This window comes from Bos indicus x Bos taurus, chromosome 9, assembly GCF_003369695.1.
Source record: "Bos indicus x Bos taurus breed Angus x Brahman F1 hybrid chromosome 9, Bos_hybrid_MaternalHap_v2.0, whole genome shotgun sequence".
Lineage (NCBI taxonomy): Eukaryota > Metazoa > Chordata > Mammalia > Artiodactyla > Bovidae > Bos > Bos indicus x Bos taurus.
Genome location: NC_040084.1, coordinates 34,260,094 through 34,331,039, shown reverse-complemented (window position 1 = coordinate 34,331,039; position 70,946 = coordinate 34,260,094). Strand labels below are relative to the sequence as shown.

The window sequence follows — 70,946 nt, the reverse complement described above, 5'->3', positions numbered from 1 at the left end:
TAGTGGTTTTCCCTACTTTCTTCAATTTCAGTCTGAATTTGGAAATAAGGAGTTCATGATCTGAGCCACAGTCAGCTCCTGGTCTTGTTTTTGTTGATTGTATAGAGCTTCTCCATTTTTGGCTGCAAAGAATATAATCAATCTGATTTTGGTGTTGACCATCTGGTGATGTTTATGTGTAGAGTCTTCTCTTGTGTTTTTGAAAGAGGGTGTTTGCTATGACCAGTGCATTTTCTTGGCAAAATTCTATTAGTCCTTGCCCTGGTTCATTCTGTATTCCAAGGCCAAATTTGCCTGTTACTCCAGGTGTTTCTTGACTTCCTACTTTTGCATTCCAGTCCCCTATAATGAAAAGGACATCTTTTTTGGGTGTTAGTTCTAAAAGGTCTTGTAGGTCTTCATAGAACCGTTCAACTTCAGTTTCTTCAGCATTACTGGTTGGGACATAGACTTGGATTACTGTGATATTGAATGGTTTGCCTTGGAAACGAACAGAGATCATTCTGTCGTTTTTCAGATTGCATCCAAGTACTGCATTTCGAACTCTTTTGTTGACCATGATGGCTGCTCCATTTCTTTTGAAGGATTCCTGCCCTCAGTAGTAGATATAATGGCCATCTGAGTTAAATTCACCCATTCCAGTCCATTTCAGTTCGCTGATTCCTAGAACGTCGACATTCACTCTTGCCATCTCTTGTTTGACCACTTCCAATTTGCCTTAATTCATGGACCTGATGTTCCAGGTTCCTATGCAATACTGCTCTTTACAGCATCGGACCTTGCTTCTATCACCAGTCACATCCACAGCTGGGTATTGTTTTTGATTTGGCTCCATCCCTTCATTCTTTCTGGAGTTATTTCTCCACTGATATCCAGTAGCATATTGGGCACCAACTGACCTGGGGAGTTCCTCTTTCAGTATCCTATCATTTTGGCTTTTCATACTGTTCATGAGGTTCTCAAGGCAAGAATACTGAAGTGGTTTGCCATTCCCTTCTCCAGTGGACCACATTCTGTCAGACCTCTCCACCATGACCCACCCGAACTGTATGATTAGAAAAGATTAAAAAGAACCCTTATTACTGGCGCAGGGCTTTATAGTCAATAAAGAAGTTTTGCATCTTTCACTTCATTTTATTTTCAAGAGTTTGTGGAATACCCCATGAAACACATCACTCACACTTGGTCGTTTAGTCCTAGGCTGTGTCTGAATCTTTCATGACCCCATGGATTCTAGCCCACCAGTCCATGGGATTCTTGAGGCAAGAATACTGGAATGGGTTGCATTTTCCTTCTCTAGAAGATCTTCCTGACTAGGGGTTAAACCTGCATCTCCTGCATTAGCTGGTGCATTCTTTACCAGTGAGCCACCAGGGAAGCCCCTCACTCACACTTACAAGTAAGAAATTGAATGTTAGAGAGGTCACATTACTAGTCCAAGGTCGCATGGTAGAACTGAAGCTAGGGGCCTAATCCTCTCTGGATCATACGGTTCAAAGTGGCTGCTTGGCTGTGTTTATTACTGGGTTAGATTCCCACCCCCCACCCCCATTTTAAACCCATGAGCCCTGGTGGGCAGAAATGATACAGATGTCCTTAGTGACCCCCGGGAATTTTCATCTCATCCAGAAAGTTGGCGACTCTGGATAGCTGAGGCCACTTTGAACAAACATCATGCGATCAGGACACAGCAGTTATTTCATGGTGGGAATACAGTCACCCCTATTTCACTGGATACATCACTCCTCTGACCCGGGCCCCAAACAGGCTGTGTCATGGACTCAAGAAGCATTTCTATACTCAATGTATACTTTTTTGCTGGCTCACCAGATGATCCTTCATAATCATGATGGCTTTATGCTGCTCTAAAGCCTTAACCTCAGAAGAGATGCAGACACAGCTGCTATTAGTATTTGCCGAAAAACAACCATGTTGTTCTAAGAGATGATTCCGCAATATATTGAGTACCGGTAAGATGATACAACTTACAGAGCATAAGATGAGGCGTGTTCTTTTTGCTCCCGCCAAAGCCATGGACAGTAATGTCAATGCTCAGTGAACTGTTTAAAAAGGCAAGTCTCCAGGAAAGCTTCTGAGAGTCGAATTAGCTCGGAATTAGTCTCTGGTTGAAAAACACCTGGGAACATCTAATTTTGAAGCCTCTTATCTACCAGGTGATCTGTTATGAATAGGTCACCAGGATAGAAGATGGAGAAACGCTCCCATCTGAGTCAGCCCAGCAACAGTCACTGCTGCCGATTTTGCCAGCAGCAAACTCCCACTGAGCGCCTACGTGTGTCCAGTGCTGGGCCTGCCCTGAAATCTAAGCTTTAGTTGTCTTGTTTCGTCCTTTTCATTACCTAATTATGAACTTATGCGTTTCAATGTAAGTACTGTGGAATTGATTATAGATGCTTCTCTAAGGAAAGATACATATATTGCAAAAGGGATATGGGGACCTCCCTGGTGGTCCAGTGGTTAGGATTCTGTGCTTCCACTGCAGGGGGCACAGGTTTGATCCCTGGTCAGGGAACTCAGATCTTGCACAAAGCCCTGTAAAATTAGACCATGACGTCAGAGTGGTAAGGAAGCAGGGGCAGATCATGGAAGACTTTGGGGCCAGTATAAGGACTTAGGTGTTTACTCTGAATGAACTGAGTAACTACCTTACACATTCCCTATAACAACAAATAAATCATCTGATGACTATTTCAGACCATTGAATCCTTGGGGATAATCAACAGAAGGCAAGAGCATGCTGACTCTAAAAAAGAAATGATGCTTTCTTTTTGACTATAGATGACCATAACCCTGGAACTAAGGAAATGATGACTAAGACCTAATGATAGTGTTGAATTAAAGTCAGATAAGAAGTATGTGAGTGTGTGTGTGTGTGTATGTGAGTATGTGTGCACATGAGTTCTCTTACCAAGTACATTTTTGATAGTTTGTTTTGTTAGGAGGATATTAACTCGAGAAAACTTGGTTTGGTAAAATAACTAATACTGGTGAGAAATGAAGCTATATATTCAGAAGTCACAGATTGTTTTTAAAACTCTGAAGCTCACATTTCAGTGATTCCCCTTGTCAAGTTTTGGGCTCCACTTAACCAGTGCCTTCATGTTCATCATCAACATTTTAATAGGTTGATTTTCATTCAAGAAATATCAAAACATACACTGAGAATAACTACTGTATGTGGGAGTCTTTATGACACCATGATTAAGAGCTCAGTCACTGGAGGCAAAATACAACAGACTGGGTGGTGGATAAATAATAAAAACTTATTTGTCACAGCTCTGGAGTCTGGGAAGTCCAGGATTAAGGCACCAGCAATTCAGTGTCTGGAGAGAGCTCACTTCCAGGTTCACAAATGGCTTATTTTCTTGCTGTGTCCTACACGGTGGAAGGGGCAAGAGAGCTGGGGTCTCTTTCATAAGGGCACTAATCCCATTCATGAGGGCTCTGCTGTCACCTCCCAAAGGCTCAACCTCCAAACACCATCACACTGGGGGTTAGGTTTCAACATATGAATTTTAGAGGGACACAAACATTCAGTCTATAATACTGTGTTGATGTTCTAGCTCAGCCTGTACTAAGGAAATGACCTTAAACATCTCTCCAAATCTCAGTTTCAGCATTTTTTAAAAATGTAGAATAATCATAAGTATTTACCTAAATGGTTTTTTGAGTGTTAACTGAGATAATGCCTAGAAGATGTTCAATAAACATAACTTATTTTTATTATTATAAGGCAGTTGGCTAACTGGTTTGGAGAAAAGGAGAGAAATAAGATAACATTGAGTCTCAAGAAATTGGTAAGCAAATAAGTAAATAGTTAACCATAATAGGCTTCCCTAGTGGCTTAGACAGTAAAGAATCCGCCTGCAATGCAGGAGACCCGGTTTGGATCCCTGGGCCAGGAAGATCCCTTGGAGAAGGAAATGGCAACCCACTCCAGCATTCTTGCCTGGAGAATCCCATGGACAGAGGAGCCTGGTGGGTTACAGTTCATGGGTTTGCAAAGAGTTGGAGACAACTGAGCAACTAAGACCCTCCTCCATCCTAACCATAACAGGAGTAAGAATAAGATATATGATAATAGAAACATAAGCAAAGTGTTTTGAGAAAAAAGAAAATAAATTCTGCCTAGAAATATTTAAAGAAATTGTTGTGAAAAAGGATAGTTTAAGGCTTCATAGTGAGTTGGATTCCATTCATAAGGGAGGGACTGAAAAGTCAAGCCTACCAAAAGTGTAATATTCTCCCAGGTCACCCGGAGCCTCCCAATAAAGCTTCCCTGTGTTACATTCCTACTGAGGAGTGCTGCTTAAAAACATGGCAATCTGTGGCGGATTCATGTTGATGTATGGCAAAACCAATACAATATTGTAAAGTAAAATAAATAAATAAATAAATGTCATGATAGGCTTCTAAAGAAAGAAAAAAAAAAAAGAACATGCAATCAGTATTAAGTCCTAAGGCATGCTCACCCTACCCTACCCTTACCCCTTGAAGTGATATTTCATGGTTTCTCCACCACAGCTTGGTCCTCTGCAGCATTCTTTTCTTCAAGTCAACCTCTTTTGAGGGGTGGTGATTGTGTGTTTCAATGTAATGTTTCATTCTGTGTGTGTAGAATTTTATTTATTTTTAAACAGTGGCAGCTTAAGAATCTATCTAATTTAAACCAATACTGTTATGGAGACTAACTCAGAATTCTCCCCAGCATGTTCACGGTGCCTGGTCACCTTTTCTCATGTATTAAACAGTGATTGTCACAAAGAACCCAATATTCACATGTGCATGTGTGCTGTCGTGTCTGACTCTGCGACCCCATGGACTGTAACCGGGCTCCTCTGTCCATGGAATTTTCTAGGCAAGAATACTAGAGTGGGTTGCCATTTCCTTCTCTAGGGGATCTTCCCGACCTAGGGATCAAACCTGCGTCTCTTGTGTCTCCTGCACTGGCAGGTGGATTCTTAACTGATGCACCACAAATGTTTTATTTTGACATTCATTGTGGGTCAAGACACACCAGTTTAGCACATGAATTTTGAAGGGTCGCAGATAGCAGTCCGTAGCATCATCATTCAAAGCATTTAAAATCTACCTGCCCTCCACTCCATCCCACCTGTCTACTGCTACTTTTTAATATTCTCCAATATATAATCTCAGATTTAATCAGTCTTCTGACATCATACCACACACATTAAACAGTGTGAAAGTGAAAGGCTCAGCCTTTCGTCTTCACTCAACTGATTCTCTTTTCAGTCACTGTCCCGATGTCTTGACTGGGATTTGATTCTATCCCACTTACAAGTTAATAGTCAACCTGTTACTGTATCATGCAGGCTGGCAGAGATAAAATTTCTGGGCCAATGAACAAAAACTCTTAATCACAGCAGAGCAGACAGTGTGAATGTTGTGTCTGCATTGATTCCCTTTGCATCCTATGTTCTAGGGAGAACAACACAGAAAACTAAGATGGTTACCTGCACAAACTGTGCATGATGTCATAGGAGAGAACACTGAACTTGGGTCATCACTGTTTCATAGCAAGAGGTAATCAAGCCTGCTTTTTGTCCAAGAGAGAGGTTATTCTCTCAAGGCAGGCTGTGCAAACACAACCCTAAGAGATGACCTAGTAAAAAGCAGTCAGAGCCTTGCATTCCGGGCATACCAGTGAGACATGCAAGAGCACAAGAACTCATGGAGGGCTATCTCCCATTACACAATATCTTCCAACTTTCAAGCCCTGTTTCAAATCATACCTCCCCCTCAATGCATTCCCCAACTACATCAGTCCACACAACTTCTTCCTTCTCTGAACTCTCGCAATGACACCTCTCAAACTCAGTGTAGCACTTGATCATATACCTGTTTTGTTTCACATTAAAATTATGTGTTTTCTCTTCCAAGAATGATTTTATGCCTTCTGAAGACTTAAAAAAGAGATTATCTTGTAAATGTCACAAAACAACAACAAAATTGATTAAAAACAAGTGAGAATAATTAAATATATTTATTCTTTCATTAAGAAGAAAAAATAGTTTAAGTATCACAAATACTTCTTGAAATTTTAAGACACAAAACCCATGACCATGAAAATATATCAATAACCAGAGATTGCATTTTGGTCAATACACTACCATTTCTTGACTTGAAAACCATGTGTTTGTAAATCATGTGATTTTTTTTTATGTTATTTTTTGGTCTTTTGTGTATGGTACTCCATTTCTTAAAGGCAGATTATAGCAAAGGAAAACAGTTACAAAAATATATTTAATTGTTTTTTGCATATAGGAATGAAACAAAACTTAAAAGACAAAAGTTTTTCCTCATGGAGTATCCACTAACAACTTGAGTTACTGATGTTCCACAGACCACAGTTTGGGACCCAGTACCTCTGATAATCAGAGGCAGATGGAAAATCAACTGTTGTTTGGACTGCCTCACAGTATTCTCAAATCATATAGTCTATCCAAAAATAGCAACTTGAATGAACTCAAGTCCGAGACATGGTCAAGTTGTGGGGCAACATTTCAACAGCCAAGCAAGTAGATGGATACATAGGGGATTCATTAAACTGTAGTTTATTTCATAGAGACCAGATCATCATGTGTGTAGGCATCTTTAAAGATACTTAAAAGCACTAGGAGAGAGGCAGTGCATAAAATAAAGAACAGATGTTCCTCTTAAAAATCAAAACAATCCTAACCCCTTTCTCAGTTCCCAGCTCTGCTCAAGATTTCTTGATGAGACAACTGTTCCAATTCAATTCCTATGCAATCTAAGAAGACTAACTTTAACAAGCCTACATTCTTTACCTTTAAATCTGCTTGCCACTGTTCATACCAACAAAATTCCACAATCCTGCCAGCTTCCTAACCACTGACACATTTATTCCCACTAGGTGCTGCCTAGCTCTCTCTGCAGACGTGTGCTAAACCTCTCTCTATAAAATGGGCATTATATTTTCTAAAAGTCTACATATTTACTCTATATCCTCTATATCCCCACTCCAATTTGAGATTCAGTAAGTTATACTTGTTTAAAGAATGCTTAATAAATGCAATCATCGGCGGCAAAAGGCAATCCAAAGAGGTACTTCTGGTTAAAATTATTGGTTTGAAAGTACGTATTCAACCACAATCAAAATGAAAAGTTGTTTTTTTTTTTTTTCATGTCATAAAGCAACCAGAGGAAAGGAGAGGAAAAAGCAGTAGATTTTTTGGAAGTTGGAAAGCAGATGGTAAGTGGTGATTGTCCTAACAGACCTGAGTGAAATCTGAATCCCGAGCCAGAACAGGAGAAAGATAAGAAGCAATATGATTTGTGCCATGGAATCTGTAAAAATGCATGAGGAATCAACAGCACCGGTCATCTCGAAATGGGGCTGGCAGCAGAGTTAAAAGTATGATTGACTGAAACCTGGTTTAAGAATTGATCCCTCAGATCACTGCCTCCATTCCAAGCAGCTGGACAGCTATGTCTCCCTAACTTAGCAAACATGGGGGTTTTAATTGCCAGATAGAGGGTTTCTTTTCTTTTTTTTTTAATGTGGTATTTTCATCTTTATTCAGTTCAAAATTCGTCTTCTTGACTGTGCAGCATGCAGGATCTTGGTTCCTCAACTAGGGACCGAACCCTCGCCCCCTGCAGTGGAAACACAGAGTCCCAACCACTGGACCAAGGGAAGTTCCTAGATACTGTTTTTTTTTTTTTCAACATTTCTGGACTCAGACAACCGGCTAGTTGAAGGCAGGAGTACTGTACTGAACAAAGTGGAATAAAAGTTAAAACATACATACTGAATTTTATTTTCCCTTGCTTGGCTCCCAGAATGCTGGCATTTAGGCCTATATTCTCCAGGCAGTAGATCAGAAAAATAGCAAACTGAACTACCCAAGAGAAGAGATCTCAATAAAATGACACATCTTGAGATTCACATTTAAATTCCCCAACTTGCCCTACTGCCAGGGTGGCAGGCAGCTGGGACAACTAACACCAGCTCTGCAGTCTGAGTGGCAAGCCCACCAATTCCCTGGGGTGCTTTTAGCACACCGATTTAAAAGTGCAAAATCCTTTAAGAATTGATTTTTTTCTTTTTCTGTCTTTCCCACCTTCTAAAGAAGGGCTGTGTATCTCACTTATCATTTCTGCCCCTCTATGAGCCTGAGTTTTAGTGCCAGGGCTCTCACACAAATCCAGTTTCACATCCTGAGTGGAATATAATTTCACAGGAATATCATTCTGGAATGATCTCACATCCAGCAGAGGCTGTGAACAAACTTCAGGCTTGTCCACTCACACCCAGAACCAAGGAGAATGCAGACCCCTTTCCCTTAAACAGAGAATATGGTTGGGGCTCACAGCAAAGTCTACCAGCTGCCCATGGATATTATCCTGCCCACAGCCACATGTCTTCTTGCAGACTGAAGCCTGGGCCCAGAACAGCCACCACCTCAAATCACTCTGCACAGTATGAGGAGAGACTCAAGAGAGCATCTGAGCAAACAGGCCTTGCCTCATAGACACTCCCTGTGTTCCACGGGAGGGATCTGGGTCAGGAAACACCAGCAGAAATGATTAACACTCCCCTATCACAGTCCCATGAGAGAGAAGGATGTCCAGAAGCCAAATGTTAAGGATCCCTCCTGTACCTGCCTGCCATCCTTAACTCTCTCAGTTGCTATCCAACTCTATTGACAGAGTCAGAAAGCAGGCTATTTAACTCTGAAACTCAATGACAAAGCCAGGTCTAGCTCAGTCCATCAGGGCTGAGATAAAGTGGGACCAGAGAAGAAATAATGTGCTTTCAGAAGCTTTCTAAAATCCTAGCTGAAAAATCACCAGGTTGTAATTTTTGGGAAAAAGTCCTTACTCCAATCTGTACCCCACTCCCAATGAATCTTCATAAAATGATCCAGAAGAGGAGAAAACAAATGAGTGGCCTGCAGGGTTATAAATCTAAAGCTACTTTAAAGTAAAATGCTTACTAAAATTAAAAAATGATAAAATAAAATCTTTCAGTTTGTTATTCTATGTTGAAGCCCATAATCTGCAAGTTCCACCAAAGTTCATATTTTATTCAATATGAGCAGAAAACCAAGGAGCTCCAGTGATTTGAGAAAAGTATGAAAGAAATCAAAACAAATGGAAAAAGTTACTGGAGGACGCAAACTGCACTTTGAAGAAAACTTAAAAAAAAATCTTCCATTATAGATTTTAGAGATATAAGAGGAGACACGACATATATGAGATGAGAACAGAATTGTATTACAAACATTTAAAGACAAAGGAGTTCTTGTGAATTAACAGCATGATAGCAGAAATTAAAAACTGCAATGGGAAGTTTGGAAGATAAACTTGAGGAAATCTCCCAGGAAGTAAACTATTAAGATAAAGAGATGGAAAGGAGAGAAAATAAAAATAGAGAACCAGTCTAGAATATCTAACATCCTACTAATAAGAGTCTGGGGGAAACAGGAAAAATGGATAGAATAGGATAAGAAATCATCAAAGAAATAATTTGATACGTTTTTAACCAAATAGATGATAGGTTTCTATATTGAAGAGTTCATCAGATGATCAGCACATTGGAAGGACACGGACCCACCATGAGATGCATCATGGCACAATTTTGGAACAATGAGAATAAGAAGATCCTAAAGTTTTCCAGAGAAATAACAGACCAAGAATCCAAAATCAAATGGCATTGAATTTCTGAAAAACAGTTGGAAGCTTAATGATCATGTTTTCACAGACTTTGTCCCCTATTCACTCTTTATCATGAAGCCCCTAAGGTATGCAGTTTCAGAAGAGGGAGGATTCTAAGAAAGGAAAGTCATAGGATCAAGGAAACAAGGGGTCTCATAGAAGATGGAGACAAGGAAATCTCTATGACAGTGAGAGGAAAAGGCAAAAATGATGGTAAAATTAACCCCTGATAATAAGATTAGCTAGCCCTGAGATTAGTTGAGGGCTAGAGAGGAAGTTGAATCATGCAAAGATGCCAGGATTCTTGGCCCCCAGAGGAGAAGAATTCAATCCGGGGCCAGAGACGAGGCTTGATCACTCAGAGCTTTTGTGTAATAAAGTTTTATTAAAGTATAAAGGAGATAGAGAAAGCTTCTGACATAGGCATCAGAAGGGGGCAGAAAGAGTAACGTTGGCTCTGAGAATGCAATGGCACCCCACTCCAGTACTCTTGCCTGGAAAATCCCATGGATGGAGGAGCCTGGTGGGCTGTGGTCCATGGGGTTGCTAAGAGTCGGACACGACTAAAGCGACTTAGCAGCAGTAGCAGCAGCAGAGAGGAAGTTAAAAACGTAACAAAATTATACCTTCTTAGTATTTTGTTGGAAAACCACTGAGACATCTTTCAAATAGCATGTGGTGTTTTTAAAACACCTTCCTTGAGGAGATAGAGATGAGGACTTCCCTGGTGGTTCATTGGTTAAGACTTTACCCTTCCACCACAGGGGCATGGATTCGATCCCTTGTCAGGGAACTAAGATCCTACATGCCATGTGAGCAGTCAAAAAAAAAAAAAAAAGAGAGAGAGAGAAAGATGAATTCCCTTTATTGATTGTGAGCTGAACTTAGTGACTCATTTCTAACAGATGGGAAAACAGTGGAAGCAATGATATTGGTGTCTTCAGAACTTAGGTCATAAAAATGTGCTGCCACCTTTTCTCTGTCTCCTAAATTGCTTTCTCTGGTGGAGTTTAGTTGCCAGGTTGTGAGGGTGATGGAGCAGCCAGTGGAGAGGCCCATGTGGTGAGAAACTGAAATTTCCTGCCAGTAACCATGTGAGTGGCCTGTCTTGGAACTAAGCCCTCCAGTTTTCACCAGCCTTCGGATGGCTACAGACTCTGCTGACATCCTGATCACAGCTTTGAGAGAAACCTTGAACCAGAATGAACCAGGGTTAAGTGTTAGTCACTCAGTTGTGTCTGACTCTTTGTGACTCTATGGACTGTAGCCCACCAGGCTCCTCTGTCCGTGGGCTTCTCCAGGCAAGAATACTGGAGTAGGTTGCCATTCCCTTCTCCAGGGAATCTTCCCTACCCAGGGACTAAACCTGGGTCTCCTTCATTTGCAGGTGGATTCTTTACTATCTGAACCACTAGAGAAGCCCAGAACGAGCCAGGGTAAGCTGCTACTGAATTCTGGACCCACAGAGACTGTGAGATAGCTAATTGTTATTCAGATCAGATCAGATCAGTCGCTCAGTCGTGTCCGATTCTTTGCGACCCCATGAATCACAGCACGCCAGGCCTCCCTGTCCATCACCAACTCCCGGAGTTCACCCAGACTCACGTCCATCGAGTCAGAGATGCCATCCAGCCATCTCATCCTCTGTCGTCCCCTTCTCCTGCTGCCCCCAGTCCCTCCCAGCATCAGAGTCTTTTCCAATGAGTCAACTCTTTGCATGAGGTGGCCAAAGTACTGGAGTTTCAGCTTTAGCATCATTCCTTCCAAAGAAATCCCAGGGCTGATCTCCTTCAGAATGGACTGGTTGGATCTCCCTGCAGTCCAAGGGACTCTCAAGAGTCTTCTCCAACACCACAGTTCAAAAGCATCAATTCTTCCATGCTCAGCCTTCTTCACAGTCCAACTCTCACATCCATACATGACCACAGGAAAAACCATAGCCTTGACTAGACAAACCTTTGTTGACAAAGTAATGTCTCTGCTTTTGAATATGCTATCTAGGTTGGTCATAACTTTCCTTCCAAGGAGTAAGCGTCTTTTAATTTCATGGCTGCAGTCACCATCTGTAGTGATTTTGGAGCCCCCCAAAATAAAGTCTGACACTGTTTCCACTGTTTCCCCATCTATTTCCCATGAAGTGATGGGACCGGATGCCATGATCTTCGTTTTCTGAATGTTGAGCTTTAAGCCAACTTTTTCACTCTCCACTTTCACTTTCATCAAGAGGCTTTTGAGTTCCTCTTCACTTTCTGCCATAAGGGTGGTGTCATCTGCATATCTGAGGTGACTGATATTTCTCCCGGCAATCTTGATTCCAGCTTGTGTTTCTTCTAGTCTAGCGTTTCTCATGATGTACTCTGCATATAAGTTAAATAAACAGGGTGACCATATACAGCCTTGATGAACTCCTTTTCCTATTTGGAACCAGTCTGTTGTTGCATGTCCAGTTCTAACTGTTGCTTCCTGACCTGCATACAAATTTCTTATTTTTAATTATATTAACATTTTTGGAAGGAAGAGGAACTAAAGGAGAATGAATGAGTCTTTGAACCAATAGCCAGCTAAAATGGAGAAGAAGAATCAGGATGGAGAAATTTAAGATAAGTATTTTAACAGAGAATTGTCCAGTTTCAAACCTGGCATTCTGTCTTTATTTGGTCTGCGATCATAAAATTTCATAGGTTTAGTGGCTTAAACAACAACAAAAAATTTTTTTATCTCACAATTCTGGAGGTTGGGAACTTCATTATCAAAGTGCAGGCAGATTCGGTGTTTCTGAGAGGCCTCCTCCTGGTTTTCAAACGGTTGCCCTGCTGTACCCTCACTGGGCCAGGAGATAGAGCCATCCTGTGGCTCTCTTCCTAGAAGAGAATTAATCCCATCATGAGGGCCTCACCCTCAAGAATTAATCTAACCCTAATAACCTACCAAAGATCCCACCTCCAAATATCACACTGGGGTGAGGGCTTCAACCTAAGACATTCTGTGGGAAACCAACATAACCAACATTCAGTTCATAGATTAGTCTTTCTGCTAAATTATTATTTTTTTTTTTAAGTTTTCCAGTGAACAAATCAAGGAGACATTGGTGGCCTATTAAAGAAGCAGTGTCAAAAAGATGTTTTTTGTTTTTTTAGGATTGTAGAGACTTGAGCATACTTTTAGGCTAATGAGAAGGAACCATGTGGAAGGTGAAGGCAGATAAGTGACTAGGAAAGGTTCCTGAGGAGGTAGTGGGAGCTACAGTGGGCCTGTGTCTCTACAGGCAAATCTATAGACTGGAAATTATTCATTAATTTCTCTTCCTGGGGTCTTCCTCCTGACATCAATATCAAGCTTTCAGGTCTCAGTAACCTTATTAATTTTTTGAAAAGTAGTGCTTTCCAGATGGCTCAGTGGTAAAGAATTCGCTTGCATTACAGGAGAAGCAGGAGACTTGGGTCTGTTTCCTGGGTCAGAAAGATCCCTTGGAGAAGGAAATGGCAACTCACTCGAGTATTCTTGCCTGAGAAATGCCAGGGGCAGAGGAACCTGGCGGGCTACAGTCCATAAGGTCACATAAGAGTCGGACATGACTTAGCGACTAAATGATAACAACAAAGGATACTTTAGATAATCTCCAAGACCATGTTTGGTACTCAACTTTTATTTTTATAGCTTTTTCTATAAAATCTACCATCCCAAAGCTGAAATGAACTTTCTGCGTTATCACATGGTCTGCCTCCCTACCACCAAGCCAGATTTGCTGCAGACATTTTTACCTCTAAAAGGTAGCTACCAGGCATATCCCTGTGTTCAGGTACATTTAACTTTTGACTATCAAGTAGCACAAATCTTTGCCAAGAGATGGTTGGCCCAGTCTGTGCATAGAAACACCATCTTATTCAACTAGAAACACCATCTTATTCAACTACTGGACCTGGAGAAGTTGAATTCTTGGCAAAAAATTGCCCCTGGAGCTGTCTAAAGTGAAGCAACTAGTATTGGGCCTCCTTTCCCCCATTCATTCATTTTGGTTTGACATCCTTAGGAGAGACCCCACCCAGCGGCTGTTTAGAAAAGTTTAAAGAGGCGATTTCCACCTCTCGAGGGGGTTGAAAGGCACACGGTTCACACCTGGAGCTCTTCCAGACTGTCTGAAATCTATTAGGCAGACATATGACAGTCATAGGTTACAGATTTTAGGGACTGCTGATAGTGGGGATGGGGATTTGCTTCTTTCTGTTATTTTTTAAAATTTAACTTTTGTTTTATGTATGGAGCTAGTTGATTTGCAATGTTATATTACTTTCAAGTATACAGCAAAGGGATTCAGTTATACGTATACTCTTTCTGTTAGTTTTAGAGTATCTCTGCAGCAATAAAATTTATGACCGTGGACATTTTTACTTATTGGATCCAGCTTTCATGCAGCTTTTCCTGTTTTTGTTGGTTTGTTTGTTTGTTTGTTTTTCTAATAGTGGCATTTGTCAGCTTTTTACAGGATTCTGTGTGAACCTTTGGAAAATCTTTCCCAAGTGGAAACTACGCCATTTCATCTAATCTTTGGTAAAATCATTTTAGAAGAGTTGGTCATTCAGCTCTGTGACTTTCCATGGCCATCCTCAGCGGTCACTTTTTGGTGTGTACCATCAGCAGTTTCAGAACATAGGGCATTCTGGAGCAGCTTTGTAGCCACCGTTCTACCCGTCATGGGGAAGAGCTCCTTAAAAGAGCCCACTGCCGAATCTCCCCATCTCCTTCCGAGACAGAGGGAATTTCGCTTATGATCCGTGTGGAGTCTGAGGGAAGAGCAGCCAGTGAGGCTGTTATAGCCCGGGTGTTGATGCCAGGGTGCAGGATGGTCCGTTAGGGCTCAGGGGAAGAAAAGGTGATCTGTATTTTCCCCTCAGGCTTGTGTACAGTCTTCAAGCTGAAGGTGGGGCGTTTTCTGTTTCTGGGTGTGAGTGCTGAGAGGATGGGCCGTGACCTGCCCCAGCAGGTATCTTCATACAGCCTCTGCCCACCTCCATCTCCACAAAGACCTTGCAGATTGCTTCAAGGCAAAGACTGAGGCCAGGGGTGACAAGCTGCATCAAGGTCTACCCCTCACGCTAATCCCACTCCTGTGTGTGCCCACTCTCACCATCATCACTTTTCTCAGGGGAAGCGTAGTCTTTTTGTTGTTTAGAGTCAAATGTTTTTCTTATGATCTGAATCTTGTCCGTTTCTACCTTCTAACAATATTGTTTTATCAATCCTTCTCTCTCTCCTGTATTTTTATGCCTGCATTCTTTAAAAATAAAAAGGAGAGAGCAAAAGCCCAACTTTATACCAACTATCCTACCTCTCTTTCTACTTACGGTCAAGTTCCAAGACTCACCTGTCCTAGCATCTCACCTTGCACTGACCCTTCAATCTTCCATAATGAGGCTGCTGCCTTCGTCTTGCCCTGTAGCTACCCTGAGACAAAGACCCTCTCCTCATCAATCCAGTGTCCCTTTCTGGACTAATTTTCTTGGCTGTTCTATGGCATCTAATCCCTTGACCACTCTCCTCTCCTTGAAACTCTCCTGGCCTCAGTATTACCAGTTTCTCCCATCTCCATCTCTGACTGAAGGTCCAGCCTCAGCTGTGTTCTGTCTGTGCTACCTCTTGAATGGTGATATTTCTCAAGATTCTATCTTTGTTCCTTGTATTTTGTCTTCTTTCTTTCATCTTTTGGCTGTGTGGTACAGCGTGTGGGATCTTAGATCCCCAACCAGGGATTGAACCCAAGTGCCCTGCATTGGCAGTGTAGAGTCTTAACTACTGGTCCACCAGGGGAGTCTTGCTCCTTGTATTTGCTGAAGTCCATGCTCTCCCCGAATGTGGCCATTCTTATCCTCTGCTTTTACTATTGTTCATATACTGATGACTCCAAAGTCCATCTTCAATTCAGACTTCTGAGCTCCTCATGTTTTTTGGATGTTTCAAAGGCATCTCAAGACTCAAAATACTCAAAGCGTGTTAGCTTCTTTCCTAAGCTGCCTCCTTTTCTTGCATCCCTCACTCAGCCTCTGGTCTGATTGCCACCTCTCTTGACTTACTGCTCCCATGAATAATTCACTTAAGGCAGGCACATTTAGACCCTTTGTGGTTTCAGCTCCAGCCCCTTCTCTCTGTTACCAACTTAATACCTCACAGCTTGTTATGAAAATGAAGTGACATACCACATAATTAACATGCCTAGCACCTGATAGAAATCTTAACTGAATTTAAAACCAAGAAAGCAGCCTTTCCAGGTGTTTCTGTTGTTTGGTATACACGGACCACTGGGAGTTTCAGCACTTCCTTTTTTAAGTCATTAAAATCAATGTGGTTCACAGGCTACATGGAAATAGCAAGTCACTAAATATAGTTTGCTGACTTGAAAGATTTAGGTCACTGGGAGGCTCCAGAAATTAGAAGGTTCTGACTTGGAAATCCTCAGGTGACTCCAGGCGTGATTTAAGTTTCCAGTAGAAATAGTTGAAGCAGCAACTTGAAATGTATGATTTTTTTTTTTAAGAGCTACCACTGATTGAAAATGTCTTCTTTCTATGAAATCTCATTTTTCTGGAACCTGTGCCACATAGACACACACTATAATTCAGGTTCTATTCCCTGTCCTGTAACCTTTTCCTCTCTGTGAGGAAAAGAGCTATTGTCAATTCAAATTTTATTCCACTGAGCAATCAATCACGAAAAAAAAAAAAGCATTGATAAAGAGTTATTCTCTTTGGTATTCTCCAGTGTGTTGCAAATTGTCTGGCCTATCACATATTTATCACACCATGAACTTTGCTGCATTATTTTAATAGAAACCCAACTCTGTTTGCTTAAGGAATATAGTACATTTATTGCCTCATGGAACAGACAGGTTTTTTTTTTTTTTCTCTTCAATCCATTCAGTCTCAACCCTTCCCTATGTCAGCAGTGGTGATTCTGGTCTGGCCAATGCCATGTCCCGATTGGCTTGGAACTAGATGGCAAGATTTTCACCTGGGAAAAAGCCACTATGCCTAGCTAATAGCAGTGGAGCTGGGGCTATGGATGACTTACCCTGAAGTAGACACATTGCCTCCTAAAATGGTGGGCACCTGAATAGAAGCATGTCATTCTTTTTAGAGTGGTAAGATACAGTCAGCCAACAAATGTCCATTACATGAAGCATAGTGATAGAGAGAACTTAAAAAGGAAGTAAAGGAGTTGTAGGGACATTTCTTTGGAAGAAAATGTACACGCAGAGTGGCACTAGAGCTCCTAGAAGAAAAAGAAAGTGGAAGACAAAAGAGACTGAAAGAAGAAAAGCAAAGAAAAATCTAACTGGGAAAGACAGAGTCTGGGTATAAGGGAGAAGAAGCAATTATCCTCGGACATTTATTTCTTAACTGTTTTTAGTGAAGTATTTCCAACTGTTCATGTGCTTTGTTTAACCTCTCCTCTCTTAAGGAAACACTTGAAAAATAAAATTTTGCTTTTCTGTGGCTATGGCCTTTTTTTTTTTTTTTTTTCAATTTTAGGGCAACTATTGCTGACTGAATAAGGACTACATGTTTCCTTCTCAGATCACAAATAGGTACCTTATACTGACTGCATCTGTCTTCTATCTGCTGATTATTTGCCATAGCCACTGTAGGATGACCAGTTAAAGTTCTGGAAGGTTCCCAGAATAAGGAAGTACAGCAACTGGACTTATTCTTTAAGGAATATGCAATGAAGTGTAAAGGAAACTCGGCTCTCTTTTTTAAAGAGAGAATCCTTTGTTACACCAGGTTTCTAGGGCTGGGAGGCACCTTCATCAGGGACAGTTTGAGTGTTACTGAGAAAAAATGAATTAGACTCTGTAGCTGGTGGATGAGGCTGTGAACTATCACAACTACCCAGAGTCTATGGTCCCAAGTGGAGAGACACTAAGCAATGAATAATATATCTTTTAGCATTTACTGTATTACTTAACCAGAGAAGGCAAGTACTGGCACCCTGCTCCAGTACTCTTGCCTGGAAAACCCCATGGGCGGAGGAGCCTGGAAGGCTGCAGTCTATAGGGTCGCTAAGAGTCGGGCACGACTGAGCGACTTCACTTTCACTTTTTACTTTCAGGCATTGGAAAAGGAAATGGCAACCCACTCCAGTGTTCTTGCCTGGAGAATCCCAGGGACGGGGGAGCCTGGTGGGCTGCCGTCTATGAGGTCTCACAGAGTCGGACACGACTGAAGCGACTTAGCAGCAGCAGCAGTGTTACTTAACATTGAGCAGATATTGGTTAAAGTGACCTCTTTGGTTATAAAATTTTAATATCATCTTTGTACGTCAAGCATTTGGTTTTCCGAATTTCTACTTTGGTCCCTCATAAACAAGGAGGAGAGGGAACTTTCAACTTATTCATGATAGTCCATTGCAACTAAAGAGATCCAGGCTTCCAATAACTAGTGGATGAAAGTGAGAGATTTGAGAAGACAATAAATAGATGAGCAGGCTGCTAAGAGAAGTGTGTCTGATTCCTGGCAGCTTTAAATAGCGAACAGGCAACCCAGGCAGGCCTCCTTGGTAAACAGCTGGGGAACCATCTGATGATGTCATTTGAATAACCCTAAATTACTCCTCTGTCCCGAACCTTTCTTCCCTTTTGGCTTTACCAAGATGATAGAAATCTCTGCATTGATCAAGGTTTGGGGTTCAGAGTGAAAGCTTTTATGAAATAAAGATATTATATAGCTCTGTAGTTTATGCTGTGCAGTTTCCATGTTCTTTGTGTAAAGACTCAACTTCACACAAAGGCAATGAAGAGACACTCGGAGCCCAGCAGGCGGTGTGCAACCTTCCTTTACGAAGAAATGTTTCTGTTTTCTTGGATCCCCACTCCGTTTGCAGAGACACCATTTCATGAATCTTGGATGTTCTCCCTCCTTACCTTTTATCTTTTCAATTCATCTCTTCTGTCCCTCTCCATGAACCTGGATCCTTCCCACTTATTCTTTGTGTCCAAGGTCGATTCCCTTTGACAGAGAATTCTGGACCTGTGTTACATAGCACAGCAACTGAAGCCACATACAGCTACTGAACATTTATAATGTGACTAGTGTGACTGAGGAAAGGAATTTTTAATGTAGTTTAATTTTAACTAATTTAGATTTAAAAACTGAAGCTATCGAATAACACTAAACACTGGTTGTTTGGGTAGAACTGCATTTCACTGTAAATTTACACTTTGAAAATTTAGCGTTGAATTGAGATGTGCTAAAAGTGTAAAATACACATTAGAGCTCAAAGATTTAGTATAAAAGAGAATGTAATATGTCGATAGTAATTTTTATATTAGCTAAATATTAAAATAATATTTTTATAACTAAATTATTAAATAATGATAGATTTAAATAATAAATAAATTATTAAAATTAATGTTACCTATTTCTTTTTATTTTTTAATGTAAAGAATTTAATTAGAAAATTTATATATGAATCTCATAATTCTATTGAATGGCATTTTCTAGATTCTCATTTTTCAGAAAGGAGCAACAATTGAATACAAACAAGCCACTCTCTTGGTTACATGGATCACCTTTCATAGCATAAATTCAATGCCAAGAGAATTGTCTCCCTTTCCAGGGTGAGGAAAATAAAAAAGGATAGAAAACAAATCTCATCCTGAAGCCACTACCAGTTTCAACACCCAGCACCACTGAGAGTATTAGATTAGCTGCCTTCAGAGGGTGGGTAATGAAGACATGGGCCGAGTGAGTTTTGATGACTGGGTTGGGAGAGAAAGGAGAGGAAGGTGTAGATAAGTAGAATACTCCAGGGCCTGGGACATTTTCAAAATGGCTAGTTGAGTGCTATCTTCAGAGGGAGGCCGTTAGACATGAATATCTTGGGTTTCTGGAGGAGTGAGTCTACTATAAAAAAGAAATAGAAAGCTGAGCAGAAGATGGAAACATTCCAAAATAAGTTTTGGGGTGGACTGTAGGCCAACATTCTTCTTGAAGGCATCCATGGAATTGTGATATTATCCCTTCTGATATCAGATAACATCCTTCTTCCATCCTTCTACTCCTGGTCTTCTATACAACTGGCTTGGAACTCCTTCCACTGATGCTGCAGCTGCTCCAGTGACCTTATCTGGTTCTTGAGACCTACCTCAATGTCCTTTCAAAGACACAGCTAGGGAGGTGGGGAACAAACAATTTTCCATAGCCTTCTAAAGTCCAAAAATATGGAATTTCAGTGGTGGTTATTTATATCTTTTAAGCTCACTGGTATAATTTCAGATATTTATTACATTCATTCCTCTCAGTTTACAGATAAGTGAGTGAGAGAGACAGCGGCAGAGAGCGGCTGAGAGATGATGTGCCAGGATCAGCCACTGGTCAGGATTAACTGAAGCCACTAGAAACAGAACTGAGTCTGTATGTTTGGGTTCCTGAGACGTAGCTGAGGTCTATCACTACCGTATCATTTACACCAGCTTTAACTGATGGTGCCACACTAACGGTAACTTTTACTTATCTTTTGAGTTCTCTGCAGAGCCTAGTAGATCCTGGACTGCTATATGCTTATGGTCTGGTAAAGATTATCATTTATTTAATCCAGTACATTGTGAATTTTCAGTATGTTCTGGTGACAGAATATACTTTGTACAATTTTTAAGGGATAAAAGTGATACCAAAATTTCTAACTGAAGATAAGAAACTCTTCTCAAAGAACATTATTTATCTCTCCTTTTATTTCCTGGCCTGACCAACAGCAATGTTTCATGAATAAAGAAAGGAATTTAGTTACTACCAGCTATCTAAAAATTAAGTTAATAAAATTAAATGTTATTTTAAAATATTTCAGAGTTAGCATCCAAATAAATAGGTTGTCTCGATAATTATAAACCAGTAGTAACTTCAGGAGGCTGAAGGTATAAGCCAAGCCAAGATATGAGAAAAGTCTATAGCTATAGATATTTAGTCTATAGCTACCACTTCATAAAACTATGGGAAATTGTGGCAATTGATATTGTTTCTATAGCGAATGCAATATACAATATCTAGAAAATATTTTATATAGTGAATTTTATATCATTTCATCCATTTTCCCAACAAGAAGAGAGAAATATACCAACTGTGTAGGTGGTATACTTCTTTTTCATTACCATAAGTAAATGAAATAAACAGACTCTCTTAGACTAGACTATATAATATATAGAATTCATGCTTGCTATCTTACAAGGAGTTATTTGTATGTGAAATCTTGTGGACTTGAGATTGAAAATGTGTGATTTACAAGCAAAGAAAAAACAGCTTTAAATCTTAGTGCCCTGCATTTCAAATTTCTGGCTGATTTATAAGCCTTTTAAATCCCATGCTATTAAGAAATTCAAAATTTATATGGCTATATATATTTAACTAATATTAACTCCTCAGCCAGCCAGCCTGTGGCATTTTGCATGCTTTTCTTCATTTTTTCCGTCTGTATTTTTTCTCATCTAGCTTTTTCAGAAATGTTATTCCTATTTCTGTCACACTGTCGCCTTTTAGTCTGTCTTGCAGGAATGTAACATCAGCCGCCAAATGAACCTAGGAAAGAAAAAAAAAAAAACAGGCTTATATCATTCAGCTTTTTAAGAAAACTCAAATTTTTCTATTTTTCAGTTTGATATACCCCATAAAGAGCTCACTTTCCTTGTGGAATGATAAAAAAGGGCTTGTTCTGTGGATGAAGAGCCCTTTACTCCATTGATGGTCTGGCTGTGGTCAGCTCTGTGTGTGAGTCTTCAAAGAGAAGGGTGGTCCAGGACAGGCTCAAATCATCTTGGCTGATTCTCAGGCAAGCCCAGAATGTGGGCCCGTTTTTGCTCACAGTATAAGTCTAAACTATAGATCCATCTCAGGAAGAACACAAATTCCCAACTCAGTGATGGCCTTGACCCAACATGCCTTGCCAAACAGAACTTCCAAGGATAAATGGCTTCTTAAACGATTCTTCTCCAGCTGACTTGCTGTAAGTCATTCTCTCATTAGCTCAATAACATAATCATTTGTCCTAACAACATTTAGCAATCACTTACGGCTTTGAGAACTATGAAACAACACCAACTAAATAAATTATAAGTATAAAATTAAACATTGAGATTGTGGACTTGAATATTTGATACCCAGGCCTTCTTTTGCACAATAAAGCATTTCTCATTTCTCAGACATTGAAGTAAACCCTTAGGGCTTACTTCTCTATTCGTTAAAATATACTCAAAAAAGAGCAGCATATTGCTGACGTACCCTCAACAGAGTGCCTTTTCAGTTATTTTAAGTCACAGGAATAAATAAGATAAATAAGCAAAAATACCTAGTAAAAGCAAATAAGTGAAAAAGCCTGGGTCTATCAATTAATATTTATTGAGATCTGACTCATTCCCCTCTCTTACTAAGAATTCCTTGGTCAACCAGCTTGCCTTTGTTAGACCGTAGACTTCGGTGTGCCAAATTATTTGCTATTTGAGTGCAAAAAACATACCTTTGTGATGCCCATCACCCAGTAAAAGGATATACACTGCACTTTGAAATAAAAAGCCTCTTGATGAAAGTGAAAGAGGAAAGTGAAAAAGTTGGCTTAAAGCTCAACATTCAGAAAATGAAGATCATGGCATCCAGTCCCATCACTTCATGGGAAATAGATGGGGAACAGTGGAAACAGTGTCTGACTTTATTTTTTGGGGCTCCAAAATCACTGCAGATGGTGACTGCAGCCATGAAATTAAAAGACGCTTACTCCTTGGAAGGAAAGTTATGACCAACCTAGATATCTGCATATTGAAAAACAGAGACATTACTTTGCCAACAAAGGTCCGTCTAGTCAAGGCTATGGTTTTTCCAGTGGTCATGTATGGATGTTAGAGTTGGACTGTGAAGAAAGCTGAGCACTGAAGAATTGATGCTTTTGAACTGTGGTGTTGGAGAACACTCTTGAGAGTCCCTTGGACTGCAGGGAGATCCAACCAGTCCATTCTAAAGGAGATCAGTCCTGGGTGTTCTTTGGAAGGACTAATGCTAAAGCTGAAACTCCAATACTTTGGCCACCTCATGTGAAGAGTTGACTCACTGGAAAAGACCATGATGCTGGGAAGGATTGGGGGCAGGAGGAGAAGGGGACAACAGAGGATGAGATGGTTGGATGGCATCACTGACTCAATGGACATGAGTTTGGGTGAACTCCAGGAGTTGGTGATGGACAGGGAGGCCTGGCGTGCTGTGATTCATGGGGTCGCAAAGAGTCGGACATGACTGAGCGACTGAACTGAAACTGAACTTGAAATATGGAAGTTAAATGCACTCTCATTTTTTTCTCATAAGATCTTTCTTGTATTTGTCATAATTTAACTGAAAATCAATTAAAATAATAAGAAGACTACATTGAAATTATTTGGGTATATGGGACCACAAGAGGTCTGATACACATATGTCATTCAGCACATATAATCAATTATCCATGAAAACTGAAGAGACTTCTTTATCCTATTTTGGAGTTGATTTTTTCCTCTATCTATATGCAATTGATGCTGAATTAATTCAACTTCTTTGTCCCTTAATGAAACATTTTTTGTATGCTTTAGGACATAGTTCTCCTTTTACCTGGAATATTATTTTCCCCTTCCCCCAAGACCTTCATCTAACTGCTTTGTCATCTTTCAGATGTCAGCTCACAGTTTCCCTAGGAAGGCTTCCCTCTCCCCACCCCTGTCCCACCCCAGATCCTCCCATGACCCTGAGTCATTTGGCTCCTATACTGGACAAAAGACTCTCGAAGGGCAACAACTGTTTCTTGTTCTTCTCTGTATGCTCAACGCTGCTTCACAGAGGCTGATCCCTATCTTAGTTAAATCAATGAATGATTAGATTAGATTAGATTTAACTAAGCCTCCAGTGGCCCCCAGGGACCCCACCTCCTATCATTCAAGTAGTTCCCTCCAAAGTCCAGCAGAATTGACAGCACCTGTGGTGATTAGAGCACTACAGGGACCTATGTGACAAGGAACTTCAGGAAGTCTCTGGCCAGCTGTGAGCAAGGCACTGAGGCCAGTGAGTGAGCTTGGAGGTAGATTCCCAGCCTTAGTCAAGTCTTCAGAGACTGCAGCTCCAACCAACTGCTTGACTGCCTGTGCACTGCACCGTGAAAGGCTTTGAACCATGGCCACCTAGCAAGGCCGTCCCAGGTTTCCAGTCCTCAGAAACTGTGTGAGACTATAAATGTTTGTTGTTTTAAGCAGCTACCTTTGAGGGTAATTAGTTAGCCAGCACTAGACAATGAATGCTGTGCCATGCTTAGTCGCTCAATCGTGCCCAACTCTTTGCGATCCCATGGACTGTAGCCCGCCAGGTTTCCCTGTCCATGGGATTCTTCAGGCAAGAATACTGGAGTGGGTTGCCATGCCCTCCTCTAGGGGATCTTCCCAATCCAGGGACTGAACCCAGGTTTCCCACATTGCAGGCAGATTCTTTACCATCTGAGCCACCAGAGAACCCCAAGAATAGTACAGCGGGTAGCCTATTCCTTCTCCAAGGGATCTTCCCAATCCAGGAATTGAACCAAGGTCTCCTGCATTGCAGGTGGATTCTTTACCAGCTGACTACCAGGGAAGCCCAGATAATGACTGTACACCTGGCAAAATAAAGTATGTGTCTTACCATTTCCAGGGCCCCTCTGATAATTCCACAGAGTAAGTTGCAGTAGCACAGAGAAGACCGCCCAGTGGGGAGCTCTTCCACAAACTCCACCAGAGGATTCTTGTCTAGAATCAGGGAAAATTCATTTCTGCTTGCGTTGTTACAGGTCACACTTGGTGTAATTCCCAAGTACATCTTGAAAGCAACCTAGCAAACAGGAAAAAAACAATATTACAAAACTTGGCCTGGAATAAATAACTATTAGTGGAGAAGGAAATGGCGATCTACTCCAGTATTCCTGCCTGGGAAATGCCCTGGACAGAGGAGCCTGACAGGCTACAGCCCATGGGGTCACACAAGAGATACCACTTAATGACGAAACAATGACAGCAAAGTGGCTGAATTGCGTTGTTGTACAGGAGAAACCAACACAATATTGTAAAGCAGTTTTCCTCTGAGTAAAGAATAAATAAATAAAAATAAAGAACTGTTAGTAAGACACCCAAGTACCATTCCAGGCACAATTGTTAAGCTTCTGGAGTTCATAGTCAGAAAGCCTGAGTTCACGCTCAGCTTTGAAATGTACTGACCTTACAACTTGTACAATTCTTACACTCTCTTCATGGAATCTCCTAAAGTATTAGTTTTCTGTGGAAACAGTATGGTTTATGAAACACAAAGTTAAGGCAGTATTTTTGGAAAAAAAAATCTTTTTCAAAAAAAATATTCCTAAAAAAAAATATTCCTCAGAAGGGTAAGAAATTAAAATATTACTCAGCAGCAGCATGCTAGCGTAATATTTGTCACATGAGCCCAGCAAAGCCTTCTGAATTAGAAGGGACCCAAGACACATGTGCCACAACAGGAAGGTGACAGAGTCGGGGATGAGGGAGTCGAGGAAGATTAAACCCAAGAGTATGCTTTGGGAAGTGGAGGCAGTCATATCACCAAGAGTAACGTCTCTGAGAAGGAGCAAGGGCCAGCGGTGGCAGGCACATAAGTGGGTCATAAAGTAGCCTCTCAAGAAAGTCCGCTGTTTTAAAGAGCTTCAAGAATTTTACAAGGTAGAGATAGAGGAAACCTTGGGGACTATTTCTTTTTACCTCCAGTTTCACAAACGAGTAAACTGGGATCCAGAGAAGTAAAACGACATGGCTAAGATTACACTATAACATAGTTCCTTGGCTTCTAGTCCAAGTGGCTTTCTTGTCACCAAATATACAGACCTGGAAACTGAGGTTTGTTAATGGAAATTTGTCAGCTTGATCGTTGTCTTTCAAGTGATTCCATTAATTTTCATATTAAAAGCAGTGTATTTAATACTAAAAGCAGTATAGAAGCGAAGTGAAGACAATTTCCTTAAATGACACATAATTAGAAGTACTAAAATGTTCATGATTCAGTCATTCATTCAACAGTACACGTTGAGTACTGCCTGTCTAGCCCAGTGCCTGGCACACAGGGGAATTCAACAACTATTTGAAAAACGAATTCTTGAATAGGCATTCATTCTGTGTTTGACATCATCTTTACACCCAGAATACAAAATGTATTAAGATGTAGTTCCTGTTTTAGAAGAGCTTACAGTTTAAAAGGAGCTATAGATAGTAAATAAATAACTGCAATATTACAATAAGCTCCACAAGTACAATGCTGTATATTAGGAAATAACCCTTGAAATATTTACAGAGGAAGAAGCTTCTACACTGTTTATGAATACTGAGCGAGTGTTTGCCAGGTAGACAAGGTCAGGTGTGTGTGTGTGTGTGTGTGTGTGTGTGTGTGTGTGTGTGTGTGTGTGTGCATGGGGGTGGGGGGGATATTCCAGATAGAAGGAACATGTCAAGGGCACAGAATTCCATGATGAGGTTCAGGGAAAGTTTGCATTCATCAACTTGTGGGCAACAGGGAGCCCCAAAGATGTGAGTAGGCTAGGGAGGAACTGGATTTCTATATTAGAGGGATCTCCTTCATGTCAGCATAGAGGACGAATTTAAGGTTGAGAATGGGGGTAGGCATGAAGTCAAAGGCAGAAATACTAATCAAGAGGTTACTATGATAGTCTAGGAAAGAAATGATGAGGACCCTTCTCACTTTATCTTTCACTCAAAACTCAAACTCTCCCTGAACTTTTCCATATAAATTTCAAACAGCCCAAATCCAAAAATTTGATAAAGTCACAGATCAGTTAAAGAGGATGTAAAATGAAGCTTCCAGATCTTAAGTCAAAGTAGCAAAAGTTTTAAGTAACAAGAGAAAAATACCATCATGAAAGTCTAGGCTAGGAGACTTGATTTGGCTCCCAACCAATTGGCTGAAACGCGATTTCTGCTAATGTTTATTCCTTTGGATGGAAAATTCCTAAACTATTATTATCTGTAATAGTCGGAATTTCTTTCTGATTCTCAATCCAAGCCACATGGAAATAACATAAAAGTGGGGGCTGTTCACTGTGAATTTACTCTTATTCCCAGTGTTTTGGCTCTAGTTTCATGGCCTAACATCCACCAGTAGGAGGCATTATCTGAACACTGTTGGGAAATATTCATTCCTAGGGAATGACATTGTTTCCTTATCTGGCTGAATTCAGTCTGAGAAGGAGGACTGTTGTTTCTAATGAAGAAAGAGCTCCACCCTCGGCCACTGCCACAGAGGCTCTGCCAACAAGTAAGAGCAAAGCATTTTCCCTCTGTGTATCTCCAACATGGATGCTCTTCAGGGGTTTCTAAAATTCATCCTCAACCAGAAAACTTTCATTGGCTACAGCTTCATGGCTCTGCTGACCGTGGGAGGTGAGCGTCTCTTTTCACTCGTGGCTTTCAAGTGTCCCTGCGGCACTGAGAATGTGATCTACGGGCTGGCTTTCCTGTTTGCTCCCGCCTGGGTGTTACTGATCCTGGGATTCTTTCTGAATAACAGGTCATGGAGACTCTTCACAGGCTGCTGTGTGAATCCCAGGAAAATCTTCCCCAGGGGCCACAACTGCCGCTTCTTCTCCGTCCTGGGGCAGATCATTCTGAGCTCATTGGTGGCTCCAGTGATGTGGCTGTCTGTGGCTTTGCTCAATGGGACTTTTTATGAATGTGCAATGAGCGGGACCCAAAGTCCAAGACTCCTTGATCTGATTTGCAAAGGCAAGCCTGAAGAGTGCTGGAAAGAACTTTACAAAGTATCTTGCGGAAAAACCAGCATGACCCCCACAGACAACGAAGAACTGAAATTGTCGCTGCAAGCCCAGTCTCAGGTAAGAAGGGACACAAGTGCCTTTCCCCCACACCCCCCTGCCCCCCAGCGTGAGCTTGAAGTATTCTCTCTGTACTTCGTTCAGCCAGGGTAGAGCCTGAATCCTGCCAGAACATTCTGAAACTCTGGAAATTGGAATGTGGTGCAGCGTTAAGACAGTCTCAGGAAAAGCTTTTCCGAGGTTGGATGGCTAATAAAATTGCTGATTGGATTGTCTTTTCCACTTTCGAAAAGAAAATCTCCTCTTGAGTTAGACATCTGTAAACACTTAAGTACTTTAAAACAATCTCTCTGGGTTGACTTTGTAAATGATGCATGACACTAACTCATTATAAAGTGTTAATGGCAGAGCTGTAATTAGAAATTACTGCCTTCTATTAATTATTTTCAAACTGGTTTTTCAGAGAAACACACACATACATGCATAGCATACATCCATTAAAATACAGCTAAATCAAGTGAGCTAATACTTTTCAAAGTTGCACATCATATAATTAGTGTAGAGATTCCCTTGCATGATTTCTGGCAACTGCTATCTCTATGTGTAAATATTGTTAACGTGGAAAAGAATTTCCTGTATAAAATGGGATGTTGGCAGACTTTAAATAGCCTTCAGTGAAACAGAACCATATTCTCCAGGGAGTTTTCCTCCTATGTTCTGTGTTCTATAGCTAAAAAGTTCTTCTTACGTTACTTTAGGAGCTCAAGATTTGGGGCATTGTTTTATTTAACAGAAGGAAATTGTAGCTTTACCTAACTGATACAAGGAAGTAGCTTGTCATTCTTTCAGAGACATGAGCACAAATCCAGATGTGAGCCTGGCCCTGGCCTCAGGAAAAGACTGAATTCCTACTTGTGAGGAGCAGGAATGATATTTCACAAATCAAAACAAGCAATAGGAGTAGATAAACAGGTCCACAGTCTGTCAGGAAGGCTATTTGTTTAAGAATAAATGCGCTGAAAATACTGAGACTTTACTCTTTTTTTTTTTCAATACAGACTGGTCTTTTCAACAACACATCAAATCAAAAATTGTTTCCAAACTGGTTGGCAATATATTCAGACTCTCTTTATAAACTAATAAGCCTATAAATGCTCCCCCATAAAACCCTTTGTTTAATGCATAAAGCACATTTTAGACAAAAACATACCAGGCTGCCAAACATCTTCCTTCTTTTGCTGAAGGAAGGTCTTAATTACAAATGTGATGATGCAGTGAGTGATTTATGATTTGTGTCCTGGGGTACCAGGCTCCATTCAGGTAGCAGCGGATCCAAACACCACTGGGTGAGCTTTTCCTTCTCTAAATACAGGCATAAGGAAATCATGCCTGTCCTTGCCACAGCTGAGCCTGGGCACACTGACCTGTTTGTTTTTCAGAGGAATGAGAAGGACCTGGGGCTGATTCCTTAGGGGATGATGCATAAGAGATGTGGACAAAGGGAGCTGTATCATAGCAGGTGCTGACCGCAGTGCTTCCGATAGGCAGGGGCAGCAAACAGTCTGGACCCACAGCTGGGTATGTGGGTAGGGGTGGAAAAAGTGCCACGTCCATGGGTGGGGCAGAGGAACGAAATCCAGCTGGGTGGCTTTCTGTCCTTTGGGTAGGTAGAGTAGTGGCAAGAACTCCATCTTGGAGTTGCCTAGTCTTGGGTTTGATCCTGATTCTACTGCTCACCAGCTATGTGACCCAGAGCTACTGTTTGACCCCTGAGAGCCCCAGTGTCCTCATAGTTGGGGGTAATAACACCTACCCTTGGAAGTACAGAGATGATGGACATAAATGGGCATAAAACTGCTGGCACACAGTAAGTATTTTAAACTGATGAGAAAAATGCCAAGGTTTGAGGGAGAAGACACATGCAGAATGGTGTATTATTGAGGGCTGGGGTGGGACCATCCATCATGTCTAGTTAGATCCTGGGTACCATGAATTAGTGAAGAACAAGAGGGCTCAGTGCTCAGCACTCACGTGAAAGCAAGTTGATGCTAAGGCCACGCAATGAGGGGAGGAGGGCCTGAAGCTGATCAAACAGTGAATAACTCAGCAGAATTGGTTTAGATACTGAAGTGAGATGGCCTGCAGGAGGATGGGCTGTGTGGAAAAAGATAGAGGTTAGAGAAAAGAGGAAGATCTGATGTAGCCAACCACAAGTGATTAAAGTAAATATAAGTAAAGTAAATATAAATCATGTCAGAGAGATACTCTATGTTCAGTAATGCCTTTACATAGACATGGATATGATTGAAAAATAATAGCCCATGCTAATAGCTGATACTTACTGAGTCACGTGGATTTCTACATCACCTCATTTTAATCCTCTAAATTACATTCTGAGGAGGGTAACCCCTACTTTACAGCTGAGGAATCAGAGGCACAGAGAATATCTGTAAAAAAGTGAAAGCTGGGATTTAAACCCAACCAGTGCCAACCCAGAGCAGGCACTCATGTAGGGTCTGAGATCCTGCACAGTGACCTCTGTAGTCTGAATCAGAGTTTGGCAACCATTGGTTTCCAAATAAACATTGGAGCTTATTTGTTGTTCTATTATGGTCAGCATGGGTTCATTTGCAGATTGTTATTTTTATGTTCAAATAGGCCCATCTGCTGAGAAATACTAAGGGCCATTTAACTAAAATATTAAGAGAAACTTGGAAAGAGCTTTGTTAGTTGTTCACATATGAAATTAACTCCAATTACGAAAAATATTGGGTTGGCCAAAAAATTCATTCTGTTTTTTTTTTTTACATCATATCCTTTCAATGTGTTATTTTTGAGAACTGATGTCCAAACGTTCTTTTTTTTTTTCCCCTTGGCTTTTACGCGAGCTTCCAATTCTTATAGCTTCAGTTTCCTTATTGTGTTACATTTGTCTTGCTTTACAGTGAGATGGGATAGGGTAATGAGTGAAGCTACCTCTCTCAGGAAGGGCCTGCGGTTCTCTGTAAACAATGTAACGTGGGAAAAATCAGTCACTGGTCGTGAATATCCACGTATCAATGCCTGAAGATACTCCACTAAGGAACTGGTAATATGCTCACACACAGAATTCTTTCCTTTAAAGCTAGTACTATATGAGGGCTTGGTTCTTCCAGTTCTTGGATAATCTATATTTTTGCTCATTTCCATTTGCCTGCCTTCTGGGTATTTCTTTGCATACCAGCAATAGTGGGTAGGATGGAGAACAGAGGTTAGGTAAACCTTAACTTTGTAGAAAAACAAAAAACAAAAAACAAAACTTGTTAATTAAGATGAAAGATATCAACTGAGGTCTGCTATTAAATTAGCCATATACTTCCCAATAACACTACCCCGTCTCCTTGAGAAGTGGCTTTGCTTTTGGTATGCTCAATATTTCTTTCTTTCTAAGATTCTAGGATGGTTCCTGATTTGTTCCGCATCTTTCTTTTCTCTGCTCACCACGTGTTATGCTCGCTGCCGATCTAAAGTTAGTTACCTTCAGCTGAGTTTTTGGAAGACGTATGCACAGAAGGAGAAGGAGCAGTTGGAAAACACATTCGTGGACTACGCCAAAAAGCTGAGTGACAGAAACCTGAAATGCTTCTTGGAAAACAAGAGGCCAGATGTCTTCCCCATGCCCACCTTTGCAGCCTGGGAGGCTGCTTCGGAGCTCCATTCCTTCCACCAAAATCGGCAACACTACAGCACCCTCCACAGGGTGGTAGAGGAGGGTCTAGACCTTCGTCCGGAGGATGAGGAGACCACAATGATGCTTATGGGTACCGCCCAAAACGTGCAGCTCACCCACCATCACTGACTCACGGGGTCCAGACATCTTCCTCCTGCATCAACAGCTACCAGAGTATCTCTGTGTTTTCTTCCATTTAATATTTCTTAATCAGACAATAACACAAAGGGAAGCAGCTTTTTAGACATGACAAAGGTTTCACATGCTCAAACTGATGCTGAGTGACTGGCCAAAGATGGTGACAGTGGTGCTCTTGTATTGGTTGGGGGTTGGGAGTCGGGCTCAAGGGGCTTCAGGTTCTAAGATTTGATGACTGACAGTGAGACTCATGCAAGAAGTTCTGCCACTCTGTGTAAATACAGTCACAGAATCCAGGGGGAGCAGTGGTGACTTGTGAGTGAGCCTGGTCCCCTTAACAGACTTCTGTTATTAACAGACTTCCCACTTCCACACAGTGGGATCTGAGATGTAGTTGGTAGAAATCCTTGTAGTAAATCTATCTTACTACCTTCCAAGGATGTAATGAAATGCTACCATTTAAAATTCATTTCCTTGGAATCTGAAGATATCAGTTCCAAAAAATAACATGTTGAAAGGATATGATGCCAAAAATCAGAGCTTTTCTCATGTTTCCACTATGCATTGAAAATAGACCCCTGGAGTCAGAGCTGTATTATGACTCTTGTGGGCTCTAGGCACTTTTGCCTTCATGGGCTTATTTCTACATTAAAAAATACACATGTACACATACATACAAGCACACACACACCTATTCTTATGACTATTTATATAAAGGCATATATTAATGTTGTATAGGGCTTCCCAGATGGCTCAGTGGCAAAGAATCTGTCTGCAATGCGGGAGGCCCAGGTTCAATCCCTAGGTCAGGAATATCCCCTGGAGAAGGAAATGGCAACCCACTCCAGGATTCTTGCTTGGGAGATCCCATGGACAGAGGAGCCTGGCAGGCTACAGTCCATAGGGTCACAAAAGAGTTGGACACGACTAAACAGCAACAACAGTATTAATATTATACCTTAGAACTTTTTTTCAACCTTGAAGTTCATTTATTACCTTGTGACTTTATAAGAAACTAAAAACACTTTAGTGGGCTCCTACAGAATGCAAATTTTGTATTCTATTATATAATATATCCACATTAGTTTAAATATATAGATACATTAGTTCCCTCTAAATCTATGAATGGAATCAATATTTAAGGAAGAGGTACCATGCTTTATGCTGTGGCTCACAGCTTATACCATGGAGGGTCCTTGCCTCCTCATTGGAGAATTCTGGGGCTGAATTCCTTATTATCATGTGGCATTATCCCAAACTGGGGAAAGGATCCTATAGGTATAAGACCTGACACATATCTTTGAGAACTTGGAGGTGTAGAGTCAGGTTGTGTGTGTGTGTGTGTGTGTGGGTGGGAGAGTGGGAGGCGGGGGCTGTGGGGTTGCAATATTGTTTGGGTTTTAAACATGGTGTGTGACAAATGTGTAACAATTGGTTCCTGGAAAAAAAAAGTGGTTATTTGAAGTGTTTGCCCATTTCTATATTGTAATTTCAAGTTACCCAGGTGATGTCACTGAAATCAGAGTTAGGAAGAGACAATATGAGCCAGAACTTTCTAAGAAGATTTTGTGGTGCATTTACTTTCCTTCTAGCCAAACTGTCTCTGGTACCACTTTGGTGGATCTGAGTTTCACTGCAATAAAACCTAACCATGGTAGATTAAACATGGCTTAATGGCACCAATTGAGAGAGAGAGTCTTTTCCTCTTTTCCTTGAGTCTGACCTTAACGAACCAACAATATGTAGCAGAGGTGAAGCCAGGTTGCAGAACTATTCCAGCTTATGCCTTGGTCTCTGGCAGTGATTACTCTGGTAAAAACCAGCCACCATGTAAGAAATGCAATTACCTTAATGAAGAGTCCCAAGCCCTGAAGAAGGCTAAAGTAGCCAAGTGGAGAGAGACCGAGACAAAGAGAGATCATAGCTGGCCAGCTCCAACTGTTTGAGTCCGTCTAGGTTAGTTACCAGGCATATGAGTAAAGAAGTCATTTGGACATTCCAGCTTCAGCAGACAAGACATGGAGAAGAACCAGAGGATCCAGCAAACATCCAGGAAAAAGATCCTAGATCTATGGTCTGAGTGAAGTCATACCAGCCATGCAGACTTCTCAGCCACACCATCTGCTGCAAATATTATAAAAGGGTCCCCACTGTGTCCTGTCCAAATCCCCTGAGCTTAAATAAATGTTGGTTGTTTGAAGCCAATCAAATTATGGGCATTATGAAGATATCCTGAACACTAATATGTGAAAATCAGAATTTGTTAAATGAGAGATTAGAGGCACATTGAATTTATATATAGATTATGCAAATATCTCCTTATGCATAGATTTTTATAATAACATTTATCTCTTGATTTCAGTAAGTAGTGAATGAGCTGTGGAATGATTTGATAGATGCTGAATAGTTACTTCTCCAAACTGGCTCCACCAAAGCCTGAGATTCATTTTTAATGATTTTTTGTTAAATTTGGTTTGAGAGGAACACACTGCTATGAGTTAATTTGGTTTAAAATAAACATATTACTGAGAAAGTGACATATTTTTAGCATTAATACCCAGAAAAAGATGACAGTGGAAGGCACAGGACAGGCCGGCCTTGAGTAAGTTAGAAACAGATTGGTCTTCTAGCTTTGTTCCTCAAAGTGTTACATTCAAACCAAAGCATCAGCATCATGAGGGAGCCTGTTAGAAATGCAGAATCAGACTCCATCCCAGACCTGTTGAATCAAGCTTTCCATTAAACGAGATCTTGAGTGATTCTATGCAACTTAAACTTTAGAAGTGCTGGTTCTCAAACTTTAATGTGTGCCAAAAATCATCTGGATGGCTTGTTAAAATGTAGATTGCTGAGCCCAAGTGTCTGATTTGACAGGTTGGGGGTAAGAATTTGCATTTCTAACAACTCCTCAGGTGATGCTGCTGCTGCTGGTCTAGGGGCCACATCTTGAGAACAACAGCTGTAAAGCACAAAGCAGTCTACACTGGGGAAGGCAAGACAGAAGTAACTCAGAATCCTGGGCCTCACCCCAGATCTACAGAATTAGACTTTGTGCTATTATCAACCTGTCTGAGAACATGGGGTGACTTTCCATGTATTTTCTATTTATTCAAGGCTACCTTTCATCACTTAGGGATAGTTTTAAAGTTTTCCTCACCTAAGTTTTGCAAATATTGTACCTCTTCATTCTTCTTTGCCACTAGTCTAATGTTTTCTTTTTTCCATGGTATTTTCTAAGTGCTAGTTATTTGAGTACATGAAAAAGCTATTACTTAATGAATATATAAAGAAAGATAAGCGCAGAAGAATTGATTCTTTTGAACTGTGGTGTTGGAGAAGACTCTTGAGAGTCCCTTGGACAGCAAGGAGATTCAACCAGTCCATCCTAGAGGAAATCAGTCCTGAATATTCATTGGAAGGGCTGATGCTGAAGCTGAAACTCCAAGACTTTGGCCATATGATGCAAACAACTGACTCATTTGAAAAGACCCCGATGCTGGGAATGATTGAAGGCAGGAGGAGAAGGGGACAACACGGGATGAGTTGGTTGGAAGGCAACCAACATGCTATTCAGTTCAGTTAAGTTCAGTTCAGTCACTCAGTTGTGTCCGACTTTGCGACCCCATGAATCGCAGCATGCCAGGCCTCCCTGTCCAACACCAACTCCTGGAGTTCACTCAGACTCATGTCCATTGAGTTAGTGATGCCATCCAGCCATCTCATCCTCTGTCGTCCCCTTCTCCTCCTGCCCCCAATCCCTCCCAGCATCAGAGTCTTTTCCAAGGAGTCAACTCTTAGCATGAGGTGGCCAAAGTACTGGAGTTTCAGCTTCAGCATCATTCCCTCCAAAGAAATCCCAGGGCTGATCTCCTTCAGAATGGACTGGTTGCATCTCCTTGCAGCCCAAGGGGCTCTCAGGAGTCTTCTCCAACACCACAGTTCAAAAGCATCGATTCTTTGGTGCTCAGCTTTCTTCACAGTCCAACTCTCACATCCATACATGACCACTGGAAAAACCATAGTCTTGACTAGACGTACCTTTGTTGGCAACGTAATGTCTCTGCTTTTGAATATGCTATCTAGGTTGGTCATAACTTTCCTTCCAAGGAGTAAGCGTCTTTTAATTTCATGGCTGCAGTCACCATCTGCGGTGATTTTGGAGCCCCCAAAAATAAAGTCTGACACTGTTTCTCCATCTATTTCCCACGAAGTGGTGGGACCAGATTAGGAGGCACATAATATGTGGTAATTCAAGGAATTGTTCATTTTTATGTGCATGATAATAGCATGTTGGTTTGTTCTCCTTTGTTCACTCATGCAACCAGAATAAAGTCAGTAGTTGACTTTTTGACATTTGCAGCCCCTTACCTATGACCTAAAGAGCAAGGAGCATTGGATCTGTACATGCTCCTTTTATGTGGCAGCTGCAAGGATGACTATTCTCATTGGTGTGGTTTCAGCCTTGATTGTTATCATGTATTCAACCAATCTCTTCCTTCCCCAAAGTTCCCAGGGGAGCCTAGATTGCCCTCGGGAGCTGACACAAGGAAGGATCTGGCTCCAGTTTTAATTGTTTAATGCAGTGGCTTCTGACTAAAACTTAATGAAGCCCTAAATGAGTACTGGGACATAATGAGGTTTTAGGAGAGGTAAGGAGTCAAGCTGAGCTACTGAGGCTGAACTTGAACATGGAGGGTAGCCCCAGAAGGAGGCCTGTGTTACTTGCAGGCAAGGCACGTGCCAGTGCCTTTGTACTTACACCTACTGGAGTAGGGTTTTGGTCAAGAGCATTAGGTTAGTTTAATTCATTTTGGAGGTTGGAAGATTCTTCTTACAAATATAAAATGTCATATTTGATCCTGGAAGAAAACTGCTTTTAGGTTGCTTCAAATAATATTTTCAAAGTTCAGTTGTTTGTTAAAATCGAGTTGTGCAGAAAGAATATTTGCCTAGCCAAATAAAAGAATATTTGTAAGAGAGATTATATTCTAAATTTTGCTACTCCACTAAAGAGGAAAGGGAGAATTAAAATTTGTTAACAAACTATTATGTGTTGGATGTTTTACATATAATTTGTATTTAAAATTTCAAAAGCATACTGGGAAAGATGATTGTTTCCACCTTTATGAATAATATTAAATTTCAAAAAGGTTATGTTTAAGCCACAGGTAAGAGATGGAGCTTAAGTGTGGACCTGAATTGGACCTGAATTAGTGTAATTCAACTTCTGTCACATAAATACTGCTTCATGGTAGTGTATTCTCAAGTGTTCATTTAATCTTTTAAAGTGAATTTCCTCACTTGTAATTTCTGAGTGTTGGATTAGTACATCAGAGTTGTTTTCAACTCTGTTGTCCTGAGTCTTAAGGCAGTAGTCCATAAATTCCTAGTCCGTTGTCTTCTGCGTGTACTCTTGGGGATTGATGTCTGTCTCCAAGTTGCTTGGTCTCTATTTGGGCCCTTGGCCTCTTTCCCTTTCTGTACAGTGTTTTCACTTGGGTTTCTAGACATTTGAGATAGTTATGCTTGAACTATGCTTCTCGTTCACTGTATTGATGAGGTGAACCAGAAGCACAGTTAGAACGTAGCATCACTATCATATTTTATTTCCTCAGATAAAAATTACAATTGATAAAGAAGAAATTTTCAGCAATGGAAAGTTCATAAAAGATTTCGAAGAGTACCCAAACTTTAATATTTTATCTCTGAGAGCACATCTTTCTGTCTGTCTGTATGACCAGCTGTCTTTTCACAGTTTCAAATTTCCTGACCCTACAGCCACACCAGTGCCAGAAAAAAAAAAAATCTTTAAAACATTTTAAATTGTAATGGCTGAGATTAAATTGGGGAAAATGAATTGATTTACTTAATCACATTCTCTAGATTGTTTCAAGGAAGAGGATAAAGTAAGAAAAGTTATTAATTCAGGTGATGTTGAATAATTTTGCTTTAGAAAATACCTCAAAATATACACATCCTTTGGCCGAGTACACAACCTATAAAATGGTTCCTAGTTGCATGGTGGTAGTGGTTTAGTCACTAAGTCATGTCTGACTCTGCAACCCCATGGACTGTATTCTTCCAGGCAAGAATACTAGAGTGGGTTGCCATTTTCGTCTCCACTAGTTGCGTGGTAACAACATTTTATTCTTAGATTTTTAACATAAAAGGATGTGCTTCTGCAATAATAATAATTGCTGATGGTATCAACAGATCGGGAAGATTTCTCCCAGGTGTTTTGTTGGTGTTTGTGCCAAGAGACGAAACATGAGAGATAGTAATCAGGGTTTTTAAAAGGCTTGCTTCCTTAAACTGTTGGCTAACTATGAGTGAGTTTCTGCTGCTGCTGCTAAGTTGCTTCAGTCGTGTCTGACTCTGTGCGACCCCATAGACAGCAGCCCACCAGGCTCCCCCGTCCCTGGGATTCTCCAGGCAAGAACACTGGAGTGGGTTGCCATTTCCTTCTCTAATGCAGGAAAGTAAAAAGTGAAAGTGAAGTCGCTCAGTCGTGTCCGACCCTCAGCGACCCCATGGACTGCAGCCTTCCAGGCTCCTCTGTCCATGGGATTTTCCAGGCAAGAGTACTGGAGTGAGGTGCCATTGCCTTCTCCAATGAGTGAGTTTCACCTGATACTAAAAAGGAAGTAAAGCAGTTCAAGAAATACGTAGTTGCAAACATACAGTTAGAAACTGGTGTTTGATCAATTTCATCTTCTTTGGAGTGAAGGTCCTGAAAGAAGCAGTTTCTTTCCCTACCTCCTCCTCGATGGGATAAACTAGTTATCCCAACACTGGCGGGCATTGTTTCTATCAAGACTCTCCTTGGTTACATCCCTCTAATGTTTTCCACTTTTTTCCCAATTACATTTTATTTTATTTGAAGCACTTAAAGGAGATAAAAGGGAGTGGTAACTCTGGAAGCATCTGAACTGAGAGAAGAAGTAGCAGTCCCCACATGCCACCCCACCTCTGCAGTGATCACCCTGGTGCATCAAGAAAACCGTGCTCTAAAGCAGTGTGTGCCATTAAAGATCACATGCGTGTGTGCGTGCATGCTAAGTCACTTCAGTCACATCTGACTCTTTGAGACCCTGTGGCCCATAGTCCACCAGGCTCCTCTGTCCATGGGATTCTCCAGGCAAGACTACTGGAGGGGTTGCCATGCCCCTTTCCAGGGGCTCTTGACCCAGGGATCAAACTGCATTGGGAGACAGGTTCTACAGGCACCATTAGCGCTGCCTGGGAAGCCCTAAGATTACATAGGGAGCATTTTAAAATTTCTGATGCCTGGGCCTTATTCCCAGAGGCTATCATTTAATTGGTCAAAATTAGGGCCTGGGCATCAGAATTTGGAGTTGGGAGAAGCTGATGATTCTATGAAATAGTCAGGGTCGATAACCATTACTCTGGCGCAGCACTGAGAGGTCAGGGCAAATCCAGACAGAATCTTACTTCTGACACAAACTACAAGACACAGCAAGCAGGGCTTGCCTGCCCACGTGTCTCCGAATCTCCAGGCTCAGGTAGAGCTTGCTTGAGCTTTTGGGGTTTTGTTTCCCAGTGTTTCCTCAACTGTTTTCACCCCCTACTCAGGAATTTCATGATAAATTTACATTAATGAAATGCTCCCAATGCTATTGCTGTTTTCAACCCAAACACTTAAGTTTGTTTCATAAGTCAGTCTCTTTCATGAGTTTCTTCCAAATAAGTTAAGCCACAGGAATAAGACCAAGAGTCTCCAATGGAAACTTAAGGACAGTCTGGATTTCATGTGCTGAGATACCTGAAAGATTGAACACTTCCTTCTGGAACATCTTTGGTAATAGTGCTAAGGAGACAAGATGCCTGGAAAGAGCCAGTTTGCCTGTAAGATTTGACCATGAACAGAAGTAGAAGATAGACATTCACAAGTAAGGGGAGGTAACTTGCAGAATTTACTGAGAGTTGAGCCTTAAGAGATACTTCTCTGTGTCTAAAAGAAAAATAACGTTATACAAATGTAGTCTATAAAAAGTTAAAGGGTAATTTTCTTGCAGGTGCCTTGGCTTCATACTGAGAATCTGCCAAAGCAATTGATGCAGTCCTCTGGGTTAGACACCCTCAGCCTGCAGAATCCACCGAACTTGTGGTTATGCACGCAAGCTTGTTCACAAAGGAAAACTTCCCACGCTTTTTTTCTTTCACCCCTCCCTGAGCTACAAAGGGAACAGAGCGAGTGTGGGGGTGTTTATATAAGGCAGTTTTTGCCTACTCAGAGGGGGAAAATTCAGTCTAAATGGTTATGTTTGCTTTAAAAAGTTTTCTGATTTTTAAGAAACACATTTCTGGACCAAATGGTAAGAATTTTCAAAATATTTTGTGTGTGCCCTTTGCTGTTAATATTCATCATTTTTAAATATTGAGAATTTTCTGACTATAAAGGATTTTTCTTTCCTTTTAGTTTTTCTGTCTTCTCTGCTCGACAATGTTACTAACTAGGAAAATGGTCTGACATTCAGCTAACTGTGAGATCAGCCTTCTCTGGAATGCTGTGTGGTGCTATGCTGTGACTTCCATGGAATTTAATCCCTGTTTACTAAGGGCTCCGACTTATGTTAATACCATATGTTGGAAAAAAGTAAAGTAAGTCAGTAGGCCTCTACCACTAGATTTTGAGCTAGTCTTTGAAAAATAGCAATTAATAGCAAAGAAAGATGTTCTGTTGAGGCTTAGTCTGATTCACTTCCATTGCTTGACTGCGGGATGAGAGGAAGCAGGAATCCTAGGAAGGAGTTGGGGATGGGGCACGTGTGGTGCGTCAGCCCTGAAACCCACATCCACCGTGCTGCGTTAGGAACTGCTCTCTGACTTGCTCTCCAGTTGCCACCCTGTTGGTTGTGAACCTGACCCTCCTGGTCTGCCCAGACGCTTCTGATGAGTGACCCAGGCTGCCACTTGGCTTCTTTCCCACCGCTGCTTCAGTTCCCTGTACGCATCACAGGTAAGGAGTGCCTGGCTCCTGAATGCCAGGTAGATTCTGAGGACTCCATTGTTCTAGGACCTCAGTTTCCCACTTCAATCTTTTGGGTGCGGATGGGAGCCCATATCATAATGTCTAAATCCTCAAACATCTACTTAAAAATTATTCTAGTATAAAACAGTGGCAAGATACCTACAAATTCAGGATTGGGGGCTCTTTGTCCCAGAGTCACAATTGTTGGCTGTTAAACAATTTCATGGAGGAGAAATTAGCGGTGGCCCACTGCACCCTCTCCCTCTTCCCACCCCATAGTGTTAGGATTCCTGGCAGGTTGTCCGGGTTACGGCTTTGAGTTGCCTGACGTGGAGAGATTTGAGCTGAGTGTGGAGAGCACGTGTTGCAGAAGAAGGAAGGTGTGTTATCACTGGTGATGCTGACCACTAACTAGGCAGCATCAGAGGCATGCTCCTGGCCCTGAGGCCGTAAAAGCAGCATGAACGCGTTACCAAAAGGATCAGCGAAAACCATTCCTCCACATCAGTAAGAGATTTTAACAAAGGACAAGTGTTGCCTAGCCATAAAAATGTTCCAAGGCTCCCTTTATTTTATGCCATTCAGGCTGCATTTCTTTGTCTATCCCTTTAAGTAAGTGGTGTGTAAAAGGCAAGGGGTGTATCTGTTTATGTGTATCTTTGGGGAGGCATCGTAGGAATGGAGGCAACTTTAAAATTGAGATTTAAATTTTTATCCTGGTAAGAGAAAAAAAATAATAAAACATTTAAAGCACAGAAAAAAAGCCTCCCCCTTTTGTGCACAGAATTAAGGTGTCAACATAATCATGTATGTTGTGCATGGTACTGGGTGCATTCCATTTAGGCTTACACTCAGAATTGGAAGGCAACCCACCCCAGTATTCTTGGGCCTCACTGGTGGCTCAGTCCGTAAAGAATCCACCTGCAATGTGGGAGACCTTGGTTCTATCTGTGGATTGGGAAGATTTCCTTGGGGGAGGGCATGGCAAACCATTCAAATATTCTTGCCAGGAGAATCCCCATGGACAGAGGAGCCTGACGGGCTATAGTCCATGGGGTTGCAAAGAGTTGGACACAACTGAGTGACTGATTATTACTACAGAATTGTGAAATATGGTGATTTTTGTGGAAGGTATTTTTTTTTAAAGATAAAGTATATTGTTAAGAAAATGAAGGAAGCCAAATATAATCAGGAAAAAAAAAAAGCAAAAGTAAAATACAGAAGCATAAGGAACAAAACTGTTTGCTTTGTTTTGTTTTTAAGAGGAGAAAAACATCCTAAGATATACTGATGTCTCTGACTTGAATGGCCTGGTTTAAGTTCACTTCACCCAGGCAGTTTCTCTATTCACATAAAAATATCAGGTCATCTCTGGTAACATTCTCTGAAGAAACACAGAATGCCAAGAGAAAGGACTGCAAGGGATTTAGAAAAAAAGAAGCAAAAGCAAAACCCCCATAGGATTAGAGGACCAGAACTTTTATGATTGGTTCTTTTATAAGAAATTGAAAAGAAAAACCAAATACTGTCTACTGAAGCACAACATCATTTTTGTCTTAGGAGAACTTGGTTATCTCCCTTCCACCAAAGTATCTCTGAGTTTAGTGTTCTAAGAAATGTCTGCCCCACTCTTGCTAATGGTCTAAAATATTTACTTTCAACTAACAATGTGGTTTCACTTGGACTGCTTCCTAGGGGAAACATTTTCTTTTTTTGGAAAGGTTTGCTTACTTGATTATTGTCTGCAAAATGTGTAACAATGACAATTCCCTTCTTCAGTACCTTGTAGCTTGCATGCTAAATGGAGCCTGCTACCCCACTCCAGTACTCTTGTCTGGAAAATCCCATGGACAGAGGAGCCTGGAAGGCTGCAGTCCATGGAATCGCTGAGGGTCGGACACGACTGAGCGACTTCACTTTCACGCGTTGGAGAAGGAAATGGCAACCCTCTCCAGTGTCTTGCCTGGAGAATCCCAGGGATGGGGGAGCCTGGTGGGCTGCTGTCTATGGGGTCGCACAGAGTCGGACATGACTGAAGCGACTTAGCAGCAGCAGCAGCACACTATTGTATACAGGAATTCTGGCCGCTGGAACAAAGGAAAACAAACAGTAGCATCCGTAAGATGAATAAACCAAGTAGAGTGTTCACAGGTAAAGTAAGACCCATAAATTACTGCTATCAATTTCCTAGATGGAAAGAATAAGGTTCTTCTTTTGTTTTCCCCATTTGGGAAAGTCTCAGGATGGTTTTTGGAGAAGGCGATGGCACCCCACTCCAGTACCCTTGCCTGGAAAATCCCATGGACGGAGGAGCCTGTGAGCTGCAATCCATGGGGTCACGAAGAGTCAGACACGACTGAGCAACTTCACTTTTAATTTTCATTTTCATGCATTGGAGAAGGACATGGCAACCCACTCCAGTGTTCTTGCCTGGAGAATCCCAGGGACGGGGGAGCCTGTGGGCTGCCATCTATGGGGTGGCACAGAGTCGGACACGACTGAAGCGACTTAGCAGCAGCAGCAGGCTGTTTTTCGTGCCCGAGTTCCCTTTCTGAGAGGTTCCCTCTGATGGCCGTGCTTTGTGTTTCATTACCCTGTTGTTTCCCCCGGTGGCTCAGATGGTGAAGAATCTGCCTGCAATGCAGGAGACTTGAGTTTGATCCCTGGGTCAGGAAGATCTTCTGCGGGAAGGCATGGCAACCCACTCCAGTATTCTTGCCTAGAGAGTTCCACAGACAGAGGAACCTGGCAGGCTACAGTCCACGGGGTTGCAAAGAGTCAGACACGACTGAGCACAATGGACAAGGACAGGCATTTGAAAATCAAGACAGTCCATAGTTTGGCTATGGGTCTGTGGAAGCGGCTTAGTGTAAAAACTCTACCCAACAGAGGGCTAGTGACTGGCTGTACCAGCTAGAGGCTCTCTTTTTGGGATTTTGAATGTGAGACACACAGAGAGAATCACAGATTAAATAATTGGGCAGAAAGCAAAAAAATGCCTGGAGTAAATGACTAAGTAGAAATCAAGAGGAGGCCAAAACTGTGAGGCAGCAGAATCACTGAGATGGAGAAAAGATAAAGAAGAATAAAACGATATTAGTAGGTAGCTGCAAGAGCTTAATAACCAGAGTAACTGAGTCACTAAAACGGCAGAAGACTGAAGTAAGGAACCATAAATGCCGGCTACTGAGATGACAAGATAGACTCCATTTCTATTCTTCCATGAGGTCCAGCTGTGGCGTCCCGAACATCCGCACAACAGGCCCCTACAACGTGACAACCCCAATGCTAACAACATTACGTCTCCCTAACACAATTTTGTTCCATGAGGAGTTTTAGGATACATTTCGAACATTTCCCATAATAAATGGAAATGATTTATTTAAATGATCAATTTTGTCTCTAGCTTCTCAAGATTGTAAAACTTAACCATAAGTGTGTTTGGAAAGCATGAGAAATATTTTTCTGTAACTTAGGAGATGTTTCTTAGATTTTAGACCAGAGAAAGGTACAACTGTATTTTCTATTTGCCCTTATAATAAACTGGAAGACATATGAGCCCATTAAGTTAAGTGAAATGGTATTGGATTACCTCTTTAATGCTTGCATTTTGTAATCACAAGTGACATCAATGTAACAAGAATGAATCTTCTCCTGAAAATTTCTACACTTCTATAAATCATGGAAAAAATAAACATTTCAGTAAAATTATCAAGATGAGTTCATTGTCTGTTATTCAGTGAGAGTCTGGAGAAGGCAATGGCACCCCACTCCAGTACTCTTGCCTGGAGAATCCCAGGTATGGTGGAGCCTGGTAGGGGGCCGTCTATGGGGTCGCACAGAGTCAGACACGACTGAAGCGACTTAGCAGCAGCAGCGAAAGCGTTATTTTCCTGTTCAGGATCCTTTTGTAATTCAAATCTTGTTACTGCTGATTTGCTGTTGTGAGCAACTAGAGACTTTTAGAGCACTGTATTTTCAGCGTAGTAAATATTACTTGAAATAAGGGGGCTTTTGCAGGTGATGAGAGTTACAGTAAGAGAGGAAGAGAGAGGAGTCTATTTGGCGATGAATACGGCCCACTGCCCTCTTCTGGACAGACTAGGAGGACCAACAGTGTAGATGTGAAAAAAAATCTTCAAATACTTTCTAAATTCATTTCAACAATATTTAATGAATGTCTACAATGCGCTGGTTTGCCATGGCATGATGGGCCAAACCCCAAGAATGCCAGAAATTATCCTTCCCTTTGTAAAGCTTACAGACATGATGGGGAAATGAAATTCAATATAATTTTTCTGGATAATCTATGTAAGTATCAAGTCAAATTTTATGTGTATTACCGTAACTCAGGAAAACTTCATATTATTTTCATTCATTGTAAAACAGTCTTGTTCTTGTTGGATGGAGAACAGAAATACATATAAAAGAAGCTGGCCAGCAGCAAATTCTTGGAAGATCAACAGGCATAAAACACAGTGAAACTGTGTGTCACAGCCTGATTAAAAGATTGAACTAAAATACAGCCTTATGTTGCCTTATTTTCATAATAAAGATGTTCTCAGTAAGATTGATCATGAGTTCCTTTACCTTTCCAAGGTTTCAACTTATACTATTCAAAGTAAAAGATTTCGCTTTTGCTTTTCAGAATTTATTGCAAGCACAATATATGGAGTTCCAATTTTTTCAGCCTAAGGATCAGAATTTCAAGTTTTATAAGTCTGTTTCTATCTTTTATATATTTTATATCATATTTTTTTCTATTTAAAAATTTCATTGTGACAATACCAATGATGTGATGTTTATTCTAGAAAATCATAAATTCCGTCTATACCCCTCAGAGCAACCATCATAATGACATTGACCTAACAGTAAAAAGCTTTCCAGGCTTTGATGAACAGAGTTTACACCAGGTCAACTATTTGTAAATACTATCAGTAACGAGAAGGCACGGATGTTCTGAGATAGACTGGAAGCTGCAATCAACATATTCAGCTGTTTATGATTACAGTTCTGTGTCCAGAGTTTAGCTAGGGAAAGCAATACCTGAAAATCCGGAAACCACAACTGGAAGAGGTCTCACCTGATACATGTGGACACTGACCTTTGGACAAGCTGTATGATTTGCTCAGGGTCACAGAGAGGGAATGTGGCTGAGCAGGATGTGGACTCAGATTTAATCTCCATTACATTGAACTTGGTTAGACTACTGCTCCGAATCTGATGAGGATCGGAGCTCCTCATGTTTAAGCTACTCTTAAAGGCAACATTCTAATAATTCTTTTCAGGCCCATCCTTTATGATTATCTTGATTCAATGATGAAGTTTTTCTTTGATTTGATTCTTCTAATAAAAAAATTTTTATCATAAATGTGTTTGGAAACCATGAAATACATTTTTGTGTAATAAGGAGCTCTCTTTTAGACCTTAGACCAGAGAGAAGTACAGTTTTATCTTTGACTTGCTCTTATAATAAACACAGGGATGTATGCCTGTTAAGTTTAAACTCTCCAATATTTCATTACTACAACTAAAATCATCTAGGGTAACTCTACTGCAAATTCTGCATTTTCATTTTTCTCAGAATGGTGGTTGTAATAGGAGAAAAATCTTCAAAGGTACATTTCATATTTTTATTGGAGTATAGTTGATTTACATGTATTAGTTTCTGATGTGCAGCAAAGTGACTCGGTTATATATATATATGTGTGTATATATATATATATATATTCTAATCAAAGGTCTATTTTAAAGAAACAATTAATTTTTGGAAAAAGCACTGGAACAAAGTCAGAAAAATTAAATTCGAAGCTGGCTTTTTTTCTCTGAAAGCTACACATTTTAAAAATTGAAGTGTAGTTGATTTGCACCATTATATTTGTTTCAGGTGTATAATAGTGATTTATATTTTTATAGATTATACACCATACTATTAAAAATATTTTCTATATTTCTTGTGCTGTACATTACATCAATGTGACTCATTGATCTTATGACTGATAGTTTGTACCTCTTAATCCCCTTCAACCATTTCATCCCTCCTCTCAAATCTCCCTGCTCTGGCAAACACTAGTTTGTTCTCTGTATCTGTAAGTCTGTTTCTTTTTTGTTATGTTCGTTCATTTATTTTGCTTTTTAGATTCCACATATAAGTAAAGTCATACACCATTTGTCTTTCTCTGTCTGACATCTCACTTAGCATAATACGCTCTAGGTCCATCATGTTGTTGCAAATTGCAAGATTTTATTCTTTTTTATGGCTGAGTAGTAGTTCATTATATACACACACCACACACACACACGTGTGTGTGGTGTGTGTGTGTGTGTGTTTCACATCTTCTTTATCCACTCATCTATTTAGGGGCACTTAGGTTGCTTCCATATCTTGGCTACTGTAAACAATGCTGCAATGAACATAAAAGTGCATATATCTTTTCCAATTAGTGTTTTTATTTTCTTCAGGTAAATACTCAAGTGAAATTGATAAATCTTATGTTAGTTCTATTTTAACTTTTTTAGGAATCTCCAAACACTATGAAAATAGTGAATGCATCAATTTAGATTCACATCAACAGTTAAACTGGCTTTTCTTCTTTATGTGTTCGTGGTGACATCATCTGAGTCTTAATTACATTGTCAGTAAAATGAGGCTAATGACAGATGCCTTTTTACTTCACACGGTTCTTGTAATAGAAAAATAGACAATAGGTGGAAATTACTTTGAGCTTTTCTGAAGAAAAGCTCTGTATTACTCACGTTTTAAAATATTATATGCTGCTACATATCACGTTATATTGCTGCTAATTATATATTGTCTTACTTAAAATTTGTAGTTGTATTTTGAAGGAATAATCACAAAAGGTACACTTGTATATGAAAAAATGACATTAGAAATTCATACATGTTTAATGTTTCAGGAAGTTGAGTTCATAATTAGCCTATGTCCTTTTTTCTATAAAATGTAAGGCTGACTATAAAAATTCTTTGAATCAGTGATTTGGTGTCTGGCATGAGATTTCTTCTCACACCACTAGATGGCGCAATTTAAGGGTTCAGTTCAGTTCAGTCGCTCAGCTGTGTCCGATTCTGCGACTCCATGGACTGCAGCACGCCAGGCCTCCTTGTTCATCACTAACTCCCGGAGTATACTCAAACTCATGTCTGTTGAGTCAATGATGACATCCAATCATCTAATCCTCTGTCATCCCCTTCTTCTCCCGCCTCAGTCTTTCCCAGCATCAGGGTCTTTTCAAATGAGTCAGTTCTTTGCATCAGGTGGCCAAAGTATTGGAGTTTCAGCTTCAGCATCCTTCCAGTGAATATTCAGGACTGATTTCTTTTAGGATCGACTGGTTGGGTTTCTTCACAGTCCAAGGGACTCTCAAGAGTCTTCTCCAACACCACAGTTCAAAAGCATCAATTCTTTGGCGCTCAGCTTTCTTTATAGTCCAACTCTCACATCCATACATGACTCCTGGAAAAACCATAACTTTGACTAGACGGACCTTTGTTGGCAAGGTAATGTCTCTGCTTTTTAATAAGCTGTCTAAGTTGATAAAGACTGTCAAAAGAATTTGTCAGAAGCCTAGTGACAGAGTGACAATCTGTTGTGTGGAAAAGATGAAATGAAGAAAGCTAGAGAGGGGAAAATGTTATTAATATCCAAAGTCAAATAGTTGTCCCCTCTCAGAGGCAGAGGCATAAAGTCAGGAGACCTGTTCCTACGTGCAGTCTTTCACTAACCAGCTCTTCGGAGAATCACTTCACTCATATGGGCATAGATTTCTTCATCTAGCCAATTTCCTTCAAATGCATCCTCTTTCTCTTTCCTGGTTTGGAGCCAGGACAACAATCATGAATTCTGTGGAAGCCATGACATGTCAGTATACAGTAGGTACTCGGGAAGAGTGATGGCAGTGTTCTGTACAAGTGCGTGGTCTGAGAGGGCAGCCAAACAGAAGTCACACCATTAGGTTCTGTTCCCGATTGTGCTGTGCCCCACGGCAGCATGTGACTAGGTGAACTCCCTCTGACCTTGCCCCACTTCTCTACAACACCAGCTCTGGAACATTTTATACTTGCCTCCTCCAGGAGAGTTTACAAGGGCTAATGAGATAATGCTATGGAAAGCCAAACCTTTTAACAAAAGCTACTAATTATAAGCAAAGCATCAGTGGCTGAGTATAAAGTCTGACCCATCATCTGTGTTAAAATGCTCTTGAACTGGGTGACATCATCCCCACATGTAAAAGAACACTTTGCTGGGGAGGTGGAAATGATCAAGAGGGAGGAAATCAGGTCTTTGAAGGAAAGTGCAAAGGCCAAGAGACAGCCTCTCTGCACAAGAGAAGGGCGAGGTCCTTCTTATTCTTCATTAATAAGGAATCTTGTATGGGAGTGAAAGTGGATTTTTTTCCCAATCGCTGAGGATAGGAGGGGCTGACAAGAATTTACATGACATTGGAAAGACCAAAAAGACATAAAATGTTTAGAGAAGAGATATTTGGAAAGTGGATGTTGCACATGTTCTTAGTTTTATATCAAACAGACCTGTTTCTTTTAAGTCTTTTTTTACAACAGACCTCTAGAACTTACTTTTTTTTGGGGGGGGGGGGCGGGGCGCTGCATGGCATAGCACATGAGATCTTAGTTGCCCAACCAGGAATCAAACCTGCACACCCTGCATTGGAAGCATGGAGTCTTAACCACTGGACCATCAGAGAAGTGTCATAGAGCTCATTCATCTTGCTTGACTGAAACTTTATGCCTGTTGATTAGTAATTCCTTATTTCTCCCTTCCCTCAGCTGCTGGCAACCACAATTCTACTCTTTGATTCTGTGAATTTGACTATTTTAGAGACTTCATATAAGTGGAATCATACCAGATTTGTCATTCTGTAATTGACTTCAACCATGTTGTTGCATAGAGAAGGCAATGGCAACCCACTCCAGCCTGGAAAATCCCATGGACGGAGGAGCCTGGTAGGCTGCAGTCCATGGGGTCGCTAGAGTCTTCACTTTCACTTTTCACTTTCACGCACTGGAGAAGGAAATGGCAACCCACTCCAGTGTTCTTGCCTGGAGAATCCCAGGGGCAGGGGAGCCTGGTGGGCTGCCGTCTGTGGGGTCGCACAGAGTCGGACACGACTGACGCGACTTAGCAGCAGCATGTTGTTGCATATTGCAGAATGTCCTTTTTAAAGACTGAATAGTATGCGATTGTAGTATTGATCACCTTATCTATTCATCAGTCAATCAACTTTCGGGTTGTTTCCTAGAGTACAGGAGTGCTACTATCTTTTCCAGACCCTGATTTCAATTCTTTCTGGTACATATCCGGAAGAGGCATTGTAGGTCACATGGTAATTGCATTTTTCAATGTTTTGAGGAACTTCCTTACTATTTTCCACAGTGGCTGCATTTTGTATTCCCACTGACAGTATGCAAGGGCTCCAGTTTCTGAGCATCTTCAGCAACATTAAAAAAAAACAAATCAGCCATTTTGGCAGTTGTGAGGTTATATCTTATTGTGGTTTTGGTTTGCATTTCCCTGACAATTAGTGACTGTTTTCATATACCTCTTGGCCATTTGTATATTTTCTTTGGAGAAATGTCTACTTAGGTCTTAGCCTATTTCTTAATTAGGTTATTAGTTTGGTTTATTTTTTTAATTAAAGTTATAGAATTTTCTAATGTATTTTGGGGATTAATTCCTTATCGGATAGGTGGTTTCAAATATTTGCTCTAATTCCATAGGTTATCTTTACATTCTGTTGATTGCTTACTGTGCAGAACCTTTTTAGTTTGATGTAATCTCACCTGCTTATTTTGCTTTCGTTGCCTGTGCTGTTGATGTCGTATCCATGAAATCACTGTCAAGACCCATGTCATGAGCCTTTGCCCTATAGTCTGTTTCAGGAGTTTTAAAGTTTTGGATTTTACATTTTTTTAGTCCATTTTGAGTTGGTTTTGTGTATGGTATAAGATAAGGGTCCAGGTTCATTGTTCTGTGCTTTCTCAGCATTATTTGTTGAAGAGGCTGTGCTTTTTCCATTGCCTTACTCAATAGTGAAAACCAAGGGCTTTTCTTTTAAGATCAGGAACCAGGTAGGGCTGCCTGCTCTTACTACTTCAACTCAACATAGTACTACTGGAAATCACAGTAAGAACAATTAGGCAAAAAAAAGAAAGAAAACACACCCCAATTGGATAAGAAGTAAAACTCTCTTTTTGCAGATGATGTGATCTTATACATAAAAATCCTAATGACTATACAAAAAACTGTTAGAACTAATACATAATTTCAGTAAGCTGCAGAATACAAAATCAACATACAAAAATTAGTACTGTTCTATACACTGACAATGAATTGCTGCTGCTGCTGCTGAGTTGCTTCAGTCGTATCCGACTCTGTGCGACCCCATAGACTGCAGCCCACCAGGCTCCCCCGTCCCTGGGATTCTCCAGGCAAGAACCCTGGAGTGGGTTGCCATTTCCTTCTCCGATGAATCAAAGTAAAAAGTGAAAGTAAACTCGCTCAGTCGTGTCTAACTCTTCGCGACCCCATGGACTACAACCTACCAGGCTCCTCCATCCATGGGATTTTCCAGGCAAGAGTACTGGAGTGGGGTGCCATTGACAATGAACTATCACCCCTCAAAAAGAAAAAAGAAAAAGTCCATCTATAGAAGCATCGAAAAAGGATGAAATTCCTAGGAATAAACCTAACTAAGGAGATGAAAGACTTGTATACTGAAGACTGCAAAACATTAATGAAAAGAAAATTAAATAAGACACAAAAAATAGAACTACATTTTATATTCATGGATTGGAAGACTTACTATTGCTAAAATGTCCATACTACCAAGCGATCTAATGATTCAATGCAATCCTTATCAAAATCCAAATGGTGTTTTTTTTTTTTTTTTACAGAAATAGAATACAGCCATGTACATTTATACATTTCAAGTATTTACTTTCCATTAAAACAGCTAGTATTCTTGTAGCATTACCCATAGCAGTGATTGAGTGAAAAATTATTTCATTTTTCAAATTACTGCTTCAGTATCTTAGTTACCATCTGCAAATATGGAAAGAGAATTTTTTTAACCTGTTTAGTGGTATAATAAACTGACTACGCTAGGACTGGAAGACCTGGATTTTAATTTCAACTACATGATTCACTAGCCACAAAATAATGAAAGTAATAATAATAATATGTGAAAACATCTTTCATTTGGTTGTGGTTTTTTGGTATAATTTTTTTCACATATACTATATTCAGTTTTTATCATATTCTTTCTGGAGCTCAAGATTTCTTAACTGGAAAATGAGGACAATAACCCCTACCCTGTCTACCTCACAGAGATACTTTTAGAATGAAAGACAAAAAGTATGTAAAATTGCACTGAGAATCACAAAGCACTATGTCAAACCATTATCACCACTTAGATGAAGAGTCAGTATGACAACATAGAATTATATTAAGAATGAGAGAAAAGGAAAATGATACGGACTTAACTGGTCGGTTGTGTGAACTGGAGGCAGCTTACTGTCTCCATCAATATCTCATGTCCATGCCTGTTTTCTAGGGCTCCCACAAACAGACAGCACCAGGTTAGTAACCATAAGACCTGCAGATTAAATGAATTTTGGCTAAGGATTCAGTTCCTAACCTTATATCCAAGAAATCTGAGCTTGTGCTGGATGATTCAAAGTTATTTCTTATATATAAGGGCTATGAAAGTTCTTAGAGCACATGCTTTTACAGGAAGCTTATTTTTTCCTCTGGGGAAAACATTGTTCTGGGAACAAAATGACTACACCAATATTCTCTGAGCTAACCAAAGGTTACCTCCTTCCATGTGCTAAAAATGATTATGCAAAGAAACTAGTTTGGGGCATATGTGTTATATGCACGTTAAGTTGCTTCAGTTACGTCAGACTCTGCGACCCTGTATACCGTAGCCCACCAGGCTCCTCTGTCCATGGGATTCTCCAGGCAAGAATACTGGCGTGGATTGCTATCCCCTTCTCCATACCCTTATACGTGTTATAAGGCTGCCTTTTACCCTGTCTTTCTGTTTACCTTCTCAAAACATTTTTCCCAGTGTGGGACGTACACGCCCCACAAGTGGTCAGAAAAATCAATAGATGTTTAAAAGCCTGGCAGCATTTATCTCTGGTCACAGTAGCTTTATCTCTGTGCAGAAATAAAATGCGTTTTGATCAGAATTCCTTCTCTTAGCACCTAGTAACAAAAACAGTTGAAACCCATTCAATTGGAGAAGAAAACCACCAAACAGGACCAATCAAAATTTTTCAAAACATACTGCCAAAGCTAAAATGCACTTACCTGGGCAATTATGTCTGCAATTTCTGAATAACTGTGGCATCTTCTCACACATGATCGAGCCAAAAAGTCTTCTACCAGCCGTGTTCCAATACCGTATCCCCTGTGGAGGAAGGGAAAGAGTGTCCTATGAAAATAATATTTGAGACATTAGTGAAGTCCCTCCATGTTTCAGCATGGAATCATCTGTTAGGACTTTTGTAAATAAATAATAAAGTAAACCAAGTTGACAAGTCAAATGGCAATTTGGCAGGGAGTTCCTTATGACCCGGAGAAGGCAGTAGCACCCCACTCCAGTACTCTTGCCTGGAAGATCCCATGGCCGGAGGAGCCTGGTAGGCTGCAGTCCATGGGGTCGCTAACAGTTGGACACAACTGAGCGACTTCACTTTCACGCACTGGAGAAGGAAATGGCAACCCACTCCAGTGTTCTTGCCTGGAGAATCCCAGGGACGGGGGAGCCTGGTGGGCTGCCGTCTATGGGGTCGCACAGAGTCGGACACGACTGAAGTGACTTAGCAGCAGCAGCCTTATGACCCATAGAGCACAACTCATCCAGGAAATTTTAACCAGTCTCCTTTAAGCAAAAGAGTCTGAGGAGTGAAGGCTGACCCAAACTTAACAGTGTAAATCAAAATTAAAAGAGGTTGGTGTTTGCAGCCTAATGTGTCTCATTGGCAGCTAGCTTTCTCATCACTGGCCATTATCAGAAACAGAATGAGGCTCTAGCTGACTTGGCTGCTACAGGTGTGGTACCTAGATGCTCATCTTTTCTTAGCATAGTTTCCATGGTAGGAGAGCAGGTATGTCTGGGATCGGTTCTGGAAGGAGAGGAAGAAGGGAATGGAGAAATAATTTTTTTTGTGCCATTTAGTTTTCAGCTACACTGAAGTTGGAACACTGGTTTAGTGAAAAGAACCAAAAAAGCAAAGTTCAGAAAGTTCTTTTTTTTTTTTTAATTTTAGGGAAATTAAATGTATGGGACTTGGGAGAAGGTATTTGTATTATGTGTTCACTCTATCTCACAGCAGATGGCTTGAGTGGTACCCAAAGCACAATTCTGCAATCATTTTATTGAGATGTGATAATATATCTGAGCAGACAGATTCAACAAGACAGACCTAAAACTTTCAATCTACTTGAGGAATTATGAACTTAACAGTGGAAATAAAAGAAAGAAGACTGTTTTTGCTTACCAACTGGCACAAAATCAGTCTTTTAATGTCACAGCCGCATGTCCATGACTAGTGAAACAATTTGAACAGGGCAACAGAAAGCTCAACAAGTCAAAAGACATCACAGTCTGTACGGGGCTATATTTGTTCCACAGGGCTTGAAAAGGGTGGGAGTGGATATTCAGTGACCAGTCAACTGGGAGAGGAAGGTGGATTTGATGTCAAAGTGATTTACTAAATCTATGAGGTTATTTGTTTATATTTCTGAGTAGATAGAAATATTCAGTTTAGCTTACTTGCCTTCCAAGAAAAGTGCTTTGTGATTCTAGGCAGGAAGTTCACGTTGAAAAGACTTTTAAAAAATAGAAACTATAGAAATAGTTGTACCAGGATTTTAGAAAAAAATGTTTTAAGTGTTTTCTATATTATGCATATCTGCAGGCTCAGCTGCTAGGACAGATAATGGAAAGGCAGAATGTTGTAGTCAGTGCAGTATACATCTTGCTTTGGTCAAACGGTATATTTCTGCAAAGCAGATATTTTATATATCAAATTAAAAATGTAAGATGCTGTCAGCAGAAGCTATTAAAGAAATCCAAATGCGAATTATTGTTTTTCTTACGGCAAGGCCTTTCTACAGCCTCTCAAAATGCATTCTTTAAATAATATTTCATTCATGTTTATTAAAATATGCACCCAAGTAGCTACCCATAGGTATTTTTTTTGGGGGGGTGTCAAATAAATGAGTGTCTTCATTTTATGCTGTTGTTCTGCAAAACAATGGAAATTTAACAAGTTAAATAATCTGACTTCTGAAAATATTTTATCATGTTTTTAAGAGTGACCTAAATATAAAATAGCTTAAAAAGCTACCACTGTTACAGACAATTTAGCTGAGGAAGTCCTCCTGACTAATTAAGAAATTTTTTAAAAGAATATGTGGACCAAAATGAACAGAACTTAGAACAATGAAGGAGAACTTTCTGATAGAAAAAGGATAAGCATATAGAAAGGGAGGAAAGCAAGAGCTCACAAAAAAATCTTTCAAGCTTTTCTTAATGTCTTTTTTCTGTATGTCAATCAAGAATATAATGAGCGTTTTAAAAGAGGTCCAAAATGCTCATCTACACTAAATTTCCTCTTCAAACTTTCTAATGGAACCTTCTAACTAGTACAAATTTTCCAGTCATTGCTCTGTTAGAAACCTTTTAAGGATCCATAATTAAGAGATTTAAGTATATTTATAGATGTTTTATTGTTAAGCAGTAATATAATAATCATATAATTGTTCTGAAAATTAAAGGCTGAATTAGTGTAGGAGAAATGTCTATTAATAAAGGAGAATGGACTTTTATTTTAAAAGGAAGGAATGAGTTCTTTATTTAGTATGATTTTGAGTAAAACAGAGTAATGTTAAAAGTGTTCGGATAATAAACGCACTATGTAAGGAACAGTAAATCTCCCTTCTACCCATAATCTCCTGCCCTTCCCCCCAGTTCTCTCAGGCAACTACCATTAGCAGTTTTTGCACAGATCCTTCCATAGATAGTCTATGCTTACATAAACACACATTTACATTGGAAGAAATTATGCTAGAACAGAAGACTTGAAAAGAAATGTGATGACCCACCATATTCTTTAAAGAGCAATTTCAGTTTTACCACGTCTTTTGCTTACAGAACACTAGCAAATAAATGATTTCTAATAAAAAAGAAAATGTCACATGATTGATATTCATGGAATAAAAACCCCTTCTTATTGCTTTAGGCTTTATGGCAACTTAAATGGCAGTTATTAGAAATTATGTTCCTCTCTAGATGGGATTTGTTGAAATAGAAGAGGAGCTAAAATGGAGCAAGACAAGTCAAAAGAGGAAGACCAACTCCATTCCACAAGAATAAAAGACGTCTACTCACATTGTATCTAAATATTTATTCACATCTTCATCTTTTTCATAATCCTTACAGAGTTGGGCAACCAGAGCTCCATAGGTGAGGACAAAGAGATCTTTATTCTGGGGAAAAAGAGATAGTTTTATGTTATTGGCAAAGTTATGGGAAATATACTACTGGTCCTTTATAAAAAGTTTTCTAGCCAGAAGCAGCCTTTAAGATCATCTGTTCCTTTCTTCCATCCCCCTCCCCACTAAGTGTGTGTGCTCAGTTGTGTCTGATGACTGCAGTAATTTTCACTCGAGAACAAATTGTACCCATATTTGGATACTTTGCTGGGGGAAAAAGAGCTCTGAAATAAATTTCTTAACATGCGAACATCTTTCTATGCATTTGCTTATACAACTTACAATACGTTTTCATGGAGGAAGTTTTTTAAAATGCTAATTGCTAATATAAATTCTTATTGTTCTAGAATGGCCTTTGGTATATTTTGACCATGTTTTCACTTGGAAGGAAAAATTGGGTGAGATGTCTCATGAGTCTGCACAATCCCTAATACGTTTCAGATCTGCTAAGGAGACCATCAGGCTGAACCCTACTATAGCAACAAATTTAGAGTTTTTCTTTATACTTAGAGAAAAAAGAATTTGTACTTTTCTTATAGATCTCTAAAATATGTAATATTTTTAAGAATAAATTAAAAATGAAAAGTAAAACTGAGAATAAATTTGGTTTAGTTTACCAAAGATATGTTGAAAATATGGAAAAAAGAAAACACAAAATTCAATCAATCCCTTTTAAAAAGTTTTTTTGGTTCACTGCAGAACTATTTACAACAGGTAGGACATAGAAGCAACCCAGATATCCATCAACAGATGAATGGATAAAGAAGATGTAGTATGGATATACAATGGAATATTATTCAGCCATAAAAAGGAAAGAATTTGAGTCAGTTGCAGTGAGGTGGATGAACCTAGAGCCTGTTATAGAGGGTGAAGTAAGTCAAAAAGAGAAAAACAAATATTGTACATTAATGCATATATATGGAATCTAGAAAAATTGTACTGATGAACCTATTTGGATGGAAGGATTGGAGACAAAGACATAGGGAACAGACTTGTGAAGACAGTGGAGGAAGGAGAGGGTGGGACAAATTAAGAAAGTCAAGAATATCGAAGTGGGTTGCCATGCCTCCTCCAGGGGAACTTCGCAACCCATGAACTGAACTAGAGTCTCCCGCATTGCAGGTGGATTCTTTACCAGCTAATCTACCAGGGAAGCCCCATATATACACTATCATGTGTTAAAAAGATAGCTAGTGGGAAGCTGCTGAATAGCACAGGGGCCCAAGCCTGGCTCTCTGTGATGACCTAGAGGGGTAGATTAGGGGATGGGAGGTAGGCTCAAGAGAGGGGGGGATATATGTATAATTATGACTGACTCACATTGTTGTATGGCAGAAACCAACACAACATTATAAAGCAATTATCCTCCAATTAAAAAAAAGTTTCTTTGTTTTGTATCTGCTATTGAAAACAAAGAAATAGAAGAAGATATCTGACATAATTTACTGCAATTCCCTCAATTTTTCAGAGCAGGGAATGAGGCCTCAGGAGGAATGAGTTACTCTCCCAACTGGCCATGATTGGCAGAGCCCGGGTGGAGTCTGAGACTGCAGGCTCCTCTCTGTTGTAGCAATTTTCTTTGAGGTGCACAAAAGAAGGCACTGCCTGGAGTAGAGGTGAGTGGGAGAGGGAGGTAGGAAGGGGTACCATTGTCAAAAATAATCTTATTTTGTGCATAATCTAGATCAAATATGGATTCCAGGTTAGAAGTGGTGTTTTTACCTGCAGGCTCAGGTATCTTGTGTAGCACAACATGGAGGGCAAGATAAGGCCTGATAATATGTATTCAATTATTTTTTCTTAAATAAGAAGTAGAAATGACTCAGAAAACCAATAAAATAGTTTATTCAACCAAGTGACTTCTTTGAAATGTTATATGATATTGATCCAAATGCTTCCAAAATTGACCCAATACCACCAATGTCCATTCTCTTATGAATAGGTTTATATCACGATAAATAGGTTTCTTTAATTGGGTAGAATATTTATTATAACTTTGTAAATTTTAAATTATAATTTAATTATAATTTAAAATTTAAATTATAAATGATAAATCAAAAGAATCCAAATAGTATATGGTGCATAGGGACATAATTTCTGTTGAAAAGCTAAATCAAAATGTCATAAACATGTGTAGAATATACATTAAAAACATTAATTGACATTAAATACATTAATTGACATTAAGCACTAATGTACACACTTCAGGCATAGGAAAAAATGAGTACATTAATATTTCTAGTAGGAAACCAATGATGTAAAGCATGTGATTTAAATAAAAATATTTGTTAAGCAAACCACTGAAGGGTCATCATGTATTCAGTTTTAATTCCGTTCTTATTTAAACCTTCCAAGAACCTAATCATAAATCACAAGAACTGCCTGTAAATTATACAGAAAATATCTGCCTAACATATAAGGAGCTACAGCAGAAGATAAATCACTGTTAAAAGCCAATATGACAGTGTAAGAATAAGCAAAGTTGAAGGAGAGAGAGAAGTGAATGAATGTGGTTGTTGCTGCCAGCAGTAAAACAAAAGAATTTGAAAAATAGAGAACAGGAGATAAAATTACACCTATCTATGTGCCATACCTTCAACATTGTGCCCATTTATAATTAAGGCTAAACTGAAAAAAAAATAGCATTTTCTTTTCTTTCCTCTCTCTCTCTGGTGGGTGGATACTAACTATGTTTTACTTCTAGCTGAGTTTCAAGCTCGGTGCCCATAAAGGCCAGTGTTCTTCATTTTGTTTCATGGTCAAAGACTGTATCTTGAAACACATGTCCAGAAGGGTCTCAGATTGATCACAAGAGAGATCAACATAAATTTATCATCACAGTTTTGAAAACATAAAAATCAATCTTTTTTTACATAAAAAATAGAACACCATTAATTATTTCAGGAGGTTTTGGATATATCAAGATAAAAATGTGTTTTAACTGATACATAAATTAAGTGACTTAGGTATAATATGAAGCACATACAATATTTTTCAGCATTTGAGGAGTCCCATAAAAAAATGAAGATTCCAGACTGGCATCTACAGCCATTTCCAAATGGTGTGTGCATGGGTTAGTCATACAATCCTAAGTATTCATGTCCAGAGTTACTTTTATGTAATGCCCTTGAGTCTGCTGAAATAATTAACAGAGTTTTAAACTTAATGATGAATTTTAACATCTGTAACTTCTGAATACCTCTAAACCATAATAAAAGAGAGTTAAAGAACAACACTTATCCAAATCTAATCCTCAAATAGTTTTAAAAATAACTCTGAACTTGGAATATACAGGAAAGATAAGAGCCCACACCAAGTCACAATAATAATTATATTTAAGACTAGAAAATATAGTTTAAAGGCAATCATTTTAGTATTGAGTTTTTGATGACCTATTCCTACTTAATGTAATATATAATCATCTATTTTGTATATGTTTCATTTCCTATTTCATGAAGTATGAAATACAACCAGTTACAAGTATGAAATACAAAGAACTGCTTAATCTTTTTACTTTTACTGTTAGAGATAGAAGAAAAATTTGACACTTCTGTAGATATAATTAGTCAGAAAAGAAGACTTTAAAATATGTATAAAGAATTGATTATTCTCTCACAGTATGTAAAAGATCATTGTAACTATTCCCAGAAGTGTCATTTATGTTTCTCTCCACAAAACACTCCCTTTGCTCCACTGGAAAAGTCTACTTAATAGCATCACCTTTCAAAATAATTCAGAAATCACTTGGGAAAACATTTTCTCTAAAGCAGGAAAAAAATAATCTCTTTGAGAATATATTTATAAAGAGATCTTACTATTTTACGGTATTCTGGTCTTCTGTGTGCAGGACGAGACATTGTGCCTGGCAGGTGAAGAAGGTTCACCGATCTTTGTCTTTTCGTATTGCTTCTGTAGCTCCTCCTTGCTCTGAGACACGGGTGCTACTTCTGCACTCTACAGCTTTTGCTCTCTGCTGAACTGGAGAGGAAAAGAATCATAAATAGGACTGTCTTATAGCCAAGTACAGTGCCAGCAATCAAATACTGCTTCACTTGTAGGGACGAGTTGTAAACTAAAGACATAAAAGCTGAGAGTGAAAAGTCAGACCAGAAGCACCAGCTACTGAGAATTCTTTGGCCCAAGGGAGTATAAGAGTGGTGTTTTGTTCTCATGCCAAAGCATTGTTTTAAAATCACAAACATAAACCTTCACAATCCAAGATAGATCTAAATGTTAGCATTATTCAGTCTTTGTATTGATTGTGGTGTGGATTCGAGAAAGGATCAGCAATTTATAGACACTAAATCCTGGATTCAAACCTAATCGACAACTCTAATGGGTTTCATTTTATCCCCCAAATAATAAGTATGAAAGATCCCCACTTAGTGTGATTACAAATCCAAATTTGGTAACTTTCTTTTTCATAAGCAGCCATTTAAGGTGTGATAGAATTTGGGTGATAATATTTTCTTACAAAACTATTGCTCAAAATGCATGTTCTACAGTTTAATAATGTATAATGATTCTGGCAGAGAAAACAAGCCCTTAGCTTTCTTTTGAAAGTACCTAATATATTAGCTATTGAAGGCTGTTTTATTTACGCAGAAGTAGAGATACCTCAAGTTAAAAACAAGAAACCTTCTCATCTTGACAACTGCAGGGTTCAGAGGATCAAAACTCTTCCAGAAATAGAAGCATAAAATTCAATTTGAGAAAGTAGTTCTCTATTTCTTACAGCCTGAGTCGATTAGTCTTATGTGTTCTGGAAAATTCTTGCTATATAGTGACAGACTACTGACTACTTTGGAGAACAGTGTGACTTAGTTCAAAGAGCCTAGGAGGCTTTGGAAGGCTCAGGCTTAGCTGCGTTTCTATAATTTACTGGTTGTGTCACCATGGGCAAGGCATTTTATTGCTATTTGGATCTGTTTTCACATCTGGAAAATGGCAATAACAGTGCCCACCTCACAGAAGAGTTGTATCAAGGAAATGATGTGTGCTACAAACCGACTCTTGGCGACCCCATGTGCTGTAGCCCACCAGGCTCCTCTGTCCATGGGATTCTCCAGGCAAGAATACTGGAGTGGACTGCCGTTTCCTTCTCCATTATCATGTACTATACAAACATGAATTACTGTAGATGGTTTTTGTAGGTGATGTATCAAATGGTATGCTCCAATACTTAAGGTATTTCTATTAGTGCTTTTCTTCCAAGATACCATTATCAGGAAGAGCAGTTTTGCTGGGTTGGGAAGTGTGGGACTTTTCAGTAGCAGATTTTAATAACATCTTATGTTTATATAAACTGTACAGTTTACAACCTGTTTTTCATTTTCTTTGGTGGTGGTGGTTGTCATTAAGTTGTGTCTGACTCTTGTGACTCCATGGACTATAGCCTGCCAGACTCCTCTATCCTTGTGATTTCCCAGGCAAGAATACCGGAGTGGATTGCCATTTCCTTCTACAGGGGATCTTCCAACCTAGGAATTGAACTCACATCTCCTGTGTCTCCTGCATTGGCACACTAAGCCATTTGGTCTCATTTTAATTTAATTACACCCTTGAAGTATTCAGTACTGTAATCATGACCATTTTAAAGGATAGAAATCTAAAAGTCAGAGCTTAAGAAATTTGTTGAAGGTTAGCTGGAGAATTAAGGAATTTGTTCAAGATTAGCTGATACTGAAGCTGAAGCTCCAATATTTTGGCCACCTGATGTGACGAGCTGACTCATTAGAAAAGACCCTGATGCTGGAAAAGACTGAAAGCAGGAGAAGGGGATGACAGAGAATGAGATGGTTGGATGGCATTACCGACTCAATGCACATGGGTTTGAGCGCGCTCTGGGAGCTGGTGATGGACAAGGAAGCCTGGCGTGCTGCAGTCCATACAGTCATAAAGAGTCGGACATGACTGAGTGACTGAACAACAACAAGCTGGAAAGTGGGTAACAAAGAGGAATTTGCACTAAATCTGCTGACTCCAAATCAGCAATGTCTTTTTTTATTTCCACTGCTCATATGCTACTTACGTTAGAGCAAAATATTTTAGAGGTCGACTCACAAAATCTCAGAAGGTATGCTGACAGTATGTTGCAGGGCCCAATTTGGGGATAATTCTGGGTTCTAGATGAAAGATCCAGAGAAAGACAGAAAAAGTCTGTGTACTTGGTGGGAGGCGAATGATGATACAGGAACTGATTTCACTAAACTAATGCTGTGGTGACATCAGGGCCACTGTGAGAATTCAGGACATCCTAGATTCATTAGAAAAAGCCAGGACTTCCCTAGTGATCCAGTGGGTAAGAATCCACCTACCAATGAAGGGCACTCAGGTTCAATCCCTGGTCTGGAAAGATTTCATATGCCAAGGAGCAACTAAAGCCTATGTGCTACAAGTCCCCCAGTCCCCGCTTCCCATCACCCCCACCCCCAGAGGATGCTCCACACAAGAGAAGCTGCCATAAAGGGAACCCACTGAAAAGAAGAGTAGCTCCTGCTTGCAGAAACTGGAGAAAGCCCGTGAGCAGCAATGAAGACCCAAAGCAACTAAAAATGAAGAAAGAAAGAAAGAAAACCCCAGCTCTTTCCCAGATGGTTGGGTCTCCCCGCTCTCCCTCCCCTGCAGCCAGGACCACGGGGCTTAAGTTAGGAACCCCTGCCTGGCGGGCCTGTGCAAAAACATAACTGACTCAAGCACAGCTCTGGTGTTCAGACCATGAAATCTACTTGCCTCTAGTAGCTCTTCAGATCAGAGTGAGCCTTGCATTCCCCAGGCTCTTTCTTTTTTATGTAAAACCATCCTTCACTTAAATAGAGAGGGAGGCACAGAGATTGTGTTTCAAACAGGTTGTTGTTGTTTAGTCGCTAAGTCAGCTCAGACTCTTTGACGACCCCCTGGGTTGTATGATTCTACTTTTCTGCCTTGGCAGCAAATTAGGAAGATGAATCATTTCAAAATAATGCAGGAGAGGAAAGTTTCCCTCTTTCGTTAAGTATTTTTTCTGTAACTGAGGACTGAATTTGGAGCCTGGGTTGGAAAAATGACACATTCATCAGTCTCATCTTATCTGCACAGCAGCCGATCACCACAAGTAAGTGGTGAACTTACTTGTTCACCAAGTAAGGCCACCTCCTATACCGGCCTTTGAAGAATTCCCCAGGCAGCTGAGTCGAGAACTGGGGAGATGCACAGAGGACACCTACTGATGTGTCAGCAGTCGGTTTACTATCTGACCTCATCCACAAACTCTCAGACAAGGCAAAGCCACTTCCAAATACTATAACATCTGAGCCAGGGGCTTGTTATCTTTTTGCAGCTTCTTTTTCTATTTAAGCCTGCTTCTGGTGTTTAAGTGAATTTCTTTACGTAAAATCAGTGTTAATTTACTCAGCATCCCTACCCCTCTGAGGACAGCGCTGTCTCTCAGACCTGATTCCCCACACCGGTGTTACGAGTGTGTGCTCTGTGAATGAGCTAGGGTATCCCTGCCAAGGGGTAGATGCTTTACGTTGGCTAGACTGGCAATGGGCTTCCCTGTGGCTTAGATGGTAAAGAATCTGCCTGCAATGCAGGAGACCTGGGTTCGATCCCTGGGTTGAAAAGATACCCTGGAGAAGGAAATGGCAATCCACTCCAATATTCTTGCCTGGAGAATCCCATGGACAGAAGAGCTGGGCAGGCCACAGTCCATGGGGTCGCAAAGAGTCAGATATGACTGAGCCGTTAATACATTCACTTTCATTCAGACAGGCAACAGCAGACTAACAAGGACACCATTTGGCTATAAAGCCCCAAAGAAAATTATTATCCATGGATGTGACCATTCATGATCATTGACAAAGTATGTGCTGGTACTGCAGACAGAGTCAATTCTTTCAATAGTAAATGAAAATAAATACTTAAGAATCTGTAATCAACAAATTTCTTTACAGCAAGTCTTTGACACTTCAATAATGACTTCTAATCAATGTTCCTTGAAAGAGTGGCCTACAATTTCCTTCTCCACTTCCATATACTCTATTAAATGGAGTTTTAAAACATTATATTATAAACATAAGGAAGATGTAGTACTTACTACCAAGCTCTACTGAACAAGTTGCTGTATGTAATTCAGTTTTTGTTTTAAGCATTAAAGCAATACTGATACAGTTGAAATATTCTGTACCCTTCTTAATCTTATTCTTTCCTCCTCCGTGGTCACCACTACCTCAAACTTGATATTTGTGATTTCTGTACATGTTTCTAGATTCTACAGATGTCAGTAACCACAAAGAATACATAACATTATTTTATTTTAAAACTTACAGAGTGTAACATGCTGCAGGTATCATACAGCTTGCATTCTTAAAAATTATTGAAGCTTTATCTCTATTCATACTGTTCATTCTAGTTTACTTATTTTTCACAGAGGCTCCGCAAACTTCTTCTATAAAAGGCTGGATAGTAAACATTTTCAGTTTTAAGGCCACACAGACTCTTGTCACAAACTACTCAACTCTGCTCAGGTGGTGGGAAAGCAGTTAGACAATTAGGAACCAGTGTGGATACGTGCTAATAAAACTTTATAAACACTCAGATTTGGATTTCACGTAGTTTTCACACGTCACAAAATACTGAAAAAAATTCAAACCATTAAAAAAAATTATTATTGGTTTAAAAGCTTACAAAGCAGGCAGTGGGTCAGTTTGGTCCCTGAATTATATATAGGTTACCAACTCCTACTCTATACCGTTCTTTTACCATGGTTTCTCAACTTGTATCCTTGTTATTAGACATTAATGCTGAAATTTCCTTTTGTGATCTTGTATACGATTAGTATGTTTTAGCAAGTGATTTATAGAGAACTTATAAAAATAGTGCATTCTCTATTTTTAGGGTATGGAATACTAGATGTTAGACAAAGCTCGCTAATTTTGTTATTCCGTATCTTTTATATCCTTTCAATGTTTATCTCCTAATGTTTCTTTGATCACTTCTAATATGTTAAAAATCTCTTTGATTATAAGAATTTCTCCTTATAATTTGATATTTTTGCTTTATATATTTCAGTAATACAGTCATAGACAAGTTGGTGACTGTCCTATCTCATAATGGATCATTCCTTTCTTATGATTGAGTCTTCAAAATTAGCCCTTTTGACACTTTTTTGCCTTTAGCTCACTTTTACAAGCAACAGTTAGAACTGGACATGGAACAACAGACTGGTTCCAAATAGGAAAAGGAGTACGTCAAGGCTGTATATTGTCACCCTGCTTATTTAACTTCTATGTAGAGTACATCATGAGAAACGCTGGGCTGGAAGAAGCACAAGCTGGAATCAAGACTGCCGGGAGAAATATCAATAACCTCAGATATGCAGATGACACCACCTTTATGGCAGAAAGTGAAGAGGAACTAAAAAGCCTCTTGATGAAGGTGAAAGAGGAGAGTGAAAAAGTTGGCTTAAAACTCAACATTCAGAAAACGAAGATCATGGCATCTGGTCCCATCACTTCATGGCAAATAGATGGGGAAACAGTGGAAACAGTGTCAGACTTTATTTTTGGGGGCTCCAAAATCACTGCAGATGGTGACTGCAGCCATGAGATTAAAAGACGCTTACTTCTTGGAAGAAAAGTTATGACCAACCTAGACAGCATATTGAAAAGCAGAGACATTACTTTGCCACCAAAGGTCCATCTAGTCAAGGCTATGGTTTTCCCAGTGGTCATGTATGGATGTAAGAGTTGGACTGTGAAGAAAGCTGAGCGCCAAAGAATTGATGCTTTTGAACTGTGGTGTTGGAGAAGTCTCTTGAGAGTCCCTTGGGCTGCAAGGAGATCCAACCAGTCCATTCTGAAGGAGATCAGCTCTGGGATTTCTTTGGAAGGAATGATGCTGAAGCTGAAACTCCAGTACTTTGGCCACCTCATGTGAAGAGTTGACTCATTGGAAAAGACTCTGATGCTGGGAGGGATTAGGGGCAGGAGGAGAAGGGGATGACAGAGGATGAGATGGCTGGATGGCATCACTGACTCGATGGACTTGAGTCTGAGTGAACTCTGGGAGTTGGTGATGGACAGGGAGGCCTGGTGTGCTGCAATTCATGGGGTCGCAAAGAGTCAGACACGACTGAGCGACTGAACTGAACTGAACTGAATGTTATTTCCAAGGGTATACATTTCAGCACCTTTAGTTTTCAAGCTTTGTGTGTTTTAAGGGTGTCACTTGTGAGTGGCATGACTCTATTTTTTAATCTCTGTAGATGCATTTACCCCAGCTCTGGTGTGGTAGTTAAAGGCATGTGCCAAACCACCTGAGTCCTGGTCCTGGCCCTTTCCCTCATCTCTGCATGGCCCTGTGCAATTTCCTTTATCTCTCCACAGTACACTTTTCTCATCTGTAAAGAAACTGAGGATAATATTAGTACCTCATCATAGGATTATTATGGAAATTAAATAAGATAATGTTCTTACCTGGCATGTAGTGAGCACTCAATAATTGTTAGCTATTTTAAAATGTTGTATGTGTGATTATTGTATGTGTTTGGTCTCATATCTACCATTATTTTCTGTTTTCTGATTACCATCCTTTTTCCTCTGTTTACTATTTCTTTTCCTATCATTATTCTCTTTTTATTTCCCTTTTTTCTGAGTGATCTATGCACTGTGTTTCTATTGTTAAATAATTATACTTAAGATTTTTACTGCTTTATTAAGATGTAAGTGATTTTACAGTTTGATGAGTTTTGACATATGTATACACCCTTGAAGCCATCAAATTAATCACCATAATTAATATACCCATCACTCCGGTTTTATAACTGTGTTTTCTTTGATTCTTTGTCTAATTTGCATCCATTAACTGCACAGCCAATTTAACAGCTAAATAGTTTGTGTCTCCTGCGTGACCCAGAGTCTGTACTCTGACCCACCTTCTTATCTAACTCTCATACACCAAGCCAATATTTCCTCTGCTGTTAATCAACCCAGGACCAGGTATTAGACAAATAGCAACATCCCCCATGCCCTGAAGCCCACCAGAATCATTTAAATTAGCCAGTTCTAAGCTCTTTCCCTTCACCTGCTTTGACTTTCCCACAGAAACCCCAGGGAACGCTCTGGCTTCGGCTTCCCCTCCTCCTTTTCTGCCTCCAGCCCAACCCGGTGCTTCCCCAAGTGGCCCTGCATGGACTGGTATGCCCCTTTCTCTTAATAAATGTAAGTAATAAAATTTCCTTTTGATGACATTGGCCTCTCTGTCATCACTGAGTCACCCCCATAAATTAAAATCGTGGTTCAAATTTATACATTCCCCCACAGGTCTTCCCACGCCCCTGGCAAACCCTCTCTTCTTATTTCTTCTCCTCCACTCTCTAGGTAAGCACTAGTTTGTTTTCTATCAGTAGAGGTTAATTAACGCTTTCGAGGATTTTATATAAATGTCATACATTATGTATTCTTTTGCCTGAATTCTTCCCTTTAGAAAATTATTTTTAATCAATTCTTGTTACTGTATATATTAATAGCTTATTCCTCATATTTTTCTGAGTAAATTTCCCTTACAGGGATATAAAACAGTCTGTGCATGGCTTTTGTGTTGTTTCCAGTTTGCAGCTATTGTAAATAAAGCTTGTGTCATCCATGTACAGGTTTTCGTGTGGACGTTTGCTTTCATTTCTCTTGAGTAAATAACCAGGAAGTAAGTTATGTTGTATGGGAGGTATATACAAGTAACTTTTAAGGAAACTGACAATTTTCAAAAGTGATTGTCTCATTTTACATTCCCAACGTGAGTGTATATGAGTTAGTTGCTCTACAGTCCTTACCGACAGTTGGTATGGAGTACCTTTTTAGTTTTTGCCATTACATCAGATATGTAGTGATATCTTACTATAACCATGGATTATCTTATTTGTATCTTTTGAAATAAAATGTGGTTATTTATAGAAATAACTAATAAATAAAGGAACTTTAAAAATATACTTGTACTCATCAGTATTTTTTGCTCCTATGTCTTTCCTTAGAGTTTATTTTTCTCCTTGCTGAAACATATCCTTTAATAATCCTCTTAATGAGGTTCTATGGGTGGTAAATTCCCTTAGTCTCTGTGTGCTGTCTTTGTTTTGCTCTATTTCAAATGATGGTTTAGCTGGTATTAAGAACTCTGAAGATATTGTCTTCTGGTCTCTATTGTTACTGAAGTGTGCTGTCAATATATTGCCACTTTTTGATAGGTTATCTTTTATTTTTGACAGCTTTTAAGACTTTATGTTTTTCACACTGTGCAGTTTTAATATGATGTGTCCAGTGTGAATTTATCTTTAGTGAAACTATTTAAAATAGATAACACTTTCCTGATGTGAGAACTTTCTTTGATTCTGCAAAATTCTCAGTTATTTCTCTTCAAATATTGTCTATTCCTTCATTTTCCCCCCCAGAACTCCTATTAGACAGGTCATGGAGTTGCTTAATCTGTTTTCTATTCCCTTTAACTGCTTTTTAAAATATACTCTTTTATTTCTTTGTCTTTTCATACTGCACTTTGGGTTAGTTCCTCAGCATTATGTTTCAATTCACTGATGATATATTTAACCAAGGCCAGCTGAGATTTATTTAAGAAGAGAAATTTGTATCTTATTCATTTTTTATAAGCCAAAGCAATATGGTTTTAAAAAGCCACTCTTTAAACAAAAAGCATTTGATGATTAAATATAGACATTTTATGTGTGATCATATAATTTCTTATCTATATGTATATAACTTTATTACCCAAATATATTTTCACATAACAAATGATACCATATTAACAAATTTGCAACTTAACTTTAAAGACAACACATTGTTACATTATGTTCTGTCAACACAAACATATTTTTATGCAAAGGTAGAGTGTTTTTGTTGTGATTTGACTTTAGGGGTACCCAGGTCTTGCTCATATCTTTTGGGAAAACTTTTGGAATCTATGTGGAAGAACTCTGAAATTACGGATGCTCCAGACAGCCCTACATTTCGATTGTTCTAGTATTAGATAACTTCCACGATTCTTTATGCTATAATTTTATGGTAACAAAATCTTGGACTAGTACAAGGGTAAGAATGTTCTGATTTTCTTCAGTACTGTATTTGCTGGTGCTAAGCATTTTGTGTCACACAAAGGAGCACATAGAAAGATGGCAGCAGTTTGCTTTGCAATCAAGTCATCCTCTTTCTAGTAGAAAGATATACTGAAGATGGAGAAGGAAATGGCACCCCACTCCAGTATTCTTGCCTGGAGAATCCCATGAACAGAGGAGCCTGGTGGGCTCTGGTCCATGGGGTCGCAAAGAGTCGGGCACGACTGAGCGACCTTACTTTACTTTACTTTACTTTACTATACTGAAGAAGTTTCCCCTGTTACTCAAGCCAGATGAATCTCTCCCTCAGGTCCCTCCGGCTGTACTCTGAAGTTCATTTATTAGCTCAGGATTCACAAAGTACACAAGGAAAGATGCTAGAATCCTTTAAACATGTAAGGATGTTGGGTCGCCTGACACAACCAGTTAAACCAGTAAGATCCCATAAAATGGTTATAGCTGGTGGAGTCTAATGATCAGAAAGGGCTACGAGCTGATTTGTGAAGGAGCTTCTCAAGATGAGCCCAGCTCTCGGGGACATTGTGTCTTCTCTGCAGAGAAGTGGAACATTTATCAACACTTTAATTGCTGCTTTGACTATCGGTGGGCAACAACTCTTCTCCTCTTTCACATTCAGTTGTCCCTGTCAGGTTGGGAAAAATTTCTACTATGGTTCTGCTTTTCTGATCATTCCTGCCTTAATCCTTCTGGTTGCCGGCTTTGCTCTGAGAAGCCAGACGTGGACAATCACCAGTGAATACTGCTGCAGCTGTGTCCCTCAGCTCCGGAGAATCAGCCTCCTGGAGCGCAAGCTGGCTTGCCTTCACTTCTTCAGCATCACCGGAAGGGCACTTGTTGCTCCATTAACGTGGCTGGCGGTGACCCTGCTGACAGGCACGTACTACGAATGTGCGGCAAGTGAATTCGCATCTGTGGACCATTACCGAGCGTTTGACAATATTAGTGCTGGCGAACAGCAAGAGATCCTAGCCAGGTTTCCATGCTGCAGACCAGTTCCACCCAATATGATCCTGGTCAGAGACGAAGTAGCTCTTCTACACAGATACCAGTCACAGGTAAGTTCTTGCTTTTTATTTTCAGCTCTGCTATCCTGTATTAACTGGCACGTCCCTGGTGGCTCTATGGTAAAGAATCTGCCTGCAGTGCAGGAGATGCGTGTTTGATCCCTGGGTAGGGAAGATCCCCTGGAGGAAGAAATGGCAGCCCACTCCAGTTGTTGCCTGGGAAGTCCCAAGAACAGAGGAGCCCGGCAGGCTGTAATCCATGGGGTCGCAAAAGAACTGAATAGGACTTAGCCACTGAACAACAGCAATCTCATGTTAACTACAATCACTGGAAACATTTTCCATTCCTGCTGCTTCTCATATTGTCTGATTACAGAACACAAACTGGATGCCACTCATCAGTTAGATTTCTACTGAGCAGCTGCATAAATATGGTTAGGATGTTGGGCTTTGGAGTGAGCAGACCTGCATTTGAGGCTTGCTTTACCATGTATTAACCTGCAAAACCTTAAGCAAGTTATCTAACTTATCCATGCTTCACTTTTCTCAGCTGTAAAATGGAGATATTGTTAATATGATCTGTCATATAGGGTTGGAGTGAGTAATAAACAAGTTAATGCATCTAAAGCACTCAGTACTGTGTTCAGAATCTATTATATATTAAAAACAAGGAATTTTCAGTTAAGTTGCTCACTTGTGTCTCTTTTTGACCCCATGGACTGCAGCATGCCAGGCTTTCCTGTCTATCACCAATGCCCAGAGATTGCTCAAACTCGTGTCCATTGAGTCAAGGACGCCATCCAACCATCTCATCCTCTGTCATCCCCTTCTCCTCCTGCCTTCAGTCTTTCCCAGTATCAGGGTCTTCTCCAGTGAGTCAGTTCTTCGCA

The 70,946-nt window shown here is 40.0% G+C and overlaps 3 protein-coding genes across 4 annotated transcripts in view; 2 read left to right on the top strand and 1 right to left on the bottom strand.

Annotated features, from left to right (window-relative positions):
- Positions 1-19,141: 19,141 nt before the first annotated feature.
- On the bottom strand, positions 19,142-60,059 carry TRAPPC3L (trafficking protein particle complex 3 like). Its single transcript, XM_027551151.1, has 5 exons — positions 59,751-60,059; positions 55,832-55,929; positions 52,744-52,843; positions 24,387-24,572; positions 19,142-21,284 (listed from the first exon to the last, which is right to left on the bottom strand). The coding sequence occupies exons 1-5, from the start codon at positions 59,790-59,792 to the stop codon at positions 21,165-21,167; spliced, it is 546 nt and encodes a 181-aa protein (XP_027406952.1). The 5' UTR covers positions 59,793-60,059; the 3' UTR covers positions 19,142-21,164.
- On the top strand, positions 26,934-33,757 carry CALHM5 (calcium homeostasis modulator family member 5). 2 transcript variants are annotated; one of them, XM_027551150.1, is made up of 3 exons: positions 26,934-27,157; positions 27,285-27,609; positions 30,980-33,757. In XM_027551150.1, exons 1-3 carry the CDS (start codon positions 26,982-26,984, stop codon positions 31,385-31,387), a joined length of 909 nt encoding a protein of 302 aa, XP_027406951.1. In that variant the 5' UTR covers positions 26,934-26,981; the 3' UTR covers positions 31,388-33,757. The 2 variants fall into 2 exon arrangements, with proteins under 2 accessions (XP_027406951.1, XP_027406950.1); XM_027551149.1 differs by having other exon boundaries at positions 26,935-27,609.
- Positions 60,060-69,520: 9,461 nt separating the features above from the next.
- Positions 69,521-70,946, top strand: part of CALHM4 (calcium homeostasis modulator family member 4) — an 8,041-nt gene continuing 6,615 nt past the window's right edge. Inside the window, exon 1 of the mRNA XM_027552160.1 lies at positions 69,521-70,107. Within this exon, the coding sequence (XP_027407961.1) occupies positions 69,550-70,107 (558 nt within the window). The 5' untranslated portion in view covers positions 69,521-69,549. The remainder of the gene's footprint in view (positions 70,108-70,946) is intronic.

Bases quoted from the DNA above. Each gene is read 5' to 3' on its own strand.
- CALHM5 (XM_027551149.1), top strand. From the start codon at position 27,070: ATGGATGCTCTTCAGGGGTTTCTAAAATTCATCCTCAACCAGAAAACT. The intron at 27,610-30,979 runs GTAAGAAGGGAC...TTTCTTTCTAAG, and splicing joins CGCTGCAAGCCCAGTCTCAG to ATTCTAGGATGGTTCCTGAT.
- TRAPPC3L (XM_027551151.1), bottom strand. From the start codon at position 59,792: ATGTCTCGTCCTGCACACAGAAGACCAGAATACCGTAAAATA. The intron at 55,930-59,750 runs GTAAGATCTCTT...CTTTTTCCCCAG, and splicing joins GACCAGAATACCGTAAAATA to AATAAAGATCTCTTTGTCCT. The intron at 52,844-55,831 runs GTGAGTAGACGT...CTTCCTCCACAG, and splicing joins AATAAATATTTAGATACAAT to GGGATACGGTATTGGAACAC.